General features: G+C 37.9%; 7 protein-coding genes across 8 annotated transcripts; 3 read left to right on the top strand and 4 right to left on the bottom strand.

Moving 5' to 3' along the window:
* Positions 1-48: 48 nt before the first annotated feature.
* Positions 49-3642, bottom strand: LOC136218262 (uncharacterized). Its single transcript, XM_066005054.1, has 10 exons — positions 3426-3642; positions 3132-3296; positions 2377-2557; positions 2190-2246; positions 2033-2103; positions 1696-1774; positions 1542-1601; positions 1061-1161; positions 909-969; positions 49-616 (listed from the first exon to the last, which is right to left on the bottom strand). The coding sequence occupies exons 1-10, from the start codon at positions 3563-3565 to the stop codon at positions 227-229; spliced, it is 1305 nt and encodes a 434-aa protein (XP_065861126.1). The 5' UTR covers positions 3566-3642; the 3' UTR covers positions 49-226.
* Positions 3643-7311: 3669 nt separating this feature from the next.
* LOC136218265 (non-specific lipid transfer protein GPI-anchored 15-like) lies at positions 7312-8782 on the bottom strand. Its single transcript, XM_066005057.1, has 3 exons — positions 7910-8782; positions 7693-7830; positions 7312-7607 (listed from the first exon to the last, which is right to left on the bottom strand). The coding sequence occupies exons 1-3, from the start codon at positions 8226-8228 to the stop codon at positions 7471-7473; spliced, it is 594 nt and encodes a 197-aa protein (XP_065861129.1). The 5' UTR covers positions 8229-8782; the 3' UTR covers positions 7312-7470.
* On the top strand, positions 8660-9590 carry LOC136218264 (non-specific lipid transfer protein GPI-anchored 16-like). Its single transcript, XM_066005056.1, has 4 exons — positions 8660-9042; positions 9120-9146; positions 9245-9304; positions 9388-9590. Exons 1-4 carry the CDS (start codon positions 8715-8717, stop codon positions 9588-9590), a joined length of 618 nt encoding a protein of 205 aa, XP_065861128.1. The 5' UTR covers positions 8660-8714.
* A 223-nt stretch (positions 9591-9813) lies between these two features.
* LOC136218263 (proteasome subunit beta type-2-A-like) lies at positions 9814-12518 on the bottom strand. The gene is made up of 3 exons (XM_066005055.1): positions 12277-12518; positions 12069-12192; positions 9814-10460 (listed from the first exon to the last, which is right to left on the bottom strand). Exons 1-3 carry the CDS (start codon positions 12432-12434, stop codon positions 10125-10127), a joined length of 618 nt encoding a protein of 205 aa, XP_065861127.1. The 5' UTR covers positions 12435-12518; the 3' UTR covers positions 9814-10124.
* An 18619-nt stretch (positions 12519-31137) lies between these two features.
* On the top strand, positions 31138-35509 carry LOC136218261 (uncharacterized). Of its 2 annotated transcripts, none has more exons than XM_066005052.1 (6): positions 31138-31261; positions 31375-31460; positions 31549-31644; positions 32497-32600; positions 32694-32830; positions 35184-35509. In XM_066005052.1, the coding sequence occupies exons 2-6, from the start codon at positions 31401-31403 to the stop codon at positions 35264-35266; spliced, it is 480 nt and encodes a 159-aa protein (XP_065861124.1). In that variant the 5' UTR covers positions 31138-31261; positions 31375-31400; the 3' UTR covers positions 35267-35509. The 2 variants fall into 2 exon arrangements, with proteins under 2 accessions (XP_065861124.1, XP_065861125.1); XM_066005053.1 differs by having other exon boundaries at positions 31146-31261; positions 31395-31460.
* A 3775-nt stretch (positions 35510-39284) lies between these two features.
* LOC136218260 (vicilin Pis v 3.0101-like) lies at positions 39285-41460 on the top strand. The gene is made up of 5 exons (XM_066005051.1): positions 39285-39935; positions 40030-40205; positions 40276-40359; positions 40455-40718; positions 40801-41460. The coding sequence occupies exons 1-5, from the start codon at positions 39320-39322 to the stop codon at positions 41269-41271; spliced, it is 1611 nt and encodes a 536-aa protein (XP_065861123.1). The 5' UTR covers positions 39285-39319; the 3' UTR covers positions 41272-41460.
* A 2419-nt stretch (positions 41461-43879) lies between these two features.
* On the bottom strand, positions 43880-46353 carry LOC136218258 (chlorophyllase-1-like). The gene is made up of 2 exons (XM_066005050.1): positions 46024-46353; positions 43880-44804 (listed from the first exon to the last, which is right to left on the bottom strand). The coding sequence occupies exons 1-2, from the start codon at positions 46324-46326 to the stop codon at positions 44088-44090; spliced, it is 1020 nt and encodes a 339-aa protein (XP_065861122.1). The 5' UTR covers positions 46327-46353; the 3' UTR covers positions 43880-44087.
* Positions 46354-70438: the final 24085 nt, after the last annotated feature.

The following is a 70438-nucleotide window of genomic DNA, read 5'->3' as shown; positions in this document are numbered from 1 at the left end:
TTCAAATTTCAATGCAGTGAATTAATTAATCTTAATGACCCACCAAAAAGTTCAGAATTTTTTAAATTCAATTACTAATGTTCATTTCCTACTCAAAAATGAAAGCTACCAAAATAATTCATCTATTTTTCTCTGGTATGTTTACTGATATTAGTATAACCAAACAACAACAGTTTACAAATATTGAGCTTAACGGCCTCCGAGAAGTGTGTCCTGACTCTGTTAGTTATTGTTGGAGTTTCTTATCATTTCTAGTTCTCTTTCTAAAGTCTCTCTTCTCTGATGGGTAGTGCTTCTTGATTAACAGTTTGCACATTGCTGTTTTCACAGCTTCAGCAGCAGCTAGAAAAAACTTTTCCTCAATCGACACCTTTCCCTGCAACTGCTCCAGTAGTTTCTCTGCCCCTGGTACTTGATCATCTCCCAACACAATCAGCTCGGAATCAGAGGAATTCAGATTGCTTTTGCTTACACTGGAAAGAACTCTCACTCGAGCCAATGAGTTATAATCAGAACCATGTAATTTAGAGACGCCGGTTACCATCCATAGTAACTCTGCGCAAGAACTACTCCCTAAGCATGTAGGAATAAAGCTCTCTCCCATGATTGGAACCACCTGCGCGAGTCACATGAGCTATGTTATCTGCGTCATGATCTATAGTTAAGAATTTGATTTTCAGATAAAACCAAAGTTTTCCTAATTCATTCTAGTTCATAAATTCAATTGTAAGCAACTCCGAGGTAGTAGTACATATTTACAATGTTACCAATCAAAACTTATTTGCCTGTTTAGATGGAAAAAGAACTCACAGGCTGAATGATCAAGAAAACCACAAACTGAATGGGAGTGACCTAGAAATTGCAGCATCACATCTATTAAACATTGATTAAGTAGTTACAGTGCTAACCTTGATGACATGGAGAGTTTGTGAAGCAAGGTCACATGTCAACAGCATTATTCCTTGCAAGCTAACATACAATAAGTATCAATCGATTGAATAATAAGAGGAACATCTCAATCAATAAATTGGATAATCATGCAGAGTGCTTAGATACTTGCCTTTGAATGGCAACTGCAATAAGACTACTATCAGCAATTGTGCATAGATCAGTCACGGTAGAACAGGCCTCATCACTTCCACTAGACTCTAGAAGTTCTGCCTTCATTAAATGAAATAAACAAGGAAACTAACTAGTTGTCAGAATACGCAACGCTACTGAAGCACCTAGTTTCTGAATCCCCAAACAAGTACATTTTTCTTTTCTTTCATTGAATGGAAAATATTTTTTATCACACCATCAACCTAGCTTGATATATTATACTGATCTCCTTATGGCTTCAAGAAAACAAACTGGTCAACCATTTAACTTGTGAAATGTGAAATCAAATATTGAATATCAAGGTAGTAAGTAGCTGATTTCAAAATCGTGTTTCCGCATTGGGCTTTATTTATAAACCACAGCAAAGCAGTGGTATTTTAGAAAGCACACAGGTTAAAAAAAACTTTCAGCAACCTCTAGGAAAAATTTATAAATCATACCCTAGCACCAACTTCACAAGTATCAAGAAGAGTTCCAGAGGTGATATCCCACAATCGAACCTACAAAGTTAGTGCCAATCAGATATTAATCCACATTTTTGGAAATTTAAGTAAAAGGAATCTGATTTAAGTCAGATGTCTTGTCAATACTCACTGTAGAATCACCACTGCCCGAAACAAGAAATCCTTGCGGGTAATCCACAGTGCAAATAAAAGCAAGACAGGAAACAAACCTGTAAATTGGGACATGAAAATAACAGATTCAATCTACCCCTATAGGGAAAAAATTCAATTAATCAAGTAAAAGGCAACACAAACAATAAATATAGCAGAGCAGCCATGAAGCTTAGCAACCCTCAAACCAGGTCTTAATTCCATGTTGCAACACGTCACTTTTGAGTCTCCTTTTCCATTTTGAAGCTCCACTTAAAATAATATGCAGTCACACGAATAACACAAGGAAGACATAATCTCATGAAAACATAACTCACTCTGTATGTCCAAGGCAAAAACTTTGTATCTCATGAGCTCCATCTAAAGGCTTCTTTGGAAACACAGTAACCTGCCATGAGAACAATACAATATAAACCGGTATTAAACTGAGCTAGATATTTAGCTGCATTGATTTAAAGCAGAAAGTTAACCTACTCGGATCTTAAAATCTCGATCTGCACTAAGGATAAACTGTCCATCTGGTGAAAATTCCTACAGAAATTACATATTAATTCAGGATTGTGAAATCACATATATAGGCAAGCTTCTTTCCCCAGTACCTGAAGGCTCAAAACAGGCATTATCATCCAAAGAAGAAGAAAGACCATTGAAAATTATTTACCAAGCTTGTGATGATACTGCAGTAATGAGCAAGCAAAGGTGCTGCCTTTTTATTTACTAAAGATTTATGTCCATCAAGCTCATCAAGATCCACAACCCAAACTACTCCAAATTTATCAGCAAAACAAACGTACAGCTCATCATTGCTTATTGCAACTGCACTCACTCTTTTTTCTGAGCACCTGTTGCATTTATTATCAGAATCAGATATATTTTGTTGTGCGGATTTAACGAAAGATAAATAAACGAAAGTCGAAACACAGATTTACGTGGTTCACCAACGTTGTGTTGGCTAGTCCACGGGTAGAAGGAGAATAGCTTTTATTAGGAGGCGGAAAATCAGATTTCAACGAGGCCCCGTTGTGTTATACTGATTTAAGGCATTATATTTCATTAGAATTTTTTTTTAGATTTATGAGAATCAGCATTGTTATCCACTAGATGAATGAGACTGCCCAAATCCATCTTAAAAATCAGAAACATGGAATGCAGGAATGTCACAATTGACTGAATCCATTAAGGAAACATACATTACGAAAGTTTAACCTGGTTAATTCTATGGAGCCTTTTGACTAATATAAATCTAACCATGCTAAATAAAAATGGAGATATAGTGGATCATGAAACTCAATAAGATATCCAATTGAACCTCTAAAAAACGCAATTTCGTCGACCAATATACAGTTAAGTATAAAATCAATGCCAAGTGTCAAAACACACAAAAAAGAGAAACGAACTTCGAATTGAAGAACTCACACTGAACTAGTGCAGCTCCAAGAGTCAGTAGACCATATCTTGACAAGTTTATCATCACCAGCAGATACAAGAAGCTTCCCACTTTTACTATAGCGAATTGCTCTTATAGAATCCTTATGGAAAGGCTCAGCAGAATCATCCACCAAGGATACTCCACAATTCCCTCTGAGATTAACCCACAACATAAAGAACAACGCCTTGTATAAGCTACAACTTAAATTTATAACCTGCTAATAAATGCTCTCAAAAATTTCTACATTCGACCTAGTAGAACCAAAGGAATTGTCAGCTTACCTGAGATCGAAGACGCGAAGGTCAGATCCGACAGCGAGTGCGACAGAATTCTGGGTAGGGTGAACAGTGATAAGGGCAGGAGCTACCTCAATATCTCTGTTGTTTTCTCCAGCTTCAATTTGAGTTTCCTCCATGTTCATGTGCAAATTCCTGTGTGAAGGAAAGTTCGGTTTGTTAGGGTTTAGATTCCGAGGGTTTAAGGGTGGTTGCGTGTTTTTTTTTTGTTAAGTAACTGCAGTCATGAACAATAAAACTTGGCCTAATAAACAAATAACCTCTCAACTTGTTCAAATGTTGCAACTACTTCCGGAACTTTCAATTGTGACAATTTACCTTTTAAATTTATTCAATTATAAAACATAACCCTTCAAACTTGTCCAGTTGTAAAACATAATCCCAAATTGCTGATATAGACTGCAATTGAAGAAACAAATGAAATACAAAAGCTGCAACGCTCGTAGAGTGTGATAATCAGAACTTTGATGTGATACAAATCCGGGAAAACGTTTTTACGGTTGCTTGAAGTACGGGGTAAAAAAATTCTCAATTTGGGGTTATGTTTTACAATTGGACAAGTTTAAGGGGCAAGTTGCTACAATTGAAAGTTGGAGGGAGCAGTTGCAACATTTGGACAAGTTCGGGGGTTATTTGTGTATTAGGCCATAAAACTTTAGGTTATTTATGAAACTGGCCCAATTGAATGACTCGTTTACATATTTAGACTCATTATTATAATATTTTTTTACTAAATTAGACATTTTAAAGTTAACTTTTCCGAAATATAATTAGTATATATATCATCACTTAACTTGAATTCATTGCGCACTGCGAAACATATTTTGTGGGAACAACTGCGAAACGATTTTACTGCGATTTTGGACGGACATTTATATCAAATTCATTGGCAAATATAAGAAATAAGGTAAATTTGAATCTCCTTTCATCTAATACCATGAAATCGCAACATGTTTAGGGTATAGGGTTTGTTAGAGTTTACGGTTTAGTTTTTCTAGTGATTTAACGCCTTATTAGGATTAGAGTTATGTTTAGTAGCATGTTTATGCATTGGAAACTTATTTGAGACATATTTATATGATTGAATGTGTTAGAAATTCTCTTATTTCAACAAGAAGATAGTTTCGTAGTTATGAAAAGTCTTCCATAATGGAAGCAACTGCGGAGGAAATTCATATAATCAGTTGCTTCCACTGCGAAAGGTTTTTCATGACTGCAAAAACAATTGAAGGGATTATCTTCACAGTTTTATTGTCTGTTTGGCAGTTGCTTCAACTCTGAAATATTTTAAGCTTATTTGATTTCGCAATATGAAGGAGTTTATTAATTACGAAGTAGTTTTGTTTTTTTTTTCCTGATAGGGGTATTTTACCTTTATCTTGTAATATGGTTTTCAAGATTATTTCTTATTGTTTTGAGTCGTTCTATTTCATTTTTTTAGTTTTAATCTTTCTTTCGTCGACTTTTAGTTTTTATTTACTTTTATAGCATTTCCTTATGTTTCTGTTTAATTTATGTAATTTTCAATAAAAAATTGTTAAATTTAATTAAAACTTGTTTTTAATCCAATTTCTATATAATCAATTTACCAAAAATAGATCAATTTGACTTGATATTTAATGAGATTTTTGATAAATTAATTAAATGGATTTTGATGATGATTTAATGTGATTTCTCGTGAGATTTCACGGAGATTTGCATAAGTTTTTCAACTAAGGATTTGACTGCACTGAGATTGCAAAGATCGGGATCCGATGGACGCCAACTCGAGTAAATTAGTCTAATGGACTGTATTTCTTACACATGACTTGCAACTTTCTTGGAATCTACCATGGTAAAATTCAGTAATTTTCGAATTAAGAATTTTTTAGCTCCTGCATCATATGATTTATATTTATGGTGTAGAGATTCTCAATGTTCCTTTTTCGTTTTCTTTACTTAATAAACATTGTAAACTGCATCGGTCAAGCTATTTAAAATGTAATTACGGCAAATGAAGTCACAATGCTTCCATGTCTCAATAACATTGAAGGAGATAACATTTACTCAATTCTCTATGATAATAGGAGGATCATCCTTCAAAAACTTAATAAGGTTGAGCATAGTCAAATAAACGAGCATTTTCTACTGCTATGTTTTGAATTTTTCTAGCCTTTCGTTTTGTCTTATAGGCGTTGCCAATGGTACAGACTATTGTGCAGCCTTAGGAGCGACCATGTTCTCAGTGTATGGACTAAACTCATTTTTAGAACCAGATCTATCTCCATACATAGAAGAGGGGCTTCTGATAACGCCTGGATGTTATCTTTTTTTAACGATGAGATCATTTTGTGAATGGGCTGCATCCATGCTTTCATGTTGGAATAGATCCTTCTGGACCTCCAAATTGTCGAATCTTCATTAGCATAGTCGGTGTGCTAATGATGTTGCATGCTTTTAGGAGGGCAAAGTGGAAATCTCAAAAGGGGTGAGTGTTAAATTAGGTGTTTAGTCTCCGAGGTTTGCATATTTATTTTTAGCATTTTTATTACTTTTTTTTTATATTCCGTTTTTTTTATAAGCTTTATTGATTTAGGTATCAGAGAGTCCTTCACCCACTCCTGACACTTATTCATTTCTTTGCAGATTCCAACGATTACGGTAATAAGAACAAGTTTTTTTTTTTCATCACATTTAAATGTATATACATTTTGCTGTGACTTAAACCCACTGTTCCGCTAATTAAATTTACATTTCATATCATCATGCTAGTAAAAGAAAATTGTTTGTTTTTTCCCAAAATAGAATTGAAATTGTTTCTTTATGAAAATTAAATCAAAATTAAAGAATTTTTGCAACAAAACCTAAATTATGTTTGACTTTTATGAAACCAATTCAGAAACCGGGAGAGTAAAGAGTGTTTGTTTTAGTTTTTTTGGAACTGATTTCAGTTTCTATATTGACTAAAGAACAAAGTTTTACTTTGTTTACCAAAAAATTATTTTTAATTCTTATTTAATTATTTATATTATATTTTTTGATCAATTTAAAATATGTCCATATTAAATATTTGTATACGATAATTTATCACAATTTTACCAATCACTAATTATTACTACCTCCGTTTCATATTACATGTTTTTCTAGAGATTTTTTTTTGTTTCATATTATATGTCATTTTATATATACATGTTAAGTCATCTTTTTTGGGAAATTAATTAGAATAATGGATTTATCATAGAATAAATAAATATTGGAATCAATAAATAAGGGGCAACAATGTCTTTTTTCCAATATCCTTAATTTCTATACAACTCTCTAAAAAGACATGTAATATGAAACGGATGGAGCAATAATTTATCATTTAGTAACATCTAAACACAAGCAGATGAACAACTAACGGCAGCTGAACCTAAACCAAATAAGTTAGGTAAAATACTTTATGAAACTCGATTGAATCCACTTCAAAACATAATATACCTCTTTTTAGCAACAAGAGCTTAGTCCATCTAGTTTTGGATTTATTCTCAAATTATATATATAGATTGCAAATTATCTATTTGTATTTATTTATTTTTTGGTTAGAATTTGGGATTTATTTCTAACCATGTGCAATGCAAGTCAAGCAAATTATAGTTTTTTCCACTGTGTTCAACTTGGCAATGGAAAGTTCAAAATGAAATATCTCTAGGTTATAACATATACAAGTTTGAAGTTCACAGACAATTTGGGACAATACTAATTTTCTTCAGTTCCTCTGCATTTTTCTTTTCATATCTTCATTGAAATTTTTATATCTTTTTGTTGTTTGGAGGAATAAGAGAAAAGGCCATTTGTCATTATTTTCTCCAAAGTGTTCAAAAGTTATAAAATTTTCCATTACAAGTACCCAAAAAGAAATCTCTACTCATTTATCATTAAGCAAACCATTCAAATGATACAAGCACACTCTTCAGAAGAGGAGCATGAAGCCTCTTCCACAAATTAACAAGAATCAAGTAATCTAATCAATCACAACACACAACAAATTCATTCTCTTCAAGGTTCAATTTCAGAATTTGGTGACAGCTGAACCACACCACAGAACGAAAAAGGCCAACAACATGAAATGAACGGGTGCTTTCTTGATACTTCCATCAGAAGTTCCAATAGTTGTTGTCGGGACTGTTTTCGACCCTGTTCCACTTCCTGCAGTTACCATTAAAATTAAATCAATTCCTGGATAACCATAACAACTCATCAGTGATATGATTGCATTGCAGGAAAGTATTACCTGAAGAAGTAGGAATGTTCGATGCTGAAGGAGTAATGGCAGCGTCAGGTGTTTCGTTGGATGAATCTGTCGGAGAAGTAGCTGGTGTTGCTGCTGAAACTGTTGGTGCAGCTGCTGAAGTTGTGGGAGCAGTGGCAGCTGTTTTAACTCAAACAGTGAGATCAAATATATAGAAATTCAAACATAATAGGCTTGAGGGAATCAAAGGGTTGGTTACCTTTGCACTGGTTGATTGGTGGAGTTTGGACTTGGCAAGCGCCAGGGAGCGACAGAGCCAGAGTTTGATTAATGGTGATACCAATAGAAGGACCGTTGTTGTTAAGCAGTGTACAAAGGCATTGCGGTGACGATTGGACCACGTTGGCTAGCTGCGAGCAGCATGTAGATGATGGAGTTGATGAGTTTCCTGTAACATAGTTGAGGCATGAAGTCAAGCTTGTTAGTACACTGGTGCAGCTTGACTGAGCCACTGCTCCGCTATACAGCATGCCCATAATTGCCAGGACTAGGCCTACCCGAATCCCCTTTGAAGCCATTGATTGTCTAGAAAGTTTGAGTGGTAGAACTAGAATGATCAACAAGTATAAGGTCAAATATTTGGTTGGAATTTGGAGTTGGAGTGAGTGAGAAGGAATAGAATGGAACTGGGTCTATATAGGAAAGCTTTTTAGTAGAGACAAAACGATTTGGTTTTATTTGGATCACCTACTTCAACTAAACCAACCAGGGTTGTTTAATAACTAAATGTTTGTCTTTCTATTATAAATTTTAGGTGTCTAATTATACTTAATATCTAATGATTGGCATGCCTAACATAAACCTAACCTGAACACCTGTCCAAGAAGTCCAAATACTGAAAATGATGAACAAAATGATTCCTTGAGCATTGAGAATTAGTTATAGCAGTTGAACTCCAGATCAACTTCAAATCTACCTGAAACCTGTCAAGCTATAAATGCATTTAGTATCTCTATCTCTATCAACTCTTCTCTCTGGGGCTACTGAAATTTTACACTATAGTCATGGGAAGATCAAAAGTTGTCAATTTATTCACAATAATATCAGTTTTTCTTGTAATATCAGTAAATGGGCAAATTAGCACACCATGTACAAGCTCCTTGATCTCCAGTTTTACCCCATGCATAAATTTCATAACCGGTAGTAGCAATAATGGCACGTCACCGACTAGGAGCTGCTGCAATGCATTGGCATCGCTAATGAGTAGTAGCACAGATTGTGCTTGTTTGCTAATAACAGCCAATGTACCTGTTCAGCTACCAATTAATCGTACCTTAGCACTTTCTCTCCCTCGAGCATGCAGAATGAGCGGTGTGCCATTACAGTGCAAAGGTGCAACTTCACTTGGATTTCTTTATCATCTGTTTATTTTATAGACAATTAAATGCTCTGTTAAATGATTATTGCAGCTTCTGGTACTCCTCTCCCAGCTCCAGGTATAATCAACGGTTTTTTTTTTTTAAAGTATCTATGATTCTGAGCCTTATTATGTAAGACTTTTAGATGAAAAACACTAAAATCTTATGTTTTACAGGTCCTGTCTTGCTAGGACCAACTCTTCCGCCTCCAGCTGCTTCTCCTCTAAGTCCACGAGGTAATCTGTTTTCAGGATTTGGCATCATAAAACTAGTCTCTGACACTTTCATCAAATTTATCTGTTATGTTTCTCCATGGCAGCTTCCAAAGCAGTAGCAATGGCTCCAGCACCAGAATTTGGAACCGCATCGGAACCAGCTTCCCCACCAGAGCCAATAGAAGCTCCTCCAACAACAGGAGGTAGTAGACCACTGCTAAACCCATCTGCATCAATGCCACCTCTCAATTCCCCACCAATTTCCCTGTTACTACTTATAGCCATCATGGTATTCAAATACTACTGAATTGTGACCCACCTATGATGTATTACATCAATTGTGTTCCATTCCTTCCTTTTTCTTATTATTAATATTGTTTTCTGACATCAATTTGTTACAAAGTTCCCATAATCCTTGGTGATGTCGACAAAATGTTATGTTATAATGAAAATTCACCAAGAAATGCAGTACCTCTAACCGCCAATTAAATTTTTTAAGTGCAAAAATTAGCGTGTATAATGAAGTTCCATGATTCAAGAACTAAAGCTTGTAAAAGTAAAATGTCTCACCAATCAGCCATATTCTCAAAAGAAATTATACATCTGTAACATGATTAATGTGATTAAATGACCTGACCAATTCAGTTAAATTACAAATGATGGAAGAAAAATCCTGATATTGCAGAATGAGAAGATGTAGTTTAGGCTGTTAGTGCTCCGGTAAAATCCTAAACAGACTCCCGCCAAAAACAACAATAGAGTCGTAAGAACCTAAAATTGTGCACCTTTTTTTTGGGAAGGAAAAGGAAAAGCAGAATAATGCAGAATGAGAAGACGTAGTTTAGGCTGTTGGTGCTCCACTAACATCCTTAACAGACTCCCGCCAGGCATATTCTCTCGCCCCATCTTTGTCCACGATTTTAATTACAAAATTAGGGGGAGCCACAACCAGTCTTGACCGTATCTCAGTAATGCATTTGTCCACCAAACCCGTTGCTTCTTCCACTGTCATTCCACTGTGGTAGTGTCGGTCCATCATTGAAAGAGAAAAATATGATCCATAACCAAATGCTCCCTTATCAATCTTGTGAAGGGTGGCTATATAGTCAATGTAGTACAGAGATGGTCCTGTCTCTTTGTCGTAGCCCGCCAGAAGAATGTTAACAGAATATGGATTCTGGAAAGCCAAAAGTAGATGAAGAGTCCTGTTAGACGTTAAGTACAAAGTATAAGTTTTTTCTTCAAAAAACAGTAACTGTAACAATGAGAAAATCAGTTTAAATTAATCAACAACTTGTCCCTTGGGACTCCCTCCCAGGTTTATTCTATAAGCATAATTTACTGCTAAGATTTTGACTTTACAAAACATCTCAACTTGTCCCATTTGTCTCGACACCCAAAGATCTAATAGGTATTCTAGAACGCAGAAAACAGCTGGGGGTGCTGAGGTGCCAGTGTTGGTTACAAGTGTTGGGGTGCTGTGGTGAGGGGTTGTGAAGATGATTCTTCTATTTTCTAGTTCATCTGATGGATTCAATACACTGTTTTCCTCTGATTTCTATGTCATAACAAATATTTCTTTCCTATTTCTCTGTTATTGTTATTGTTATCTTATTTCTGGTTGACTGTTTCCATCATTGTACTTTTTGATACTATTCTATAACAATATAGCGCCATGTGAACTAGTGCTAGAATTTTATATATAGCACTCAACTCTTAACTTAAATGGGACATAAAAAAATAAGCTCATGTCACCATCAGAAGGGATGAAAAAATTATAAATGCACTTGTTTCGTGATAAATTCTTTTATTCAAGTTATGCAACCATCCATTCAGACAGATTCCACGAAGACTAACAAATCATCATCTTAGGCAAAACACCAGGAACACTAAGAAGAAACAGATTGTCAAAGTTCTCAAACATGACAAAATGCCCGCTATTATAAAAGTTCTTCTTTTGAAAGAAATTGCGGAATTGCAATTTGCTTGTTTATGGTTTTATGGAACATCTTTACAGTAGCTTTAAGTGAACATTTATTTCTTGCTGTTATTGTATTGTGAGAATATTTCCACATAGAATGAGAGTTATTTCCTCCTCTTCTACTAATTTAGAGTTACATGGAGAACAAAATCACATGGTAGTGTGCCATAATTAAAAATCCACAAATTTTCACACGATATCCAATAAAATTTTTCTTTACCCATCTAATACAACAAAAATTCTAAAATTTTCAGGAGCAGAAATAACGCCAGAATTCAACCTTTCTCTAGGCATCTTAAATTCTCAAAACTGAAGATGATAATGGCTAGTTCATGCTGAACTAAAACAGAAAAATTAGGCGGATGAGATCACACTTATCCTGAAAAGAATTTATATCCTTAAGTAAAACGTGCATGCGAACTAAAGATGAAGAACACTCCATATGAATTAGATAGTTCATGACAACAAGTATTTGCTGCCAGGAAAAAATCCCAAAATATAACTACACTGTTATCTCATTTACTAGTTTCTGAACTTTGACGACCAACACAGCCGAATGAAAATTTAGATACAAAAGTAATCATAAGAATATACCACTGTGAAACTCTAAAAATAGTTCGAGAAACCTCTTTTTATTATAGAAAAATTGGACGTGCCTAGGGAAAGAGGTGCTAGGTTTTGAACCCAGAAATCCCTCCCAATCCATTGATGATGGATCGGTCAAGAAATGCTAATTATAAACACAATAGAATAGCAATTCATCTAGAGAAAAAGGACATATATACATATACATATACATGGTACCTTGCGGAGAGCGGAGGCGAGTTCTCCTCGAGTGAAATTGGCAGTAGCCGCCGTCGTCAAAGGAATTCCGTTGCGGAATTGATACAAAGCAATGTTCTTCTGAATGTACTCGGTGAACTGAACTCTGCAAATTAAGATTAAAAAAAAAAAGATTTAGCAAACATAGACGGCTATGAAAATTGAAGAAGTGAAAGAGAGGAAGAAAGACCTGTCACCGCTCTCGCCACTAGCGCCAAGGAGCTTGTGCGAGTCGAGCAACATGATCTTGTCCTCGTTCGTTTTGTGGACCAAGATGCTGTGAACGGCCGAAGTATCGGCCACTACCAGAGCGAATCCATCTCCAACCAACCCGAATACGCATTCCATTCTCTTTTCGTTCTTTCTCTTTCTCTCTATCACTCTATAAATCTTGTCTCAAAGGCAGCGACTTGGGAAAGAAGAAAGAATATGAGTTGCTTCAACTTAATTTTCAAATGCAAACAGGGGTTTAAAAACCGGACAAGACCGGACCGAAATAACAGATCATTTTTTTGGTTCGATTTTTTGATCTACTTGGTTCAGTTTCAGTTTTATTTTATTTTTATTTTTTTTTATAATATTTAGTTAGAGAAATTCCCATCGGTTCAGTTTTTAAATTAAAATTACCAGACTAACTAAACCAAATTTTGATTAAAAAAAAAACTAAACCAAATTTTAATTAAAAATTAAATTTATTATTATATAACTAGTTTTTATTAACAAAAATATAATCTAATGATTACAATTAATGATATAAAGGTGCTATATAAATTAAATCTTATTATTTTATTTTTACATTTATTTTAAATAATCTTTTTATAGATAAATATAATAATATAATTAAAATTAATATATTATATATTATATTATATTTTTTATCAGTAAAAAATGAGAAAGTGACACATCAGCTCTATCGTTACTGTTTTATATTATATATAGATAGATATGCAGAGAATTAGAAAGATTTTAGGGATTAATTTAAACTTTGTAGAACTCTTAAATATAGTATAGATAAATTAATATTTTTATAGATAAATATAATAATATAATAAAAAACAATATATTATATATTATATTATATTTTTTATCAGTAAAAAATGAGAAAGTGACACCTCAGCTCCATCGTTACTGTTTTATATCATATATAGATAAATATGCAGAGAATTAGAGAGATTTTAGGGATTAATTTAAATTTTGTAGAACTCTTAGATATAGTACGGATAAAATAATCTTTTTATGGATAAATATAATAATATAATTAAAATTAATATATTATATTATATTATATTTTTTATCAGTAAAAAAGGAGGAAATGACACATCAGCTCCATCGTTACTGTTTTATATTATATATTATATATAGATATGTAGATATGCAGAAAATTAGAGAGATTTTATGGATTAATTTAAATTTTGTAGAACTCTTAGATATAGTACGGATAAAATAATCTTTTTGTGGATAAATATAATAATATAATTAAAATTATTATATTATATATTATATATTATATAATATTTTTTATCAGTAAAAAATGAGGAAGTGACACCTCAGCTCCATCCTTACTGTTTTATATTATATATTATATATAGATTTATGTCTATCATTTACTGCTCTAATAAGTTAGATTTAGGGGCGTTTCAGGAAAAAGTAAAGGAATGAGGAGATTTCGTTCCTTTTGTTGGTGTTTGTTTTGTCAATTCAATCATTCCCTTTACCATCTTTTAGTTTTGGGTTTACCCCTAACTTCTCTAATCTCATTCCCCCCAACCCCCTAAGGTTTTCCATTCTCTTTCCCCTCTTTCTCACTAATTTAAACATCTACTCTCCTTATAAAATTTTATTTTAGTCTCTATTTTATTTTTAATTTTATTTTGGTCCATATATTTATTTATTCTTACTTTTTTAATCCTTGCATTAATTTCACTTTTGATCTTTATACTCATATATTATTTATTTATTTATTCTCAAAAAATACTTTTTTAACTAATTTTTACTTTTTTATTTTTATTTTGATCCTTATATTTATTTATTTTTATTTTTTATCCCTAGATTAATTTCACTTTTGATCCTTATACTTATTTGTTTTTATTTTTTATTCTGAAAAATAATTTTGACAAATATTTTTCTTTTATCATATTATTCTGTTTTGGTATTTATTTTTAGTTATTTTAAAATAATTATTTTCTTTATAAAATAAAATATTTATGCATTTTATTTATTTATTTTATTTCTATTTCTTCAGTTTCATCGTCTTTTGATTTTAATAGTTGAATAAATTGATTTTCATTCTTATATTTACATGTGATTAATTTATTAATATAGACATATTATTGTATAGAAACTATTGTTAAAAATACAAGTCTAGTTTATTACCTCATTTGAATCAAACAACCACAAAGGGAATTATGGATATATCATTCCCTTTATGGAACTGAAACAAACAGAGAAAGGAATTCATGGTCATTCCATTTATTTCTCCTTGATTCCATTCCGTTACCCTTATACGAACCAAACGCCCTCTTAGAATTATAATTTATAAATAAATGGCAAGGGTGGTGGATTATAATTAATAAGTTGTTTTATTATAATTATAGTGTATTGCAAGTGTTTTTGTAGTGTGTCTTCTTTGTACTGGTGAAGTAGAGTACGGGTGGCACCCATTCATTGGTTGTTCGTATACGAGAACGTGTTGGGCAATAGCTCAATTTTTGCTTAATACATCATTTGTTTCTGAACTTGTCCAACAAACTTGATTGACTTCCTAAACTTTTAAAGTGTCTCGATAGCCCTTTTTGAACTTGTATAAAATATTCAATTAGCCTTCTGAACTTATGTAAAATGTGTTGAAACACCTTTCCACATGATTTTGATTTGACAAAATTATTTATGTGAAGGATAAAAATATTCTAACACATTAAATTTAAATGCTTTGATTTATTCACACTAATGTGTTTGTTCAATGTTGAGTTAATTGATTTATAAGACATTAAGATAAAAAAAGCCTAAAGGCCCATAAGAGGAAGTCAAGCCCAAGTCAACAGATCAAGACCTCACGGCCCAGGAAGACAAAACGCAGTTGTACCAAGCAAAGCGCTAGCTCAGCATGAAGAAGGATCGAGAAGCCTTCTATCAATTGCTTCAAGATGAAGTTGCTAAGTTGAATGACAAGAAGTACAAGTCAGCGGCAGAATAGAACTAACTTAGAGACAAAGTATTTCTACTTTGGGTAAAGCTCAGAAGACACAGTAAGCTGTCTGGAAGACTTTACTATTAATGTCGAAACATTCTGTTCATCTGACGAAAAGCTGCTGAGCACTGCCGTAGACAGAAGATACAAGAATCTCATTGGCCAACGACACTGAGCACGTCCAGAGTGAAAGCGACAGGAAGCCGTTAGCCTCCAATGGTTATTTCGAAATTCGAAATCACCGGTGCTTGAAGTGTCACTATAAATAGGCCTTTCAAATGCTTCATTCGATGCATATCTTCAATCAAGTCGAAACGTTGACCAAATTCATACTTGAAGTTCTGTGAGAAAAGCAAAGCAAACCTTACACCAATTCCAATCATTGTGTAAAAGTCTAGAGTGATTTCATTCATCTAAAGTGTCTTAGCAATTGTTGTTTAGGACAAACACTTATCATTTTTAGAAGAATAGAAAGGAGAGGCTAAGTACTCGGTTATAGTACTCAGCAGTAGTTACAGGAGTGAGTAGAGGAATAGAGGAAGATACTCTTGTATACTCAGCTTCTGTTGTAAAGGGTTTCATGCTCTACCTTTAAAGAGCTCAGTAGAGGATTCAAAAAGCTCGGAACGAGTTCCGGGGACTGGACGTAGGCGGAGAGGCCGAACCAGGATATGTCTGCTGAGTAACATATTTCTAACCTTTAAACTCCTTTATATATTGCTTGCTATAAAACTGACTAGATAACGAACAGACACTGAGTTGAGTGCACTAAGAAGCTGAGTTCAGGAATAGACTTAAGTGCTATCTCCTGACTCAAGGAAAGAAGCAGACTTAGTCACCAGTTGACTAAGCTTGTGTCTTAAAACTACTTAGCGCCGCTATGTAAACCTTTTCTAAAAGAAAAGAAGTCAGCCTTAACGGACCAACAAGTGGTATCAGAGCTTAAAAGCTCACTGAGCAAGATATAACTATCTTGAGCTGATCCCCACAATGGCTGAGAACAGTACTCATTTCCTCCCAGGAAATCAGACAACTCAGATTCTTCCTGAGGGATTGTCCATTACTCGGCCTCCTCTGTTCTTCGGGTCTAACTACACCTTTTGGAAGAACGGAATGAAAAATTTCATTCAGGAAACAAATATGAGTGCATGGCTTTCTATAGTCCAAGGCCCATTTGTTCCTGTTGAAACTGTTGACGGCCAAACAGTTGTCAAAGCTGAGGCTAAGTGGACAGAAGATGACCTCAAGAAGCTACAAAATCATGCTTCGGCTATAAACATGCTTCACTGTGCGTTAGATGCTGCAGAGTACAATAAGATTTCAGGTTGTGAGTCAGCGCAGGAAATTTGGAAGAAACTGGAGGTCACCTATGAAGGAACCAACAAAGTTAAGGAGTCCAAGGTGAACCAGCACATGAGGTTGTACGAGCTGTTTGAAATGAATGATGATGAAGGAATCTCTGAAATGAACTCAAAATTCACAAATATAATCAACGAGCTCAAAAGACTTGGCAAGATCTTTACTGAGGAAGAGCAAGTCAAGAAGATACTGAGGAGCCTTCCCAAAAGCTGGCAAGCCAAGAAAACCGCTGTTGAGGAAGCTCAAGACTTGACCACCTACAAGTATGATGAACTCATTGGATCTCTGCTGACCCATGAGATCTCAATAAAGAACTTTGAGGTGAAGGAGAAGTCTGAGGACAAGAAGTAAAAGTCTCTTGTCATGAAAGCTGACTCCATTGACGGGAGCTCAACAGACGATGAAGAGATGGCCATGTTCACTAGAAAAATGAAATGGCTGTTCAAAAAGAACGATAAGTATTCAAAAAAGCCTTACAAGAAGTTTGACAAGTACAAAGCTGAGTCCAGCGACAGCAAGTACAAGAAGGACAGCTCAAAGCCAATCACATGCTTTGAATGTCATCAAACTGGCCATATCAAATCAAGCTGTCCTACTTTGAGGAAGGAAAAGAAGAATAGCAAGAAGGCAATGGTGGCAACCTGGAGTGATAGTGATGAGTCATCATCATCAGGAGCTGATGCCACTGAGTCAGCAAAGATCTACTTCATGGTAGATGAGCTTGCTGAGCATTGTGTTTCTGAGCATGCTGACCCCTCCGTTGCATCTGACAATGAGGCACACTCAACTGAGGTAATATCACTACCACTGCTCAGAAATGAAATGATAAATGCCCTGAGTGACCTCTACACACTTATCAAAAAGTGTAACAAGAAGGCTAGAGCACTCAGCAGGCGATGTGACGAGATTGAAGAGGTCAAACTGAGTGACCTTCGATATCTTCTCCAAGACAACTCAACTTTGCATAGCAACGTAGAAACTATGCACAAGTTTGTCTCTGAGGTCCAATCAGATTCTAAGAAACTGAGAAAGGATGTCACATCTATTCAGAATCAACTCAAGATTCCGAATAAAAGAAATATCCCTCTGAACACTCAGTACCGAAGTACTAGTCAACAGAGATGGAATCCTCAGCGGAATGTCCAGTGTGACTTCTGTGGGAAGAAGGGACACACCACAAAGGTGTGCTGACATGCTCAGCACTGGGGTGCTGACCAGTTAGTGAGATATCCCAAACGAAAGGTCAGCTGTAACTTTTGTGGAAAAAATGGACACACTGTCCAAGTGTGTCGTCATAAGATTAAATATGATGCTTTACCTGCTGAGCCTAACAAACAAGGACCCAAAAAGACTTGGGTACCTAAAGATAACTAGTTATATTGCAGGTAAGCCTGAGGTGTGCTGAGAAGTAAAAAATGTGGTACATTGACAGCGCATGCTCGAGGCATATGATGGGTGATGAAACTCAGTTCATCACATTTATGCGTAAACGAGGTGGAAGCGTAAGTTTCGGAGACAACAAAAAAGGTAAGATAGTAGGGTCAGGAACCGTTGGTGGTAATCCTACTATTGAGTCAGTCTCCCTAGTCAGTGGACTTAAATATAGCTTACTCAGCGTAGCTCAGCTATGTGATAACGGGAGAAAAGTTATATTTGATAACACTGGATGTAAAATACTCGAGGGAAAAACAAATGAATTGATTTTAACTGCTCCTCGTATTGATAATGTCTTTATGCTGAATTTGGAAAAGAAATTTTCGAAAAATGTATACTTAATGTCAAAGGAAGAAAATTCCTGGCTATGGCACAGGAGACTTGGTCATGTAAGCATGGACCTCCTGGCCAAATTAGCAAGAAAGCAATTAGTTGATGGACTGCCAGAACTTAAGTTCGAAAAGGATCAATTGTGCTATGCTTGTCAGGCTGGAAAACAAACTAAAACATCTTTTCAAAGTAAAAACATTGTCTCAACCAAGCGTCCACTTGAGTTGCTACACTTGGATCTCTTCAAACCAGTCCAGCCGCTGAGCTTGGGTGGTAGGAGATTTTCCTTGGTCATTGTAGATGACTTTTCTCGGTACACTTAGGTCATCTTGTTGAGTAGCAAGGATGAAACCTTTGAGACATTTTCAACATTAGTAAGAAAACTTGAAAATGATAAAGACCTAAAGTTAGCTCACATCCGAAGTGATAATGGTGGAGAATTCAAAAACCAACAGTTTGTTGAATTCTGTGAAGCCAGCGGCATTGACCATAATTTCTCTACTCCTAGAATGCCTCAACAAAATGGGGTTGTTGAAAGGAAAAATAGAACCTTGGTTGAAACAGCCAGGACAATGCTGAGTGAGCATGGGCTTCCAAAGTACTTTTGGGGAGAAGCTATCAACACAGCTTGCTACATACTTAATAGGGCTCTAGTCAGACCCATATTAAAGAAGACTCTCTACGAACTTTGGAAAGGACGAAAGCCCAACATTGGATACTTCCGTGCCTTCGGCTGTAAATGTTTTATTCTAAATACTAAAGACAGTCTTGCTAAGTTTGACTCAAAAGCTGATGAAGCTATCTTTTTAGGCTACTCAACAAACAGCAAAGCATACAGAGTTTTCAATAAACGAACTCAGGTCTTAGAAGAGTCAGTACACGTTGAGTTCGATGAAACTAACCCTGTAGGAAAAGACAAGCATCTGTCTGAGGATGATCCATACTCAGCACCCGCTGACCAAGAAACAGCCGCTGAGTCACTACCTCAAGGGCTGACCAAAGGTAAAAGCGAAACTCAAATTGTTTTCACTGACTAATCTATACCTGCAGAGATTGTTGAAACACAACCAGCTCAAGATATCACTCTACCAAAAGAGATCAGAATACCAAGAGGACACTCAGAGAGTGTCATTCTTGATGTTGCTGAAAACACGCTGATGACAAGAAATCAACTCAGGAGATGCCTCAGTAACGTAGCATTCGTCTCAGTTCAGGAACCAAAGAACTTCGCTGAAGCCGAGCATGATGAATTCTGGATGAGTGCAATGCAAGAAGAACTTGATCAGTTCAGAAGAAATGAAGTGTGGGACTTAGTGCCAAATCCAAGAAGTCATAAGACCATAGGAACAAGATGGGTCTTCCGCAACAAGCTAGATGAACAAGGGAACGTGGTCAGGAACAAAGCAAGACTAGTAGCTCAGGGCTATAGTCAGCAAGAAGGTATTGACTATGGTGAGACCTTCGCCCCAATGGCAAGGCTAGAGGCTATAAGAATTTTATGTGCATATGCAAGTTATATGAACTTTAAATTATTTCAAATGGATGTTAAGAGTGCATTCCTTAATGGAGTTATAAACGAGGAAGTCTATGTTAATCAGCCTCCAGGGTTTGAGGATCCCAAGTTCCCAAACCACGTTTATAAACTCAAAAAGGCTCTGTATGGTCTCAAGCAAGCACCACGTGCTTGGTATGAGAGGCTGACCAGTTTCCTGCTGACTAGAAACTAGGTAAAGCTGATACAACCTTATTCATTAAGAGGAAGGGTAAAGATACCCTACTGGCTCAGATATATGTTGATGACATTATTTTTGGTGCCACTAACGAGTCCATGTGCAAGGAATTTAGTAAGCAGATGCAGACTGAGTTTGAAATGTCAATGATGGGAGAACTCAACTTCTTCCTTGGACTTCAAATCAAACAAGGGAAAAATGGCATCTTCATCAGCCAAACTAAGTATGCTAAGGAGATATTGAAGAAGTATGAACTTGAAAACTGCAAGCCAATATCTACCCCTATGGGCACTGACACTGTCCTCTGCGCTGACGAAAATGGTAAGTCAGTAGACAGCAAACTGTATCGAGGTATGATTGGCTCTCTACTCTACTTAACTGCGAGTAGGCCGGACATTCAGTTCTCAGTATGTTATTGTGCTAGATATCAATCTAACCCTAAGGAATCTCATTACATAACTGTAAAAAGAATCCTTAGATATTTGCAAGGCTCAGTGAATGCAGGTTTATGGTATCCCAATACTTATGATTTCACACTCATTGGATACACTGGCGCTGACTACGGACGAGACAAGCTTGAATGAAAAAGCACCTCAGGAGGATGTCACTTCCTTGGATGATGTCTTATGTCTTGGTTCAGTAAGAAGCAGTCGTCAGTAGCCCTGTCAACCACTGAAGCTGAGTACATTACTGCTGGAAGTTGTGTTGCTTAAGTCCTCTGGATTAAGCAACAGCTAGAAGATTATAACGTTCAGACTGAAACAATTGAAGTCAAATATGACAACAAGAGTGCCATTGACCTATCAAAGAATCCAATCCAGCACATCAGGATGAAGCACGTCAGCATAAGACATCACTTCATCAGAGACCATGTACTCAAGGGAGAGATCAAGCTGACCTATGTCCCAATGGATGAATAGCCTGTTGATATCTTCACAAAGCCACTGGCTCGTGAGCAATTCAACATACTTAGAGAAGCCATTGGTATGTTTAATCCTCTTCAATAAATTCCAAGTATAATATGTGATATATGCATGCTAAGTTGATTACCATGCTGAGTGATTGATTCTAAATCAATGTCTATTACATGCTGAGTAGATATACACGCTGAGTGGCTATCTCAAGCTGAGTTACTAAGCACACGCATAATTCCTTTGTGTAGAACTGACTACTCAGAACATTAAACGTTTAGAATTTTTAACACTGAGTAAAAGATCCGTTGCACAAATTAATGTTAAACACGCGAATTACATAGCCACCTAGGATGATATAAGCGCAATAATTAGAAAATACATGCGCCGATTGTGTCATAAATGCCAAAATCTTTGTCGGTTGAGTATCTCGAGGTCATCGACACCTCTATAAATAGTGGACGAATTCCCACTTGTACCTCTTTACACTTAGAAATTTCTGGTATTCAAATCCTCCCTTTTCTAAAATTCCCAAACTCTCAAATTTCTCTGAAAATCATGTCGGATTCTCAGAATCTCTCCGGAGGCTGTTACAACGACAACCACTCCGATGAAAATCCATCGTACCAAACTGAGCAACAACACGAGGATACCTCAACTGAATCTCAGCAAGAAGGTCAGCATGACCATTCTAAGGTCACAACCACAAGCAAGAAATCCCACGCTGACAAAGCTACCTCATCGAAAGGGAAACAGAAGCAGGATAAGGGAAAGAAACCGATGGAACGTACCTACTCTCTGGTTTACGAGAGTGTAAGGGGGTATAAGGTTGACCACTCCCGCTGGTTCTCGAAGGGATTTATGGAAGCTGAGCAACCCTTCTGTGAGTGGATCTCAAAAAACGGCTGGACCGAGCTGTTCTCGATTCGAGAAGCCACCTATCCCAAGTTAGTGAAGGAGTTCTACGCTAACCTAAGAGCCACTGATGATGACCGGGACTACATGGTCACCAAGGTTCAAGGGAAGGATATCTTCATCAACCCTCCCTACCTTGCCAAACTGCTAAAATTGAAAGCCGAAGGAGCTAAACTTAGAAAATCAGGTGACCAAGATAAAACTAACTATACCGTTGAGTTCTGTAAACCCGCCGGTCACGTAGGAGAGATATCCAGCACTTCCATGGGTCAGAATCAAAAGATGGCCCATTATATCCTGACCAACTTTCTCTTACCCAAGATCAACGCTACTTCCTCAGTGTCGAACTTCAAGCAATGCTTCATTTGGCATATGCTGACCTACCAGCCGCTTAACATGCCAGTCTTTTTAATCGATGGTTTTCAAAGGAGTACTGGAACCCTTAGGTTAGGCTCCCTTATTACCAGAATCCTCAAAGATCACCATGTGAGTTTGGTTAAGGAAATTAATGTCTGGGGGACTGAAATTACTGCAGCTGCGCTATTTGGCTTGGTCTACGATCAACCCATCGTCCCTAAGAAAGGAAAAGGGGCCGCTGTTTAGGAAACAAAGGGGATGCAGACCAGAGAAGGAAAGAAAAAGAGGAAGTCTCAAGCTGACAAACAGGACAGAAAAAGGAAATTTGTTCAAAGCTCTTCCAAAGACGATGATGATCCACCGAAGAAGGTTCGGTTTGTGTTCAGAGGAACAAAGCCTCAAGTTGCACAAGGTCAGGCTGAGCCTAAGTCAGCAGAAAACCTCAAAAGGCAAGCTGAGCCTGAAGAAGAAGAAAAAGAGGACACTCCTGAGCAACCACTGAGAAAGAAGAAGAAGGTCTCTTCTGGGTTAAGTCCCATCGACGTACCCCCACTTGGAGTTGTTATCTCTGAAGACTCTTATTTTGTGAGAAGTCAGGGCATTGTTCTTGAGAAAAACCCCACTGACCAAGATGAATAAGAACTGGGTGGTCAGTTTGATACTGAGGAGACGGTGGATGTTGAGCAACATGAGACAACAGATGTTGAGCAACATGAACCAACCAACACTGAGCAGGTTGAAGAAGAAGCTGAGCCTACAGCAAAGGATCATGCTGATCAAGGGGCAACTTCACCTACTGACTCAATTGAGTCCATTCCAGCTGACCCCTCTCCTTAAAAGATGAAGAGATTAAGAAGACTTAAAAAGAAGGCTCATAAATCCCCAGTGATTGATCTTATGGATGACTCACCACTACAGGATCCGATCACTGATCTATCTGATATGCAGTTTAAGTTCTTCTCAAATCCCACTGAGTCTCCACCAGAGCAACAGGAAAAGCAAGCCTCTGTTTCTCAGCCTAAGGAACATGCCGACTCAATTGCTACTCTAAGCCAAGATAATACCGAGCAAATCCTCGAAGTTCCTGCTCCTCAACATACTGAGCTAGCTAAGGAAACACCTGCTCAGGTCAGTGCTGAAACACCTCAACCTCCTCAAACTAGTCAGCTTCAGCCTGACTCTGAGCAAGTAGATAATTCTGCCAATCATCCTCTTTCAAATCCTCAAGTGCAGAATATCAACCAGTCAACTCCTGCTGGTAATCTAAACTCCAGTCCAGCCGCTGATCATGTTGGCACTTCCAATAATGAACTGAACCAAACACCTCCTCCATCCGGTTCCACTCATACTCCGACATTTGGGCCAAACATTGATGGATCCTACAACTACTTGCATGCCACTGAGTATGGTCGAAGAATAATTGACTCAGCTTAAGCTCTACTCCAGGACCTCCATCAAACCAATGCCGACGCTGCTGGGTCAGTTCCTATTGAGCCAACTCAACTTTCGTCTGTCACTCAGCTTCTCACAGAAATCAAAGGTCTTAAGGATATTCTGAGTGTCATGACTTCACTCCAGTCTCAACAGCCCAAGCAAGAATCAATAACAAAGCTGGCCAAACTCCAGCTGACAATGGTTAATCACATGAACTCTCTTCAGGGTCAACTTCAAAACCTGTCAGTTGAAAACTCCTTGTATGCAACTTCTACTGAAGTTCATCAACTCTTCAACCAGCTTCAATCTGAGCAAGCAAGAACCAACGAGCAACTCTCTTCCTCCTCCCAATGCTCCATTGAGCAAATTAGTGAGGCTGTCCGTCTACTCAACTTGAGTAAGGAAGAGATGGAAACTGACCAACTCAAAACAAATGAGCTTCTGCAATACTCCCAATCCATCTTCAAACATGTGCGTCATACTAATGCTCAACGTCAGTATTATGACTCGGCTCTGCTTAAAATGTTTCATCAAGCCTTTGCCATGCTGACTGACAGTATTACCTGGGTTGGGAAGTCACAAAAATACATTCTGAGTATGCTTAGTGCCTCGGTCAGGGTTCCCCGTTCGGTCTTGGATGATGGTATTCCTGTCTTTGATGGTATAAATGAAAGCACGCGCAAGCTTAAAGCATTCTCTATGAGGTTAACTCGTGCTGCTCTCAACGCCACCTTCATTCCTCCTCCTCCCGATGGTGGCAAAACGGGGGAGAAAGAACAAGCTCAAAGAACTCAGCAAACAGGAGAAGCATCTGGAAGTCAGCAGAAATCAAAGGGAAAAGCTAAAGAGCACTCTGCCCAAGTCAGCAAGAAAAAATAGCTTGACTAGGATTGCTAGATTTAGCTTGTAAAACTTGTAGTCTTTTCCTATATTTTGTTGTGCTGACCATTAATCCAAAACTATGCATGCATCTACCTTTTTTCAAATTGACTAATCTTATGTGATGCTTACTTATGTTTTGTGATAAACATTTAACGTATCTTCATTAAATCAACTGTGTTATGTGCTTACATTGCTTCATGATTGTCTGCTGTGTTGATTTATAAGTTGACCTCTTTTATATGTCTTCTTAACTAAAACTCATTGAACAAAGAAATACTCAGCGTACTCTGATATCTAAATCTTTCGCAGAACTTAACTGAGTTAAATAGAATATGTTCCATGAGCTGACCTATTTCTGAAAACTGACCTTAGACTTACTTGATTAAACCTTGAAATATTTAAAGTAAAACTAAGCCAGTAGCTCAACCCTTACGGGGGAGTATCTTGAGAAAAACAAGGTCAACTATTATGGGGGAGCTCAACACTGAGTTCCTTACTGAATATTTTTGCCAATATCAAAATGGGGGAGTTTGTTGAAACACCTTTCCACATGATTTTGATTTGACAAAATTATTTATGTGAACGGTAAAAATATTCTAACACATTAAATTTAAATGCTTTGATTTATTCACACTAATGTGTTTGTTCAATGTTGAGTTAATTGATTTATAAGACATTAAGATACAAAGCCTAAAGGCCCATAAGAGGAAGTCAAGCCCAAGTCAACAGATCAAGACCTCACGGCCCAGGAAGACAAAACGCAGTCGTTCCAAGCAAAGCGTTAGCTCAGCAGGAAGAAGGATCGAGAAGCCTTCTATCAATTGCTTCAAGATGAAGTTGCTGAGTTGAACGACAAGAAGTACAAGTCAGCGGCAGAACAGAACTAACTTAGAGACAAAGTATTTCTACTTTGGGTAAAGCTCAGAAGACGCAGTAAGCTGTCTGGAAGACTTTACTATTAATGTCGAAACATTCTGTTCATCTGACAAAAAGCTGCTGAGCACTGCCGTAGACAGAAGATACAAGAATCTCATTGGCCAACGACACTGAGCACGTCCAGAGTGAAAGCGACAGGAAGCCGTTAGCCTCCAACGGTTATTTCGAAATTCGAAATCACCGGTGCTTGAAGTGTCACTATAAATAGGCCTTTCAAATGCTTCATTCGATGCAGATCTTCAATCAAGTCGAAACGCTGACCAAATTCATACTTGAAGTTCTGTGAGAAAAGCAAAGCAAACCTTACACCAATTCCAATCATTGTGTAAAAGTCTAGAGTGATTTTATTCATCTAAAGTGTCTTATCAATTGTTGTTTAGGATAAACACTTATCATTTCTAGAAGAATAGAAAGGAGAGGCTGAGTACTCGGTTATAGTACTCAGCGGTAGTTATAGGAGTGAGTAGAGGAATAGAGGAAGGTACTCTTGTATACTCAGCTTCTGTTGTAAAGGGTTTCGTGCTCTACCTTTAAAGAGCTCAGTAGAGGATTCAAAAAGCTCGGAACGAGTTCCGGGGACTGGACGTAGGCGGAGAGGCCGAACCAGAATATGTCTGCTGAGTAACATATTTCTAACCTTTAAACTCCTTTATATATTGCTTGCTATAAAACTGACTAAGTAACGAACAGACACTGAGTTGAGTGCACTAAGAAGCTGAGTTCAGGAATAGACTTAAGTGCTATCTCCTGACTCAAGGAAAGAAGCAGACTTAGTCACCAGTTGACTAAGCTTGTGTCTTAAAACTACTTAGCACCGCTGTGTAAACCTTTTCTAAAAGAAAAGAAGTCAGCCTTAACGGACAAAATTTTAAATAGTTCATATCCCCCTCCCTTGGAACTAACCTTGTCACGTTATACGGGACCAACAAAATGTAATCAATTGATCACTCGGTCGTAAAAAAAATGAGTTAAATGTGGAAAATGTATTCCACGCATCTTAGAATGTTATTACATAATTTAAAAATAAATTAAAAAATGAAGTTATGCTTAATTATAAAACTTGTTTTCTTTAATATTAGAGCCGCATACTCCGAATTTGGTCGTTTTACTTTTTCTAAGACTCGTGCAATACATCTTCGGTATTTAATTTACTTTTTTGCAACTGAGTGATCAATTCATTACATTTTGTGCAAGTTCAAGGGGCTAACTAGACATTTTATGCAAGTTCAGCAGGCAAATGATGTATTAAGCCGCTCAACTTCCAATGTCAGGATGGAATGAGAATACATTGAGGATTTGTGTTTGTCTATGTGCGAGGAGTGGGGTAGGAAGTGCAATACTCTGGAATGAAACTTGCAGAAACCCGGGGAAATGTATCGTCTCGACGAGAGGAAAGTCCAACAACAAGCTTACTGAAAAAATGTCAAACCACATAATATTTTTTGGCACTTTACTCCAACTGCTAAGTTTTTATTTTCTGCAAAATTGTCCCAAATTTTTTTTACCATTATTTGTTTTTCATGCTTTTCTAAAAAAATTAATTAAATTTTAATTTATAAAATAATAGAGTACAAAAACTAGGGGCCTAAGGCATTTAAAATGCTAGAGCCGACGCCGACCCTGTGCTTAACCTGATAAATTAAATGATTTTTTAAATTATCAAATAAGGCCTTAGAATTATCTTTCATGTCCCTTTCATTAAAAAATGATTTCCACTTATTTTAGAGTATGCGGGGCATACCACTTCAACAATATGACGTGGTATGCCCAACCAATAAACATAATACATATGTTAAAAATAAATCTAAAATTAATATTCTTTTCCCCTGCTTTTTTTTTTTTTTCGTTTCATTGGTTTCACATTCTGCCCCTCTGCTTTCCAACTCCCCATCCTTCTCCTTCACCGGCTACCAAGACTGGTTCGTTTCATTTGAAGCTAGACAGGGTGATCGGTTTGCTTCTAGACCCGGATACTAGAAGAAGAAGTCAATTTACAGTGGAACAATATCAAATTTTGCAAATCACATATACATGTCTGCAAATCGGCAAACCATAGAGTAATTATTTATAATTAATCCTAAAATTTAATAATGAAACTTTTAAATAAATGTATTAAATTGTATGATACTAAATATAAAAACCTAATCATTTTTGTTTTTCTATAAATAGGTTATTGTTTGTATAGAAAGAAAATGAAGAAATCTGGTTAGTCAATGAGTTGATATTTTTAGATAAGGCAAATGAAAAGCAAAGCATAAAATTAGGCAAAAGATTTGAAGTGGATGGATAAAAATAGGGATTCCAAAATCTTGTTTTATTATTATATAAATTGAGCAGGTAAATGAAAGAATACAAGTAGAAAAGAAAATGGGGAAGAAAATAGTAGCATTGTTTGTAATGTGCATGATTGTAGTGCAATTATGTGATGCTGATGAACCCAAACCCATGAGAGAGAAGTATAAGGCATGCTATGAATCTTGCGAGTCTGGATGCGAGAAGGGCGGCAATGGCTACTCCTTCTGCGAGCAAAAATGTGATAGTGATTGCGGTGCTAAAGAGCAAGCTGGTATCTTTTTCATTCAATTTCATGATTCTTACAACCTTTCTTAAGTTTATTTAATGATTCTTTTTTCTTTCTTATGTGCAGACAAATTGGGTATTAACTTGAAGGCACCATGAACATGAAGCCATTGTGAGAGACTTGGATAAATGATAAAATAAATAAATAATTGATCTTTATTGTTGGTTTATTATAAGAAAATAGCATGTTTTTAGGATTTCAAGCTTTATGTAATTAACTTTCTTACTATAATCATATTATTTATATTCATTCTCTATCTCCTGCTTTATTTATTTATTATCATCTTCAAACTTCAAAAAAATGTATGCTCATAGTTAAATAGTATATATATATATATATATATATATATGAATTAGCACCCTTTAGATTAAGACCTCAATATATATTATATTGGGATAAGCATCAAATTTTATCTAAATGTTTTTAAAGAATTGTATATTTACTATAACATGCGAAATTGTGTAAATTTAAGTTTAATATTTTCAAGTAAGGTCAATTTTAGCTTACGTTATTGAAAATTTCAAAAAATTGGTTTGACTGTTATTTAATTGTCACAATAACATACATTCTAAACAAATTTATCGATAAACTGAAATAGTTTCATACATTTTTGATTGGTTGTTTGTAACTATATTGGTAACATATTAAACATTTTAGACAATTTGACAAAAATAATTGTGATTAACTTATATGTGACAGACTTAGTTGTTAGCATTTTAATAAGTTTTTTGTTGTAACTGTGTTAGTACAAACCATTAAATATCTTAGATATAATTGATATTTGAAAGGTCTAACGTGACAATTAAATAACAGACTATCGGGGTAGAATAGTTTTTACATTTTGGAATAAGGTTTGTAAATACAAACATAAAATCCAAATAAAAAATAAAGCGAAAATAAGTATTAAAAAAAAAGAAAGAAAAAAAGAAAAGACACAATTGGTTGGAAAGAACTATCATTAAGAAAGCATCAACTGTCAAACTTTGAACAATTATTCGAGATGTCAGACAAAAGAGATTGACGGAGAAGAGTTTGAATCCAGAAACTAGAGGTTGCAAGTTTTCTGGATTCCATCTCTAGGGCTTCATCGAACATGTGACGAGAGAGTAAATGTTTTTTTTGAGATGGCTCAAGAAGCACTACTGCAAAACCGAGATTGCAACTTATTCACTCAATTGGTAGCTATTTTTTCTAGCAACCTCACGCCATATTTTCAGCAAGGTTGAGTAGAAATAGTGAGGAGTAGACATCATGGGTTGGTGAAGATAGGACCCCTGACCTTCAAACACAGACATACAACAACACAAAAAACTACACAATCAAACTATACAATTTACAACAAAAAAAATCAGATCAAAATGCATCTTTAAAGCTCTGCAATTCTAGAAATTCTCAGTCCATTTTTCGTGCCATTCTAGCTCCTAAACTTTAATTTTTAATCTCTTAAATCATTTCTAATAATTTCTTTTCGTTTACTTGTATTTTCTTCCAAAAATCCATTGCTTCCAAGCTTAAATTATGTATTTAACCAAAAATCCCCTTTTGTTTATCAATTTTTCATTTAACAAATTAAAAGCATCCAAACAGTCTTTAGAAAAATCAAAACCTGCATCGTTGAGAAGTAATTAGGTTAGGGGTTTAGCAATTTTAGAAAAATCTATAATGAACAGTCTATAAAACCTTGCATGATCCAAGAAGCTCCGAACAAGCTTTACATTGCTAGAAGGAGGCAATTTTTCAATCAACTCAATCTTGGACAGATCGACCTCTATCTCTTTCCCATACACTTTATGTCCCAAAACAATAAAACTTTGGACTATGAATTAACACTTTCTCCAACTAAGTGCTAAATTGGTGTCCTCACAACATTCTAGGACACGGTCCAAATCTCTGAGGCACTTTTCAAACGATGGTCCGATCACGCTAAAATCATCCATGAAGTTTTTCATGAAATAGTTAATTATATCAAAGAAAATGACCATTATACAATGCTGGAAAGTGGTGGGGAAAAAGTCCGAATGACCTCCGTCTATATGCAAAAGTTTTATATGGATAAGTGAAAGTGACTTTCTTTTGATCCAAAGGGTCTATTGGAATTTGCATATAGTCGGACAAGCCATCTAGAGTGCAAATTTTCATGCTCCGCCAATTTTTCAAACATTTGATCAATAAATAGTAATGGAAAGTGGCCTTTACGGGTGACGTCATTCAACTTTCTATAATCAATCAAACCCCCACCCCATAACCTTTTTAGTAGGGATTAAGTCCCCCTTTTTATTTTTCATTACAATTGGGCCTCCTTTCTTAGGCACACATTACACCGGGCTTATCCATAAACTATCGGAGATAGGAAAGATTATACCTACTTTGGGGAGTTTAATGACATCAATTTTTACTACCTTTTTCATGTTTAGGTTGATTCGACGTTGAGCTTGAACGTATGGTTTGTTGTTATGATTTTAATGTTATATACTACTTCACATTTTACGCAAACTATGAAGCCTGCGAAGGTAAATACTATTTCAGTACAGATTAACTGCGAAAAAAGTCATTCTACAAATTAGTATTTACCTTCGCATGTTTTACAGTTTGCAAAAAATACGAAGTAAAATCATGTATTTTGGAAGTATTATCATGAGAAAAACGTACAAAATAATAAAAAACGGAGTGTCAACTTCGCAAACTAAGAAAGAATAAAAAAGAGAAACGGTGAGAGAAAGAAGAAAGAGTAAGAAATTTCTACATGGTTATATATATGTACGATATTTTGAAAAAATCACAAATATATAATCTAGATAGATAATAACAGAAATTAGTCTTGAGTCTCCAATTTGACCGTTGTAATTTTCCCAATTTTGGTAGGAAACCCATAATTTTGGTACGTGATGGGTTATGCCATTTGTGGAAAAGAACCTAGCTCCACAATAAAAGCGGCCCAGCCCAACTGGCTATTTACTGAAAAGGGCTTATTAAACTTCATTAATTTCAAGGATATCCAATTTCCATATGAAGCTCAGATTTTGTAGGGTTTAGTATCATCTCACAGCGTACTGGTCGCCAACTTGGGGGTATTGATTCACGTCGTCAGCCAAACTCTGCCGTAGTAGTATTCCTTAGAGGTAATAAGCTCTTTCCTTGTTTTCAATTCGGTGCTTTGCATATAAGGATTTTTTTTTTATCCCTCCTCGTCTTGTAGATAATAGCAATTGCTTATTAGTGTAATGCGTTTTAGGTTCTTGATCTCTTTCTCAGCTGAAAATGGGTTGGAAAGCGGCTGAAAAGCTGATCAGGCACTGGAAAGTACTTAGAGGAGATAATGTAAGTTCACATTTTAAAAAAGAAATTTCCTTTTAACACTTTCGAATGATTAATTTTTCATTTTTATATTGTCTGTTTGGATTCACAGGTAATGATTATCAGGGGCAAGGATAAAGGCGAAAGTGGTATTGTTAAGCGTGTCATTCGATCTCAGAATCGTGTTATTGTTGAAGGAAAAAATCTGGTGAGTAATTATTTTTCCATCTTCTTTGTGTTATGCTTCAAGTAACTAAGATTGGGTAATATGTAGAATTTCCACTTGTCTGTCTCTTGGAAATACAAGCATTGCTTTATGATGTAATGGTGTATTCTTAGGATGCATACAGTGTGCTTATTGCACAGGTGAGTTGGGAGATATAATGTTTTTGTTTCCATTGTTATGTTTTGCATCAATTTCTTTTTCATTTATTCTGCCAATGCGCTATTCAGAAGTATTGATTGCTTATGCACTTATACTGTTAACTTACAATATTATCAACTCTGATAATTGTCTATTTTGGTTCCATAAAAAGTGTGAGATTTTAGAGTTTATCTAGGGATTTGAATTGGTACTGATTGATAATCTGGGTGATTTTGCATTTTCCCCTTTCAGTTCTCTTGGATATAATGCTGTTTCCCATATGGCATGTTTACATATATTAATTTTCAATATGAAGAGAGAAAATCAAGACAAACTTAAGATTTGTGCTGTAGGACAGCGTACATGGAGCTAAATTTTGTAATTTCATTGATTTGAAGCTCATCCCTTAAAGTTTACAAAGTTTGGGATTGAGACTGATGGCTTAATGCAACAAGTACCGATGCCATATTATGTTCAGTATTAATTCCTTTATTTTTCTGATAATATGTTTCCATTTTATATTTCGCTGTGGTTGCTTGTTATTGTCTGATCAGTGAATAGTTTACTTAATTTTGTTTGTATATTGGAGGGACATGGATTAGTTGATTTCATTTAAGGACATATGTCTTTGAGATGAAGGTAAATTTTACTTTTATGTAAATACATCCATAACCATGTATTCTTTCATTTTTACAGATAAAGAAACATATAAAGGGTGGTGAGGGTCATGCAGGTGGGATCTTCACAGTTGAAGCTCCACTCCATGCCTCAAATGTTCAAGTTGTTGACCCAGTCACAGGGTATGGATGGACTAAAGGTTTTGATTAGCAATATTTGATTGCTGATTCCGTTTATCTCCAGAGTACCAAATCTAAACCGTGACTAATATGCAGGAAACCTACAAAGGTCGGAGTTAGATATCTAGAAGATGGTACAAAGGTAAGAGTTTCTAGAGGTCAAGGGGCATCTGGTTCTATAATTCCTCGTCCTGAGATTTTAAAGATAAGAACAACTCCAAGACCTACAGCAGGTAATTGCCAAAGCTTCTTATTGTTATATTTCCATCATCGTTATTAATGGCGATGCTGTGGTGCGGCTTAGGCACATGGCGCACAAGGCCCTAGGCCTAGCGCCACAGTACCTCCCATGGCAGGTGCTGTCACTCTGGCTGGCACGCGCTAAGTGCTAGTTTGTGCACCTACACATGTTGATAAAAGGCGTGCCTATGTGGAAAGATGGTTTTAAAAGAGTTAGATAGGGTTTAAAAAAGTTAAATAGGGTTTAATATTCACCATTAGATTAGAGACACATCTAGGGTCTCAAATAAACAACTACAAAAACGAACTGCTATATGCCTCAGAATTTGAAGAGACTTACGCAAATACAACATTACAAACTTACAACGAAAAAAAGGCACTAACGTAGAGCATAGGAAAAAATAAGAGAAAGAAGAAACACCACAGACCACACGTTGAGTGACGGACATGAGACTTTTGATGAGAATTAGCTATTACTCAGCTTGGGGTTCACTATTTACTTGATTTAGATTTAGAATATGGGGTTTATTGCATGTTAGAAATTATTTATGATTAAGAATATTGTCATGGCTTAATATTTTATTGCATTTGATTTTAGAATTTATCATTTCTTATATTTTTATAATTTTTTTTTAATAAATTTTACCCTTTTAGTGCGCTGTGCCTTGTTTCCTTGCGCCAAGGCTCCAAGACCACTTTGCATTTTACTGAGCCATACGCCTTTACTTACTATGGTTGCATGTATGGCTGCCTTATAAGGATTTTGTTTCAATGTGCATCTGTAACAAGTCATGATAAACTAGGAATATGCGTGGCTTCACCATGGTAGTTACCCAGCACAGAAAGTAACATGAAAGGATATGCACCTATCCTATAATTAGATTCAGAAACCAGAATTATTGTTTCTTGTGATAATTGAGATGCTATATTACATTGGAAATCAAGAGAGGCCAAGTGAAATATATGTGTCGGTGAAGAATTCATGGGGAAAACTCAAATTATTGCATTCAGAATTCATAAAAAAGGAATTGTTGGCAACAAGTGGGCAGCTTTGTAGGAATAGAACAATCCAATTTTCATTAATATGTTTATTACATGGCACAAAAACAATCAAGTTCTGAAGTTTTAAGTCATTCAGTGGTCTTCAGGATTCATAAGTATTGGAATGCATGTATTATGATATAGCAAAATTTGCCAGTTACATCAAATTAATGCTAATTAGTAATTAGGATATAGTTGTGGTTGAGGTATTAAAAAGTGAGTTAATGAACTTCATCTGTTTGCAAATTTGGCCTGTTGAGCTGTGGAGTCAAGTTTTTAACCATTGTGTATTAGAACTCCACTAGGATATGGGCTTGAAGCCTGTGAGGTAAGATAATATTGGTCTTGAGGGATAACTGTCTCTATGATCAATATACCTATGGTGGGGGTGGTGGAGATGATTTTCAACTCTCATGTGGCATTAAACCGATGGTAATAAGGAAGGAGATAAGAAAACGTCTGCTAAGCATTATAGGCCTCATTTTATTTATTAAATAATTGTCAAAAAATTTAAGTCAAACTGGACGGATTCTCACTATAGGTCTTACACTGTAACAGGTAAAGATAGATAAATTTCAGGAGCTATGGAAGTACACTGTTAGGGATGTAAATGTAGCTTGGTTTAGCAAATTACATTAAATGTAATTAGTTTTATACCCTCATAAATTGGAGAACTATTAGAGAGTTTATAAATTATAAGCTTAAAAATTGAAGTTAAAGATCTTAGGCAAAATGAAAATAAAGTAGAAAAAAGAAGAGTTAATAGAGTAGACATAGTTGTTATATGAAATGAAAGCACTTATGTTTTTGTCTTCATAAAGCAAAACTAATAAATAAGTCACTGAATGTACAACATGCTATGCCTTTACTCGATGGTCTATTGTATTTCTTCCTGAAAAAAATACTCATCCTCATATATCCACAGTTTATACAATCATTATCTCTTCACTGCACCCCCTTCAGAAACTGCTAAACTATATGAATGAAATTCATAGTTGACCTGTGTATACCTATAATCTATTTAAAGTGCGATTGAATTAAACTTAAGAAAGGGAGATTAGAATGACATTTATATACAGATGGAGAGAGGCATGTGAATAGTTTCAATTCAAGATGAAATGTTTTTGATGAGGGAGAGGGAAGTGGTTAGTAAGTAGCTTATGAGTTTCACTTTTATATAGCTAGATAGAGAGAGTTTATATAAGAAGTATAGTATAGTATAGGTAATGATGTTCAATTGTTGAATTGGTGTTCATATTGTATTTTGTGAGTTAAGTTGTCATTTATGTTTTTCGTTTTTGACAGCTGGTCCTAAGGATACTCCAAAGGATATAGTATTGGAGAGAACATATGACGAGAAAACTGGAAAGGGCATGCCTGAGCTTTGAAGAAACCAACAGTTTCGGAGTTGTACATTATGGCCGAGATTTGAAAGAGAAAAGTTAATTTTGTATGACCGAGCCTTGTAGTTTTACAACTTCAATTAGCACATTCTTAAAATTGAATTAATGGATGAGTTTGTTCATCATCAGGTTAGGTGCTGTCAAATTATATATGTTGGATTTTAAATAAAAAATAGATGTAATTAGTTTTTTTTTACTACGTATGAACCTGATTTACACTCTTCTTCAGACCTGTTTGGGGCTCCTTTTAATTCCATTCAACATGGGAAAGGATATCACTAGTATCTGCTATTATTAATAACTGGCCCATTCTTTTTTGTCCTTGCATCCTGCAGATACACATTAAGAAATAAGAGCCATTTATTATTAGAAATTTATTTTCGACATTTATGGAATGTAGTTAGTTGATAGCTGCGTTTCATCTTATGTGTTAAAAGAGTCTGTAAGTCAAGGTTACACGTTATTTTAATAGTTATCTTTCATACCCGCACAAAATTCTACTTTTCTTCTGTTCTGAGATGGAGAGAAGGTCCTGTGCTACTATCTTCTTCTTTTTCACAAGAATCATATACATTCATACCTGAAAAGGCCTTCGTTGCCCCGTTAGAGGCTTTAAGAAGGAAGCAACTCACTGTCCTCTCCTCCCCGCCTCGGATTGCAGGTGTCTCGTGTTTTCCCCAAAATTTGTTAGCACTGCTTCCTAGGTGCAACGGTCTTATATTCTCAGTAATTGCTCATTCGAGCTTATTAATGAATCTAGTATAGTTTTCTCTCTCAATCTCAGTTTCTTCTTCTTTTCATTTATTTGGTATCATTTGGTATCTGAGCAATTTTCCTTGTGGATTCAATAGCTGATAGACCGTAGGAGATTAAGAAGATTAAGTCCATGGTGAAGAGCTTGTTTGTAGAAAATAATAAGGAGCGAGAGCAATGGATTAAAGATAAAAAGAGCTTGTTTGTAGAAAATAATAAGGAGCAAGAGCAATGGATTAAAGATAAAAGACCAGACAGTTGAGTTCCATTGTTGAGGAGCTTAAAACGTTTTTCATCAAAGAGAACAACGATTCTTCTTCACATCATTCCAGAGCTAGTTACACCGTTAATATGTGTTCAAACTCTGAGCATCTTTACTAACTTTTTACTAGATTCACTAAGGTGGATTTTCCACGTTTTGATGGCACCGCGTTAGAAGGATGGCTCCTTCGATGTGAACTTTGCTTTCAGATTGATAATATCCCACCGGAATTCAAAGTTAAGTTGGCTTTTCTTCATCTGGAAGGTAGAGCACTACAGTGGTATCAGTCATACCTGAATATTAGAGGAAGGCGACACCAATCATAATAGAAGAGGAAGGCTTGAAGATCCACCATGGAGTGAGTATGTCCAGGTAGTTAAAGGGCGTTTTGGTGAGCGGATCTATTAAGATCCAATGGCGGATTTGAAAAAGCTCTCGCATAGTGCACCTTTTTGGATTACATGGAGGCATTTGATGTTTGCTCTCATAAGGTAACATTATTTAAAGCAAATATTTTAAGTTGCTTTCTCAGTGGATTAAAGGATGAAATAGGCACCTTTTGCAAATGCTTGGCCTAAAAACCCTGCAGTAAGCTTATGCCCTTGGTAGAATGCAAGATAACTATCTGAATGCAGTCTAAGGTGGGAAGGGCTATTAGTAACAAAACTCAATTTAGTGCTGGTTCCTCAGCTTTATTAACACCATTCAAACCCCAACCTCCCTCTGCTTCCTGCAGTAAGTACCCCTGCACCACTATACCTAGACACCAATGCAAAAAGAAGCATATGCATAATGCATATGATAGTGGTGCAGGAATGCCCTGAAGAGGAGTTAGACGAGATAATTGAAAATGAATCATAACATGATGCAGTACCCTTGATTTCTTTGTGTGTTATGGGAGGAATCAATGCAAGTTCACTACAAGCATTGCACATTTTAGTAGACTCGGACAGTACACATAATTCTTTTGACTTTATAATTGCCAAGGGGTTAGGATGCACCTTGAGAGACATTGATCATGTTAAAAGTTAATGGCCACGAGGTGTGTCGTGTTCTTCTATTTGTGAAGGGTTCCAATGGATGATGCAAGGCTATAGATTTGTAGCATATTTTTGGTAATGAACCTTAGAGGATACGAAATGGTTCTTGGTGTGCAATGGCTGGTTGCATTGGGTGGCATTAATTGGAATTTTAACTCTCTGAGTATAACTTTCCAAGTGGGAGTGAATTGATATAGGATTAGTTTAAGCTTTGTCGTTGTTCAGTTGATAGCTGTGTTTCATCTTATATGCGTTAAAAGAGTTTGTTAGGCAAGGTTACACATGTTGCATTTTTCCTAAAATCTGTTAGCACTGCTTCCTAGGTGCAACAATCTTATATTCTTTGTAATGGCTCATTCGAGTTTATCAATGAATTCAGTATAGTTTTCTCTCTCAATCTCAGTTTTTCTTCATTTCATTTATCTGGAATCAAATTATTTTTAATATACGCTTTTTGAATTATTTTTTGATTTTTTAAATTTTTTTTGACACTTTAATGTTCTGTAAATTTTAATTTCCCATATCCATCTATTTTCGTTTTTAGGTCTAAATAAAAATATCATTTTATAGATTCCATTCTTTATGTACCAATATCAAGGCTCAAATTACTCTAAATTGAAAAGGCAATGTTTTCGTTTACATTTAGAAATATATCTACCAATTTTCCAAGAAAGTTAATACTCCATCCATTCCATTTTATAAGTCATTTTTATCAAGTTGGTTTTTTTTTCCAAATATAAATCATACTAGTTTTCTAAGAATTTAGGTGTTAATTTTTTATCTCTAGGCTTTTTTTTAATATTTTAAGATTTAATCTCCAATCATTATATGAGAGAGGATGATTTTTTTATTAATCAATATAAATTTATTAATTTAATTATATATTAATTATATTTCTCAATTTGTATGAAATATACTAAAAGATAAATAAATTATATAACGAAACAAATTGAGTAATAAAGTTAAAACTTATTTTAACTTTTTTTTGTCTATATGGATCATAAGTAGGGATGACAACGAGTAGAGTACTCACGGTTAGTGCTAATCACAAATTCTTACCCATTTATTTTTTAATTATCCGTATCCGTCCCATTATCCTAACAGATATACTTTTTGCATCCCCTACCTGTTTCATTTAATTCGTGAGTATCCGCAGGTACCCTTACTTTTTAAGAATCAATAAATAAAACAAAAAATATTATAAATTTAATAAATCATACATTTAAAAATTGAATCTTAATCAATAAGTAAAGTAGCTTAGTTGTATCATTAAATGGTTGAAGAACAAAAATTTGAAGTTCAGATCTCAAATCTTACATTTAAAAAACAATAATATTTTTAATATATACAGTTATAACGGATAATGGGTACCAGGTATTCTGGAAAGTATTTCCATACTCATCCTATCACTCGTTAGGATAATGGTTTCAATCTCATATCCGTCCTATATCTTTTTATACAGAGTATAAATAGTCTCATTAGAATTGAATAGTACTGAATACTCGCAAATACGGTACCCGTCGCCATGCTGTGAGCTAATAGAGCTATAACGTTAGTATATTAATGAGAAAAACACTTATTAAGTTTTGATAGTGCTAGTTAGATTGGAAAGTGGGGACAACAGCGAGAAAATTGCGGCTCCATCTATCTATTAATCCCATCGGATTTACCAATCTTCGAAAACGACAAGAATATCTAAAACTTATCCCTATGCTCTAAATCGGACAAAACAAATGAATATGTCTATAATGCCACGTGAACAAGTGAACGTGTCTTTGAGGATGTGAATGCATATCCAAATGCCTCAACCTACGAAGTTGTTGCAGAATTGTATCTATTACGCGGCGATACAACTCCGAGCATGATCGACACGTTAGGATGGCACTTGTCTACTCGCATGCACTTTGCCTTCCCTCTTCTCCGCTATAAAATTCCGAGCCTTAATGTGCTTCTCTTCATCTCAGCATAAATCAAACAGCTAAAATGAAGCTTTCTGCAAGTGTTATTCTCTTTTCCTTATTGGTTCTTTGCGCTACCTTGGCTCTAGCCAAAACTGATCCAGAGCTCAAGCAGTGCAGACACCAATGCAAAGTCCAACGCCAATATGGTAAGGAAGAGAAGGACAAGTGTCTGCAAAAATGTGATGATTATTACAAAGAGAAGAAGGGTCAAGAAGATGATGTTGAAGAATTGGGTGTTACTGTTAATGGTGATCCTGAAAAGAAGCTGAGAGAATGTCAAACACAATGTGAGAGGCAAGCAGAGGGACAACAGAAAGCGCTCTGTCGTCTTCAGTGTCAACACAAGTATGGTAAAGAGAAGAGTTTAAGAGGAGAAGGAGAGGGACATTCTAGATCAACAGAGGAAGAGGAAGATGAAGATGAAGAAAGAGAGAATCCTTATGTCTTCGAGGACCAACATTTCACTTCCATAATTAGGACTCGACACGGAAGAATTGACGTTCTTCAGAAATTCACTGATAAATCAGGGCTTCTGCGTGGAATCGAGCATTATCGTGTTGCATTTCTAGAGGCTAATCCTCAGACTTTCGTAGCTCCTACCCATGTGGATGCTGATAGTGTTCTCTTTGTGGCTACAGGTACAACAAATTCAATTTATTTATTTATTTTAATTCTATTTTTCTGCAATTCGTGCTCAAGTTACTACTTTCTTATTGATGAAATTGATTGTAGGGCGAGGAACTATAACTATGATCCAAGAGGATAAGAGAGAGAGCTTCAACATAGAACGAGGAAATGTGATAAGGGTTGAAGCAGGTACTCCTGTATATCTCATCAACAGCGATGAACGTGAAAAACTTCGAATCGTCAAGTTCCTCTCTCCTGTTAATCTCCCTGGAGAGGCCGAGGTAAATCAGGTGTCCAGATTATGTAATTAACCGATCAAGATTTCCCCCTGAATTACATACTATGATGCAGGCATTCCAATCAGCAGGTGGTGAAGATCAACCAGAGTCGTTTTACAGAGCATTCAGCTGGGAATTGCTTGAGGCTGCTCTAAAGGTAAAGCGTATTTCAGTTTTGTTTTGTTGTAGTAATTAAATAAGCTATTTATTTGTTCGTTTTTAACATTGAAATTGAAATTCTATATCTAACAGACTGATAGAAGAAAGTTGGAGCAAATCTTCAACCAAAAGCAAGGAGCAATTGTTAAAGCTTCCAAGGAACAGATCCAAGCAATGAGTCACCGTGAGGAAGGTACAGGCATTTGGCCTTTCAGCGAATCCAGAAGCGCATTCAATCTCCTCAAGAAGCCTGTGATTAGAAACAAATTCGGTCAGCTGTTTGAAGCCAAGCCTAACGAGTATAAGCAACAGCTTCAAGACCTTGATCTTGCTGTCTCCTTGGCAAACATTACCCGAGTAAATATAATTTCTTTGTTCTGACTTAAAAACATATTGGGTTGCATAAATTTTTGATATTTTTGTTTATTGGTGATTGAAGGGATCTATGGCTGGACCTTTCTACAACTCAAGGGCGACCAAGATAGCTATTGTTTTGGATGGTGAAGGCTACTTTGAAATGGCATGTCCTCATGTGAGTGGGCGGAGAAGGGTGGTAAGTCCGAGTGGGCGAGGAATGTGGGATCAAGGTCCAAGTTATAAGAAAGTAAGCTCAGAGTTGAGTCAAGGGACGGTGTTTATTGTACCGGCAGGTCATCCAGTGGCAACAGTGGCATCAAGAAACGAAAACCTGGTAATACTTTGCTTTGAAGTGAATGCTCAAGGCAGCACTAGATATGCTCTAGCAGGTAAAAATAATGTTGTGAAGAGGATCGAGAGGGAAGCCAAAGAGTTAGCTTTTGGCGTGGGGGCGAAACAGGTGGAGCAGGCATTTGGAAATGAAGATGACGAGCTCTTCTTCCCTGGGCCAAGAGGAGGGGGACCGAGCCAAGGTCTTTTTGCATCCGCATGAAGATCAATTTACTGATCCTTTTTCGGGTTTTAAATTTAATCAAGTTTTAAGTGAAAGGAGTTTTGTTATGTGAATAGTCTAATAAAATGAGAAGAGAGAGAGTTGTAAATTAATGGATGTATGAAGATGTCTACTTTCTTGTGGCTACTGCTGATAAAGCTTAAATAAAAGGCTGCATTTTCCTACCAAGTTCAATGTTGCTCACATTTTTTGTTGCTATATACCTAAAATGTTGAAGAGCTATTTAATTACAATGCTACACATAAATAAAGAATTTGTGAATTCAGGAGAGGATTCACATTGAATATAGGGGTCTTTTTTGTACTCGTCTTCAGATCAATTCTGTCTAGTAGAGCATAGAGCAATGATGTAGATCTATTTCAGTCATTTACTCTTGCTTTTTTGACAGAAGAGCATAGAGCAAGAAATAAAAAGAATTAAAGTTGCAAGACTGAAGTGGTTATTATCCATTCAGTTAGTTATTTTCTTTTAATTTATGCAGTTAGTTGTTTCTTCTTTTTCCTAATACCTAATAGCCAGAGGTTGTGATATGAGCTAACTAATTTTGGCATCTTATGCCAGCTGTCATAGTACAGCTTGTAACTGTTTTGCTCTCCTGCTATATGGAGAAGGAAATCTATACTACCAGATCATCTTGAGAATTAATGAAATCTACTATTCTTTCTCTTACTTTATTCTTCTCTTCTCTCTTCCTACCTCACCATTCTTAAACATTCTCTTCTTTTTTCTTACTCCAGAACTGAGTTCTGACAGAACCATTACGTTTAGCTAAGTATTTCTCTGGTATTGAGATTTCTAGATCTAGTTCTGGTATTTTTTTATCTCTCAACACTACACCAAATTTGGTGCATGATGCTGGTCTAAAACTGGGACCAAAACTGGTCTCAACCACTTAGATGATGCAAGTCAATTCAAATGTTGTTGATGCAAGTCAATTCAAATGTTGATGTGGTATCGTCTGGGTGGAGAGACTAGTACGGCTACTCGCTTAAAAGATGCACATTATACTTCTAGTCCATTATGGTATTTAGCTAGATGATATTGAAGGCTACTTTATCTAGGAGTGACCATGCTTGACTTTTTTTCGTTAACCATTGGTTATGTTAAACAACTATTTAGTCAGTGCATAAACAAGCGTACTTTTGTTATGTTACACAACAATTTAGTCGGTGTAATGTTACACAACAATTTAGTCGGTGTATAAACAAGCCTACTCAGTTACAAATGGAGGCAACATTACACATGTCTTGAGATATCTCAAGGGAACATCAATCATATGCTTATTTTATCCTTCTACTAACGATTTCAATTTAGCTGGTTTTGTGATCCTAACAGGGATCGTTGCAAAGAAATCAGAAAATCAGTGATTGGTTAATGTAATTTTTTTTGGAAATGCTTTTGTGACCTGAAAATGCAAGAAACGTGGTACTATCAGTAAGTCCTCTCGTGAGGTAGAATACACATCAATGACTACTACCTCTTGTAAATTAAAGTGGTTAACATATCTGTTGAATGAGTTTAAACTCAAGCCTCAATTGCTTATACCTATGTTTTGTACCAACCAAATTTTTTTATGAGAAGACCAAACATGTAGACATTTATTGTTACATTGTTAGAGATCATCTCACTTTTGGGTCCATTGTTACTCCCTATATTGATTCAGCACATCAATTTGCAGACCTTCTCATTAAACCTCTTATAGGATCAGATGACTGATGCTTTGTCCAAGATGAAAATGATTGGAATCTCCCCTTCATCTTGAGCAAGGAGTGTTGGAATAAAGAAGGACTAGTAGCAGACTTCAGTATACAAGCCGAACCATGTTGCGTAGTAGGTTTTTTTTTTTTTATTTGAATCGATTGAAGCAGTTGAAGTTGGCGGGAATAGTTAAAGGTGTTAGATGAGAGAGAAGAGTTAGATAGTTAAACTGATGTGGCCGAATCTGTTAGTTATACAACTGTAACTTTGCTTCTTTGTTTCGCTTCGTCAGCTCTATATAAGCTCCTCATAGTTGTCAAATCGAGATTCGACTGGTGAACCGAATCTTAGCAACAAAGTAAAAATGTTTTCTAAATGGGATGGGATGGGACTGGACTTGCATATTGAAATTGAAAAATCATGTTAATATGTTTTGATTTGTTAATTAATTATAATAATCTTATTTCTTATTCTTTAAAATTTCTTCTTGGTTTTTTCCCACTAATTTATCTCATCCTTAATTAGAGTTATAGTTTTCCTAAATAACAATATGGAATCCGTGATAATTTAGATTCTCCTATAGATATGATTCGAAATACAGCTGAATTGACTTGAATCGTACAATTCTAATGATTCTGTGACCATTCAGATTGACCCTATAAATTCGGCTTAAAAGAGAGCTTAATGGATTCGACTTGATATGGTAAGATTCTAATAAAAGTGTAGCTGATACACTGTACTGTACAAGCTTAAGCTTCATTAATGAAAGTTTTATTGTGATTTAACTTTCTCAATAAATACTAACCTTAACTAATTTAAAAGTTTTAATAGTGTCGTAGTCAGAAATAAAAGAATGAAATAAGATTATATAGATAGATTGACATATGTATAAAAAAAAGATCCACATTCTTATAAAATTTTATGAATTGTGCTAAACTCGTCTCCTACACACATGAAGAATCACCCAAACAAACACTAAAAGTAGTAGTAGAAAATACAATAGCTGCAGGCAGGGTTAACAGACAATACCATACCCCGTATTTATTTGATATTAATTAATGGATACTAGTAGTAGAAGAAGCATGAAAAGTCTTTAATTACAATTGAGCATACCTATCTTGAAAAACGGATTCAGTAAAAACTGTAACAGGAGTAACACCAGGTCTCTGCAAAATCATCATATAATCCAGATCAAATCCGTTGAAATAAGCATTCAAAAAGGCAACCATAGTACCGGCAACAGTTGTTCTCAATTTATCCTTAGGACCATCCCCGTTCTTGCACTTAATATTTGTTACCCAACCCATAATACCTTCAAGGCCATCATCTAGGATGTCCACATGACCATAATCTGTGGTGACAATATGGCCAACAGGAGCTTTGGTCTCCTTATAAAACTCGTCATGATTGACATCATTTGGTGCACAAACAGGGCAAATTAAACACCAATTAGTCTGATTACCATAACCAGTACCAATTACTGTAACAGGAATGGATAAATCAAAGGATTGAGGAATGTAGGTGAGAATTTTGGGATTATCTTCGTTGTCTTTACCGGCACCAGCAACAGGATCTAGACCTATTAGTGCTGCGAATTGAATGGAAAGGGAGATCGGGGAATGTCCGAGAGCAAGTGCAAAAGCTGTCTTTCCGCCTCTGCCATGTCCGCCAATTGTAACCTGTTTGAGGTTGGCAGTAGTAAGGCCTGGTAGGACTGAATTTAGATCATCAGATAACCAGTTTGTCACATTTGCCGCAATCTCAACCTCTCTTGTTCCACTAACCGGCCCAACAAATACGTCGCAGCTGTATAACTGCATGCATCACCATCTCATTTCTTTTAGTAACAGCTAAATTATAATTATTAACTCCATCGGATTCATCATTCTTTTTTAATTAAACTCTTATTTGGATATATGAAATCATTTATTTTAATCTCATTCATTGCAAAATTAGTTGGGAATAAATTCAATTAAAAAAGCATCACTCATTTTATATATTTTTTAAATTATATTTATTTTTTACAGTTTGCTTATAAACATGTTATACATATAAAGAATGCTTTTTAAAATATTAAAATACAAATTTTAAATGCTGTGAAATGAATAATACTTCACTAATCGAGTTTTATATTCAAATTTGATTTTTTTGGTTATCAATAGCTTAATGTGAAAAAAAAAAATTGAAGCCTTAATATATTTAAATAGAAGATTAAATGATTAAGATAAAAGGTTTAATAAACCAAAATATAAAAAAAACAAATGCTTTTTTACCTATAATATACGATACTTCATAAAAATCATGCAGGGTTTGAGAGTTTCAATACATTCATGAATCCTCGTGAGTGGATCAAATGGAAAATGATAAAAAAAGATAATTAAAATAACAGATTTGGGGAGAATTGTTCATAAACCCTAAAAGACTTTCAATAAATACACAAGTCTAGCTCTAAACTGGTCATATAGGTAAGGAAATTAGACCACAAAGTTGTAGTGACCCGTCAAGTTGATGTAACAAGTAACAATCCGGTCCAAAGTAGTTGCCTAAACAAGGAGCGGTTTTAAGGTGATTCCGATATGGAAGACCGATTCTAAAGCAGTGATCCATGATTTATTGACAAGGGATGCTCGTGGTTATTTCTTGTGATTTATGAATGTTAAAATTGATATTTTTTTTTATGTTTTACATAAAAAGAATTAAAATTGTATATAATTTTTATAGAATTTTTAGCATTTTTCAGTGACTAGTAAATGTTCAATCTCTCTTTTAGATCCGTCCCTGCTCTAAAGGATATCAATAGCAGAATCCATAGAAAATAAATGGACTATATTAATAAAGTGGATTTAAAATATATATATATATATATATATATATATATATATATATATATATATATATAGAATATTTTAAAGCTAGAAGACCTAACAATAACAAAAACAATAACAATAGATTGGGATGGTATAAAGAGTTGTTTCTTCTTTAAAGCGAATGCATAAAATGGATGAAATAGAAAGGAAAAAGAAAAAAAGGTACCTGAGGAGCGACCACAATGTATCCATAAGAAGCTACGAATTGAAGGATAGTAGAGTAGTAAGAGTTCTCCAAACAGGCTCCATGGAGAAATAAAAGTACTGGAAAACTTGTAGTTATGTTTGGTGTGTAAATCTGTATAGGTATAGAGCTGGATTCATTGACTTCAATAAGAGTAATAGGATATATTCCTGGTTTGAACACTTGTACATCTGGAAGTTTCTCTACTTTCGGAGGTTTACCTTCTGACAGATTCAATACTGTCACAATTGCTACCACTACTATTATTATTAGTTTGCCCATCATAGATCTTTGGACATACTACATGCCTAACCTCTCCCCTTATTTTTATAACTCATCACAAAGCATCCCCATCACTACTTTATTTTCTATAATCAATTACCCTCTACTTCTTTAAAAACTTCAATTGTTTCCGTTAACTTTTACAAGTTTTAAATGATTCAAATTGCATTCAATAACTCATTATTTCTCAATAGAATTTGTTAGATACAGAAAATGATGGAAGCCACTCCCGCCCCATTATGTGTCAAAAAAAAATAAATATCAAATACATAAATAATTAGAAACTTTTGAAAATTTAAAGAACAATTAAAATCTTGAAGTTGGATAAGATAAGAGGTTTTTGAATAGATATTGGACACAATAAAATTTATTAATTATTCATTTGTAAAAGTAAATTATTTTAACTGAATCTTATATGGAAAAGTGAATCCTTCAAATTATTCAGAAGAAATTTCATTTTTTTTTATGTAGAAAGTATCAGTCAGGATCAAAGACACCTAGTAACATGCAGAATATATATATGATAAAAACTTGTATATTATTTAGGCTCTCATTTTATTTTATTGAATAATCATGAATTTCAATTATGTTCTAGTAATAATTCTTGTATTATTCTACATCCCATAACTAACTACACATTTTTTCATTGAGGAAATAATTCATGTATCAAATGATTAGAAAATAATTCATATATCAAATGATTACATATTTTACATGTGGAAGCAATTAATAAAGAAATGCCCATCATATATAATAATTTGAAGGTTTTCTGGAATATAACTATATGACTTATTCTCTTTCCACAAAGAAAAAAGAAACTATAAATGTAAATTGAAAAAATTCAAAATTTTAATTAAAATAATAATAAAAAGAGCTCAAATATCAAACAAAATCTAAGGTTTAATTTTACACCTAAGGAATATGTGACTAATCACTTAAAAATGGTAGAAATTATTAGAAGCATTTAGTTCTCCATGTCAAATAGAAAATACACTACACCATTTTTCTTTTCACATGACACAAGTTATATGACAGATATATCGTTTGAATGTTTTTCCGTGACACTATATTAAATTTATGCCATCTGAAAGGTTAAGTACAAACAACCTCAAATCATGTGGCGTTACGATGATAGACAACTGTCATCTAAAGAAAACGTGATTTTGAGCGAAAAGGTATTTAATCATCAAATGAGATGACTTATATATAACTGTCATCGTTGTCTGCAAATAAAAAAGCGGCAATTCAAAATGAGTTTCACGGTCAACCTTTACCTCTCCCAAATTTAATGCGCTCAAACGTTTTAATTAACATTTCAGCTCATATATAAACCAAAGATTACAGAGTAAATTAGGGTTCTTAAGGTTGATGTCTTTAGCTCATCTCTTTTGCTCGATGGTTTCTTCAGCTCGATGTCTCCCTCTCTTTGGCTAAATCCATGGAAGCTTTCTCCATACAAATATCTGTTTCTGAACATAGAAATGGTAAGTTCATTTTGTTCTCTTCCTCGATGTATTAGGGTTTTGTTGTTCCTTAATCTAGCTTTTCATGATCGAACCTATAATAATCATCAGATTTACTCTTGCGGTAGCAGCTACTGGAATAAGGATGTATTATTTGTTTGACTTACCAATGAAAAGGTTGGATCTTTATCATCGGTAGATGTAATAATCATCAGATTTACTAATGAAAAGGATGTGTCTTTATCATAGGTATGAGCTGATTTTGCATTTTACATTCATGTTACATGTGGGCCTTTCTCTTAGATACACTCTAATTCCTTTCTGTTAGCAATATACTTCGTGAAGCTATTGTTGAAACACCTTTCCACATAATTTTGATTTGACAAAATTGTTTAAGTATAATTGAAATACATATTCTAAACACACTAAGTTTAAATGCTTTGATTTATTCTACTAATGTGTTTGTTCAATGTTGAGTTAAATTGATTATAAGACACAAGAATTAAAAGGCCCAAGCCCAATACAAGTGTCAAAGCCCAAGTCAAACAACTCAGTACAACTCGGCCCGCGTTTGTCAAAACGTTGTCGCTTTAGACAAAACGCAACTCAGCGAAAGAAGGATCTAGAAGACCTTCGGGAATAACTTCAAGATGAAGCTGCTGAGTAGATTCGACAAAGCGTACAAGACAGCAGCTGGCTAAGGAAAACTTCCAGACAAAGTATTTTCACTTTGGGTAAAGTTCAGACGACACAGTATGCTGTCCAATTGACTTTACCATAAATAATGAGACAATCTGCCGAGCTGACTAAAAGCTGACTCAGGACAGAAGATACACAAATCTGATTGGCCGAGAGCTCTGAGCAAGTCAGGATGACAACGACAGGAAGCCGTTTCCCTCCAACGGTTATTTCGAAATTCGAAATGACAGATGCCCAGACGTCTCTATAAATAGAGTCCCATCAGAAGCTTCAACACACAGAACTTGATCAAGCCATTACGTTGACCAAATCTCTACGCAAAGTTCTGCAAGCAAAAAGCAAAGCAATCTTACACTACATTTTATATCTTTTGTGTAAAAGTCTAGAGTGATCTTCATATCATCTAAAGTGTCTTAGCAAATCATTGTTTAGGACAAAACACTTATCATTTCTAGAGATTAGAAAGGAGAGGCTGAGTACTCGGTTATAGTACTCAGCGAGAGATTAGGATTGAGTAGAGGTATAGAGGAAGGTACTCTTGTTATACTCAGTTGCTAAGATTGTAAAAGGTTTGAGGCTCTACCTTTAAAGAGCTCAGTAGAGGATTCGAAATCTCGGAACTTGTTCCGGGGACAGGACGTAGGCTTAGAAGAAGCCGAACCTGGATAAATCTGCTGAGTAACGTATTTCTTACCTTAAACTCCTTATATATATATTGCTTGCTTAAATAACAAAAAACTGACCAAGTAAAGAGGTCAAGCTGAGTTGTGCGCATCGAACATCTGAGCTCAGGAATAGACTTTAAGTGCTATCTCCTGACTCAAGTCAAGAAACTGACCTAGTCACCAGTTGACTAAGCCAGTATCTTACTGATCACTCAGCGCCGCTGTTAAATCCTTTTCTCTTAAGAAAAGAAGTTTGCCCAAACTTAGTAAAAAGTTTAAATAGTTCCTAACCCCCCCTTGGAACTATACTTGCAACGTTATAAGGGACCAACAAGTGGTATCAGAGCCTCAAAGCTCTCTGTAAAAGGTCTAACAACCTTAAGCTGATCCCTACCATGGGCGAAAACAGTACTCGGTTTCTCCCAGGAAACCAAACAACTCAGATACTGCCTGAGGGGCTGTCCATCACTCGGCCTCCCCTATTCTTGGGGTCTAACTATACCTTCTGGAATAATAGGATGAAAAACTTCATTCAGGCTACAAATATGAGTGCCTGGCTATCTATAGTTCAAGGCCCATTTGTACCTGTCGAAGTTGTGGCTGGCCTAACAGTTGTAAAAGCTGAGGCCAAATGGACGGAGGATGATCTTAAGAAGCTTCAAAATCACGCTTCGGCTATCAATATGCTTCACTGTGCGCTCGATGCTGCAGAATATAATAAAATCTCAGGTTGTGAGTCGGCACAAGAGATCTGGAAAAAGCTGGAAGTCACCTACGAGGGAACCAATAAAGTAAAGGAGTCCAAGGTGAATCAGCAGATGAGACTGTACGAGCTGTTCGAGATGAACAATGATGAGGGCATTTCAGACATGAATGCAAGATTTACCAACATCATTAATGAGCTCAAGAGACTTGGGAAAATCTTCACTGAGGAAGAACAAGTTAAAAAGATACTCAGGAGTCTTCCTAAAGACTGGCAAGCAAAGAAGACAGCTGTTGAGGAAGCTCAGGATTTAACCACCTACAAATATGACGAACTCATCGGCTCGTTGCTGACCCATGAGATATCTATGAAAAACTTCGAGATGAAGGAAAAATTTGAAGACAAGAAGCAGAAATCTCTTGTTATGAAAGCTGACTCCACTGACGGGAGCTCAACTGATGATGAGGAGATGGCCATGTTCACAAGGAAGATGAAAAGGCTATTCAGGAAGAATGACAAATATTCTAAGAAGCCTTACAGAAAGTTTGATAAGTATAAAGCTGACTCGAGTGATAGCAAATACAAAAAGGATAGCTCAAAACCCATTACATGCTTTGAGTGCCATCAAACCGGCCATATTAAGTTAAGCTGCCCCACACTGAGGAAAGACAAGAAGAGCGGCAAAAAGGCAATGGTGGCTACATGGAGCGACAGTGACGAGTCTTCATCTACAGAAGCTGAGGCCACCGAGTCAGCGAAGATATGCTTCATGGCTGACGAACTTGCTGAGCCGTGCGTCTCTGAGCATGCTGACCTATCCGTCGCATCAGATGACGAGGAGCAATCAAATGAGGTAATTACTCTTCCCCAGCTCAGAAACGATATGGTTAATGCCCTGAGTGATCTCTACACACTTGTCAAGAAGTGTAATAAGAAAGTTAGAGCACTCAGCAGGCGCTGTGATGAAGTGGAAGAGGTCAAACTGAGTGACCTCAGATTCCTTCTTCAGGACAATTCAACTCTGCATGATAACATGAAGATCATACATGAGTCTGTCTCTGAATTCCAATCAGTTTCAAAGAAACTGAGAAAGGATGTCACAACTATCCAGAACCAACTAAAGGTTCCAAATAAAATAAACATTCCTCTGAGAACTCAGTACCAAGGTACTCAGCAGAGATGGAATCCCCAGCGAAAAGTCCAATGTGACTTTTGTGGGAAGAAAGGACACACCACTAAGGTGTGCTGGCACGCTCAGCACTGGGGTGCTGACCAGTCAGTTAAACATCCTAAACAGAAGATCAGCTGTGACTTCTGTGGAAAGAATGGCCATACTGTCCAAGTATGTCGCCATAAAATTAAACATGATGCTTTACCTGTTGCACCTAACAAGCAAGGACCCAAAAAGAATTGGGTACCTAAAAGTAACTAGTTACAATGCAGGTAAGCCTGAGATGTGCTGAGAAGTCAAAGATGTGGTATATTGACAGCGCATGCTCGAGGCATATGACTGGTGATGAAACTCAGTTCATCACGTTTGAGCGTAAACGAGGAGGAAGTGTAAGTTTTGGAGACAACAAAAAGGGTAAGATAGTAGGGCCAGGAACCATTGGAGGTAATCCTACTATTGAATCTGTCTCCCTAGTCAGCGGACTCAAATATAACTTACTCAGCGTAGCTCAGCTATATGACAATGGGAGAAAAGTTATATTTGATGCTACTGGATGTAAAATATACGAGGGTGAATCAAATGAGTTAATTTTAACTGCCCCTCGCATAGATAATGTCTTTATGCTAGATTTAGAGAAAAAGTTTTCAAAAACTGTATGCTTAGTATCAAAGGAAGAAAATTCCTGGCTATGGCACATGAGACTTGGTCATGTAAGCATGGACCTCCTGGCCAAATTAGCAAGAAAGCAATTGGTTGAGGGACTGCCTGAACTTAAATTTGAAAAAGATCAATTATGCCACGCTTGCCAAGCTGGAAAACAAACCAAACAATCTTTTCACAGCAAAAATATTATCTCAACTAAGCGTCCGTTAGAGTTACTACACTTGGATCTCTTTGGTCCAGTCTAGCCGCTGAGTCTGGGTGGAAGAAGATTTTCCTTGGTCATTCTAGATGACTTCTCTCGGTACACTTGGGTCATCTTGCTGAGTAGCAAGGATGAGACCTTTGAGACATTTTCAAATTTGGTTAGAAAATTGAAAATGATAAAGACCTAAAATTAGCTCACATCCGTAGCGATAATGGTGGAGAATTCAAAAACCAAAAATTTGTTGAATTCTGTGAAGCCAGCGGCATTGACCACAATTTTTCTGCTCCTAGAACACCTCAACAAAATGGGGTTGTAAAAAGGAAGAACAGAACTCTGGTTGAAATAGCCAGGACAATGCTGGATGAGCATAGGCTTCCAAAGTATTTTTGGGGAGAGGCTGTTAACACAACGTGCTATATTCTTAATAGGGCTCTAGTTAGACCTATATTAAAGAAAACCCCCTATGAACTTTGGAAAGGACGAAAGCCCAACATTGGATACTTTCGTGCCTTTGGCTGTAAATGTTTTATTTTAAATACCAAAGATAGCTTAGCAAAGTTTGACTCAAAAGCTGACGAGGCTATCTTTTTGGGCTACTCAACAAACAGCAAAGCATACAAAGTTTTTAATAAGCGAACTCAAGTTCTAGAAGAGTCAGTACATGTTGAGTTCGACGAAACTCACCCTGCAGGTAGATACCAGCCGCTGACCGAGGATGATCCACACTCAGTAACCGCTGACCAAGAACCAGCTACTGAGTCATTCACTAAAAGGCTGACCAAGAGTAAGAGTGAACCTAAGATTACTTTCACTGACCCATCTACTTCTGCAGAGATTGTTGAAACACAGACAGCACAAGACATAAATCTACCTAAAGAGATAAGGATTCCAAGAGGGCACTCAGAAAGTGCAATCCTTGATTCTGCTGGGAATACCCTGATGACGAGGAATCAACTCAGGAAGTACCTCAGCAATGTAGCCTTCGTCTCAGTTTAAGAACCGAAGAATTTCACTGAAGCTGAGTACGATGAATTTTGGATGATCGCAATGCAAGAGGAGCTCGATCAATTCAGAAGAAATGATGTATAGGAGCTAGTGCCTCATCCAAAGAGTCAAAAGACCATTGGAACAAGATGGGTCTTCAGGAACAAGATGGATGAACAAGGGAATGTAGTCAAGAACAAAGCAAGGCTTGTAGCTTAGGGCTACAGTCAGCAAGAAGGTATTGACTACGGTGAGACCTTTGCCCCAGTGGGAAGGCTAGAAGCTATTAGGATCTTATGTGCATATGCATCTTACATGAACTTTAAATTATTCCAAATGGATGTCAAAAGTGCATTTCTTAATGGAGTTATAAACGAGGAGGTTTATGTTAATCAACCTCCAGGTTTTGAGGACCCTAAATTCCCAAACCACGTTTACAAACTCAAAAAGGCTTTGTACGGCCTCAAGCAAGCACCACGTGCTTGGTATGAGAGGCTGACCAGTTTCCTGCTGACTAGAAATTACGTCAGGGGCAAAGCTGATACAACCTTATTCATTAAGAGAAAGGGTAAAGATACCCTGCTGGCCCAAATTTATGTTGATGATATAATATTTGGTGCAACTAACGAATCAATGTGCAAGGAATTTAGCAAACAAATGCAGACTGAGTTTGAAATGTCCATGATGGGAGAACTCAACTTCTTCCTCGGTCTTCAAATTAAACAAGGAAAGAATGGCATCTTCATCAGTCAAGCCAAATATGCCAAGGAGATATTAAAGAAATATGATTTGGAAAATTGCAAGCCAGTATCCACTCCTATGGGCACTGACACTGTCCTATGCGCTGACGAAAATGGTAAATCGGTAGACAGCAAATTATATCGAGGTATGATAGGCTCTCTACTTTACTTAACAGCAAGCAGACCGGATATTCAGTTTTTAGTATGCTACTGTGCTAGATATCAATCTAACCCTAAGGAATCTCATTACATTGCTGTAAAAAGAATCCTTAGATATTTGCAAAGCTCAGTGAACGCATGTTTATGGTATCCCAATACTCATGATTTCACACTCATCGGATACACTGACTATGGACGGGATAAGCTGGAACGTAAAAGCACCTCTAGAGGATGTCACTTCTTAGGAAGCTGTCTTGTATCCTGGTTCAGCAAAAAGCAGGCGTCAGTAGTGATGACAAGTGGAGAAATCCTGATCAACTTTCGTCCCTGTGGGGGCGTCGTTGGGTTCGACGGGGGGAAGCTCCGATGCCAAAGTCAGTAAGATGAATCAAGAAAGCAAACTGAATTGACAAAGGATGTGAGAATGTGTGTGTACCTTGATAGCCTAGGGGTGTAGGCTATATATAGCTAGGAAGTCGTAACCTTCAGCAACTAGAAAGTCTCCACTAATGCTCCATTAATGGCGGTTACAAGTTATCTTTAACCTGGCGGTTTAGCTAATTGATAACTCACTAATGGTCTTTATGACCGAGTCGGCGTTCAGCCGTTACAATGGCAAATCAGGTGAATGAGGAGATTCGCCTCATAGGTTCGCCAGCGGATCTCTCTAAGCTGGATCGTGGAGATCCGCCAGCCGGCTCTCCTTTGGGGGATTAATACGCGGCGTTCTTAAGGTGAATATCCTTTTTGGTCCTTGGGATAATATCTCCATGTTATCAGAAGCCCCCCCCAAAATTCCTTTAAACTCCTTTAGGGCTTTTGAGCTTCCGCGCGCCGTCATAAACATCTATATTAATGAGCACTCTGTTCGATGCCAACCGAAGAGTGACACGTGTAACGGACGCACTGCCCCAGGAAAGAGAAGACATCCTTCTTCCTTCCTCGCTTTCTCTTTCTTCCCCATTTCATCTCCACTTCCTTCCCTACTATTCGAAGCTCTTCCTGGGATTTTCAGCGTTCAAAGCTTTTCGATTTCATGTAAGTTTCATCTTTCCTTACTCGATTTGTTCTGAATGTTTAGGAGTTCTTCTTCATCTTCTAGATCAACTTCGGAGCTTTTTAATTCGTCTCCTTCCCCTGAAATAGTAGTTGAATTTAGTTGGACCACTTCGTCATCGGAGAACTCATCCTCCTCCGAGGACATGATTAACTCCGATTTAGCTGGGTTTAGCAACTCGACGTGTAATCGCTACCAAACTCGTTCCACTAGGAATCTAGTTCTTTCTACTTCTGTCTCCGGTACCGCTCCGGCCGGTGAGTCTATGTGTATTCTGGGGACAATGGCCTCTTCTTTAATCCCACCTAGGAAAAAGAACCCTCGAGCGGAGTCTACTCCGTCTCGTATGAGCACCGCGGATCTAGTGGATCTGGCGAATCGCTTCCCTTGGATCAATAATTATGAGACTCAGTTAGCCGCAGCTCATCAACGTCCCTCCTGTCCGCCTAGCGGTTTTCTAACAGTATATTGCAGTCATGTGGAGAGAGGGTTCCGACTTCCTCTCCCGAAGATGATGGCGGACATCCTCTCCTACTTTGACATTACGGTCAGCCAACTGCACCCCAACTGTTGGTTGGATATTGCTTTAGACTGCTACCTCACCTCAAATTTAGGAGTGGTATATACGGGTCGTATCTTTAAAGCTTTCCATAAACCTTCGAAACGGAAGTCCGAATCCTATCTCACTTTCGCCAAATTCGGAGTATATTCGCCCTTCAGTGACAAAATGTCCAATGTCCACTGTTGGGATGAGAGATTCTTCTATGTGAAGATAAAAGATGGCGAGCCACTGGGTTTTCCTTCGTTTTGGAATCCTAAGCCGCTACACATGGCGGGCGATATGCGAATTTTGACCGATAGTGATGAGAGGGTGGCGGAGCTCATGAAGCAGATCAAGGCGGATGCATGGACATACGCAGACGCTTTAGCCTTCATGATGAGCGATATTCCGTTGATTCGCCGGGAGGGGGATCAGTTCATTTACTCAAAGATTACGCAATTTGACCAAGGTAACTTTCATTTCTTCTTGAACTTTGATTACTTTAATGTTTTCTTTGGCAGGGGTTTATCTAAGGCCAATCACGCTATTGCAGAGAAGCGTAGGAAGTTTTTAGAGGCTGAAGCACGTAGGAAAGATCAAGCGGCGAATCCTCAAACGGATACTGGAAAACGCCCTGCGGGAACAGTGGTTGAGCCGCCACTAAAAAGAAGGAAGCCTATAACCACTGGAGGCCCTAAGCTTATGGCGGATGCCATGAGGTCCGCCAGGCCTGTTGGGGAGATAGAACAGGTAGGTTGCCTTTTATTTTTATCTGTTCATCAAGTTTTGGACTTGAGTTTTGACCCTTGAACGTTTGTGTAGATGGCGAAGCCTGGTATTGGCGGATACTGGTCCGCCAAATTTGGAGCCCAAGGATCTTTTGAGAATGAATCCATCCTAAACGATTTGGATGAGGCCCTGGGTCAGGTGGGCGAAGTGCAGAGGAATCAGAACCAAATTCCTGGTTCCATTCATGCGCAAAAGGGGAAAACGGAGCTCCTTATGGTGAGTCCCTTAGAAAGGATTTCTTTTTGTAGAAAAAGTTGGTCCTTTGCTCCTTTTTTCTTTTAACGGAACTGTTTGTTTTTGACAGATGTATACTCGCATACGTGCTATGGAAGCCGAGCTCCTTCAAAGTGTGGCGGATAAGGCAACCATTGAGAAGTTGGAGAAAGAGGTAGCGGAAGCCAATGCGAATATCGCTTCCGCTAAAGCGAACCTTGCTTCTGCCACAGCCGCTTTAGTTCTTAGGGATGTGTAAATTGAGAAGCTAAAGGCAAAGATTGTGTCTGATGCCAAAAACCATGAGGACGCCCTTAGAGAAGCTGAATATATGGCGGGCGAACAGGCCTTCTATTATGGCGAACTGCTCATGGCGTACTTTTCTCTGGCGTACCCCGAGATTAATTTTATAGATCCGCAGTTCGCCATCCCCGACCCTGAGGATGTAGCCAAATATGACAAAATGTCAGACGCTAAGGAATACCTCCATGACTATGTTCGGAGATGGATGAAGGGACCCATGGAAGAAACCAAACCGTCCACCAATGTCACGCTAGAGGAGCTTGAGGAAGTGCCCCCCAAGGCGGGTGAAGAACCGATCCCTGACCACACCCTTCCTCTTGGTCCCACATCTTCCGTGGAGAAGGAGGTATCTCAGGTTGGCGTATCTGAGGATGTGGAGAAGGAGGCTTCCCAGGCAAGCGCCGTAAGCAAGGATAGTGTAAAGGAGGATGCTCCCACTGTTACTTAGTTGTTTTACTTGTGATTTTGTAAAAAACCCTTTAAGTACAATTTGTTTAATCCTTTATGGCAGCTAGTTATTTTACTATTACGTTTGCGTAAGTAAATACATAGGCATTTTGGATTTATGTTGGAGTAGGTGGCCAACCATACTCCATTGCAAGGACCTTTGTGAAGGTTAGAAGCTGTTTTATTCCATTGAAGGAAGTAAAGCTGCCTAGGGGATCAATTCGTGTTGAGCGATTTCCGCAAGTGCACGGTATACGCTTGTAGTAATAAAAGATATCGAACCCACAGGGAACGCTTTTTAACTAAAACTTTATTTTATTCGGTTTAATCACGTGTTTAGGTTTAATAAAAGAAATACGTTTTAATTGATGGAATTTGTTTTGGTAAATTAGGATTAGATAGAAGGATTATATCAAGTTTAGAGAACAGTTCCGTCTTTGAGGTTTTGATTACAAGACAGATACTTCCGCAATTGGAATAAAATAGAACTTATTTTCATAAAGCAAAGAAAACAACTTTAACTTTGTAAGATTATGGACATGTAACAATATAGCGATTTATTCAATTAAATGGCTTCGAACCATAGAAATCCCCCTGATGTTGAGGTGATTCCTACCTTAATCAAACTAGTATTTTATGTCTGATAAGCCGCGATCAGCGATCATGTCATCCATAAAAACTAAATCTGTCAAGTGTTCAACAAAGTTCTTATATGAAATAAGATGGAATAGAACGTTTTAATAAAAACACCAATTTATCATTTTGAAAATCATTTTGTCAGAACAATATCAAAATAACAACAGTAAGAATGTATTGAATAAATAAGTATATCATTAATGAAATGTGAATTTTCACAAGTTAACAGAGAAGTAGAAACTTGGATAGCATTGTAACGAAAACTTTGAGATCCGGGTCGTCAATCTTTCTCTCAAACTCCGTAGGTTCGTCAAACCTCATACGCTTCAGCCGTCAATTCTTCTCGCTGGATCTTCGGAATAGAGACTGGTCTCGTCCACTACCAGAATGAAAACTAAACTAATACTGTTTTTATAACTAATCTAATAACAATTCGTGTACAGCACGATTGTTTACACAGAAATGAAATCTAACTTTCTGATTCTTTTCTGAATCAGAAACTCGACATAATAACTTGTTGAGCGATTTCCGCAAGTGCACGGTATACGCTTGTAGTAATAAAAGATATCGAACCCACAGGGAACGCTTTTTAACTAAAACTTTATTTATTCGATTTAATCACGTGTTTAGGTTTAATAAAAGAAATACGTTTTAATTGATGGAATTTGTTTTGGTAAATTAGGATTAGATAGAAGGATTATATCGAGTTTAGATAACAGTTCCGTCTTTGAGGTTTTGATTACAAGACAGATACTTCCGCAATTGGAATAAAATAGAACTTATTTTCATAAAGCAAAGAAAACAACTTTAACTTTGTAAGATTATGGACATGTAACAATATAGCGATTTATTCAATTAAATGGCTTCGAACCATAGAAATCCCCCTGATGTTGAGGTGATTCCTACCTTAATCAAACTAGTATTTTATGTCTGATAAGCCGCGATCAGCGATCATGTCATCCATAAAAACTAAATCTGTCAAGTGTTCAACAAAGTTCTTATATGAAATAAGATGGAATAGAACGTTTTAATAAAAACACCAATTTATCATTTTGAAAATCATTTTGTCAGAACAATATCAAAATAACAACAGTAAGAATGTATTGAATAAATAAGTATATCATTAATGAAATGTGAATTTTCACAAGTTAACAGAGAAGTAGAAACTTGGATAGCATTGTAACGAAAACTTTGAGATCCGGGTCATCAATCTTTCTCTCAAACTCCGTAGGTTCGTCAAACCTCATACGCTTCAGCCATCAATTCTTCTCGCTGGATCTTTAGAATAGAGACTGGTCTCGTCCACTACCAGAATGAAAACTAAACTAATACTGTTTTTATAACTAATCTAATAACAATTCGTGTACAGCATGATTGTTTACACAGAAATGAAATCTAACTTTCTGATTCTTTTCTGAATCAGAAACTCGACATAATAACTTTCTTCTCTAATTTCTCTAACTTTTTCCAACCTCGATTTCTGAAATGAATCACTTATTTATAGTTGTTGAAGGGTTGTAAATGATGGGTCGTGTCTGCTGGTGAAGGGTTGCTTTTATCCGAACGAACAGACGCGTTTTTCCGATTTAAACATGTGTTTTGTGTGCAGAAGGGTTCGCTGTCGCGACTGAGATTCTAAAAATCTCAGTCGCGACAGGGGGTATAGGGGCGAGTGAAAACTTTGTTTTTCTCCCGAGCTGGCCTCCGCAAGTCGCGACTGAGATTCTGAAAATCTCAGTCGCGACAGAGAGATGTTTCCCTGTCTCTCGACTGCTTTTCGTCCTCCTTGAGCGTTCTTCTGACTGATATGCATTCTTGGTACGTTTTTTAGGTTTTTTCTCCATTTTAGCTCCTTTTTAGCTCCGTTTTCGCTCCTATTTGGATTTAACCAAATAATTAAGTACCTTGCATCAAAGAAGTAAATAAAGACGTAAAAGTATTCCAAATGAATATAATTAGCACGATTTCAATGTAAATTTAACGTATTTATATATGATATTTTAGATATATTTTGGGCTTAACAATTCGCTACCTAGCTTTGAGGTGAAATGATCCGCCCGTAGGACTTGTGAATCCTTTTTGGGAAGGATATATAAGAGAGTGTAAAGACCTTGCGTCCAAGGATCGTTTTAACTCTATCAGAGATTGGGATCCTCTAAGAGATGGATTCGCCCATAAGATAGATTTTCTTATGTCTAAGGAGAAAAAGTAGCTATGAGATAGCGATACGTTGTAAATGTGGAGAGCGTGCGTTGGATGCCCCCCTTCTTTTTAAGACTGGAATATTGATATTGCTGCAATAAACTTTAAAAAGAACACAGGTAATAGAACAAATGATGTTTATTAATGGGAGAAATGCTTTATTACAGCAAGCAGGTCTTATAGGTGAGCCTCGTTAAAACCTTTAATAAGAAAAACCACATGGGAAAAAGCTTATTAAAGGAAAAAGAGTACTCAAGACCGTGTGTACACTTCATTTTCTGACAAAATATTTGCGGAGATTTTGGAGGTTCCATGTGCGTGGCAATGTGTTTCCCTCCATGTCCTGGATTTTAAATGTGGCGAGTCCAATCTTGTCCACTATCTGATATGGACCCGTCCAGTTGAGCCCTAACTTGCCCTTGCCTTCTCGAGACTGGATTTTGTCAGCCTTTCGGAGCACAAGATCACCCACATTTAGATCCACAAGCTTGGCATTTTTATCATGGTAAGCAGCGATCCGCTGTTTATACGCCGCCATGCGTACATAGGCTTGGTCCCTTCGATCGTCTACCTGATCTAGATTTTCCCTTAGCCTTTTACCGTTGTCCTCTTCACAATAAAAGGCCACTCTGTCGCTTGGGATCTGTATTTCAACTGGGATCACGGCTTCCACACCATGAGAGAGGGCGAATGGTGTTTCTCCTATGGCCGTCCTTGGGGTTGTGCGATAAGCCCATAGAACGCTTGTCAGCTGATCCGCCCACCTCTTATCATGCTCTCCTAATCTCTTTTTTATCCCTTTTACGATCGTCCGATTCGTGACTTCGGTCATTCCGTTGGACTGGGGATAATAAACGGAGGCAAATCTGTTCAGAATGCCCAACTCTTCACAGAAAGTTTTGAACTCGCTACAGTTGAACTGTGTTCCGTTATCGGTGATGATGGTATGCGGAACACCGTATCTTCCTACGATGTTGTCCTTGACAAATTCCACCATTCGCTCGGCAGTGATGGAGGAGACAGCTTCGGCTTCTACCCACTTGGTGAAATGATCTACTGCCACTACCACGTACTTCCTCTGTCGGCGAGTTGGAGGGAATGGTCCGACGATGTCTATCCCCCAGAGGGCGAACGACCGTCCTTCTATGATAGGCCTCTGGAGATGTTTGGCAGCATGTGATTCATTTGCATGAATCTGGCAGCTATGACAGGATTCTACCAATTTTTGTGCATCCAGTTCAGCCGTGGCCCAATAGAAACCTGCTAACCTGGATTTCTTCAAAATGGTGGCGGATGCTTCATGGGCCCCACACGATCCCTCGTGCAGCTCCTTGAGGACTTGTTGCCCCTCTTCCGGTAGAATGCACTTTAACCAAAGGTGGCTAAAAGATTTTCTATAAAGGTCCTCATTGATCATGGAGAAGTAAGCCGCCCTTCTGACGATCCGTCGTGCTTCCTCCTTATCCTCAGGTAGTGCTCCTTCCAACAGATATTGGCGAATGGCTGATCTCCAATCATCTTCTACTGTTGTGAGTAGAGATACTTCCTCCGAAGCGAAAGCTGGTGCTATTTTAACTTCAAAGGGACATTGTGGATCTGTCCAGTTTTCCTCACTAGAGGCCATTTTGGCTAAATGATCCGCCTCAGTGTTGGACCCCCGGGGTACATGAACCAGTTCCCATTTGGTTTCTTTTGCCTTAAGGTGATCCAGCAATTTTTTGACTTCTGCTACATATTTGGCCAAAACATCATCTTTCACCTCGTAATTCTTGATTACTTGATTGACCATTAGTTTGGAGTCACTATAGATCACAATCCGCTCGGGAGTGATTTCTTTGAGTAGGCGCAATCCCAATACCAAAGCTTCATATTCAGCAGCATTATTAGTTGCATGAAAATTCAATTTTGCTGTGTACCGTAACTTTATGTATTGGGGACCCTTGATTACAACGCCTACGCCAGCTCCATCCGCCGAGGAGGCGCCATCGGTGTACATTGTCCACTCTTCTATTGGAGGCTTGGGATGATCAATCCCTTCTTCAGTGAATTCATTTACAAAGTCTGCCAAGACCTGACTCTTCAATGCTGACCTGCTTTCATATCTCACATCGAATTCACCAAGGCGGATTGCCCATTCCATCAACCTTCCAGAGGTGTCCGGCTTCTGCAACACCTTTCTCATTGGTATATTCGTTCGAACCACCACAGTATGAGCCTGAAAGTATGGCCTAAGGCGGATTGCTGTGGTGACAACAGCCAGCGCCATTTTATCAAGCTTAGAATATCTGGTTTCGGCATCTTTCAGAACCTTGCTCACATAATAAATTGGAAACTGCTGGCCATCCTCCTCTCGTATCATGACGTGCACACAGCTTTATCCGTAACCGATACATACATGTAAAGGTCCTCGCCTTTCATTGGCCGACTCATCATGGGCGGCTCTGTGAGGAACCGCTTGATTCCTTCGAAGGATTTTTCACAATCCTCATTCCACTCGAACGCCTTTTGCTTCTTGATGACCTCGTAAAAGGGCTGACATCTGCGAGCTGAACAGGAGATAAACCTGCCCAAGGCTACGATCCGCCCATTAAGGTGTTGTACTTCTCTGATGTTCCGTGGTGCTTGCATTTCCAGGACAGCTTTCACTTTGTCTGGATTTGGGCTAACTCCCTTTTTGCTGATCATGAACCCTAAGAATTTGCCATATGTCGCACCAAAAGTACATTTCTCCGGGTTCAACTTAATATTGTGGCGCCGGAGTACGTCCAGTACCTCCCTCACATCGTCTGCATGCTTTTCCATGGTTGTGCTTTTAATGATCATGTCATCCACATAGACAGAATAGTTATCACCTTTACTATCTGCGAATATCTTGTTCATCATCCTGTGATAGGTGGCCCCCGCGTTCTTAAGCCCAAAGGGCATGACTTTGAAGCAATAAGTGGCTTGGTGAGTCACGAACGAGGTTTTGATTCTATCCGAGGGCTCCATGGGGATCTGATGATAACTTGACTTCACATCCGTAAAGGAGTACATAGCATGACCGGCGGTTCCGTCCACGAGTATGTCAATACATGGTAGAGGATAGTTGTCTTTGGGACAAGCTTTGTTGAGATCTGTAAAGTCAATACACATGCGGTAAGATCCGCCCGCCTTCTTTACCAGAACAACGTTCGCCAGCCATTGAGTATGGAGCACCTCCTTAATGGCGTCCGCTCGTTGGAGCTTAATGATCTCTTCTTCTATCACCTTCTGCCGTTCAAGGCCATGGTTTCTTCGTTTCTGAGCTACAGGAACTGCATCTTTATCAATGTTAAGTTTGTGGGTGATCACGTCTAGATTGATCCCAGGGAGGATCTCGTCTTTCCAAGCAAAGACGTCCTCCTCTTCATGGAGAACCTTGGTAATTGCCTCTTTAACTTCGCTTTTGAGCCCTTTAGCCATCCGCACCTGCTTCTCATCCGCCATAAGGTACATTTCCGTCTCGCCCAAGGCCATTGTGACGAGCTCTTCCTCATCCTCCTCTTTAGATTGGGGGCGGATCATTAGAGATGCCGAATATGTCTCCTGAGCCACCTTTTGGTTCCCTCTGATCATTACACCTCCCTTGGCCGTTGGGATGTAAAGCGTCAAGTGGCGTATGGAGATAAGGGCTGCTGCCTCATAGATAAATGGCCGCCCGAGGATGATATTGTAGGCTAACTGACCGTCCAGGACAGAAAATTCCAGATCACCTTTCCAAACTTGATCATCGTCCACCAGCTCGCAATCCAAAGTGACTTGGCCTTTTGTTTGGATGGTGTGCCCTGTTACTCCTAGGATATCAACCACAGTGGGCTCCACTTGGACTGGATCAATCATCAGTTTGGCGAAGGCCCCTCGTGTGATGACATTGCACGAGCTTCCAGTATCAATCATCACTCTTTTCATCTCCCAGCCTTCCACCATCATAGTAACGACCAATGCATCCGCGTGAGGAGAGATTTCAGGACCCGCATCGGCGAAGGGGCGATTCAACGATGCCCTGTCAATAGCGGTGGTCCTTGCTTTTTTCGGCACTGGTTGATATCCAGGTCCGCCTGCTATGACATTAATGGTACCATTTCCCTTATTCTTTGGGTCCTCTTTGGATCTATCACCATCCCCTCTCTTGCCTTCATTTTGGATGAACCGATCCAATTTGCCTCTCTCAATGAGACGCTCAATTTCCCGAGCTAACTCCCAGCATGCATCAGTGTCATGGCCATTTTTCCTGTGATATTTACAATAGTTTTTAGGATTTTTACCAGTATTGGTGTACTCCCCCCCTTTTGGTTCGGGGTATGAAATGCTCCGTTTGTGTTGACTATTCTCGATCCACATAAGAACTTCACTTTTAGAAGCGTTGAGAGGTGTGAAAGAGGTGACAAATGTTGATTTGTTCTTAGAACCTCTTTGCCTGCCTCTAGAGGAAGAATCCTGATGCTTGTCTTTGTCTCTATCTCGATGGCGAGATTCGCCCTTGTCCCTTTTAGGCGATGACGGTGATCCTCGGCGAATGTCATCCACTTCGATAAAGTCTTTGCAACGCTCCATCAATTCTGCCATGCTGGTGGGTTTCTTTCGAATGAGATCTTCTTGCAAACTCTTACAGATGGTGTTCCTCACGAAACATTCCACCGCTACGGAGATATCCACATCAACGATTTGTATGCACAATTGGTTGAAAGTGTCTACATATTCTCGAAGGGATTCATTCGCCTTTTGCTTTAACTCAAAAAGCTTCCCTGATTTCACCACTGGAGGAATACAGCCGGCGAATTTAGCGCAAAATTCCCTACTCAATTGATCAAAGCTGTTTATCGAGCCCGGAGGTAGAGATTGAAACCACAAATAGGCTGGGCCTCCCAGCGTGGTGACAAATATTTTGCAGAGCACGGGCTCAGTGGCACGATTAAGTCTAAGCAGTATTTGATATTTTCTGATGTGAGCTTCTGGATTGTCAATACCTGTGTATATTGCGAGATTAGGGATTTTAAAAGCTCTGTCCGTTTCCTCCGCCTCAATCCAAGCTGCGAAAGGCGAATCCCTATTGGCGAACGGGTTATGCCTGGCATTTTCCTCATTCATACGGAGCACCAGAGCTCTAACTCTATCATCAAAATTTTTCGGATCCGCCCTTGGGCGATCTCTTCGTGGAGATCTGCTTGGAGAAAAAGAAAAACTTGACCTAGATGATGGATCTGATGGCGAACGCCCTCCTCCGTTACCGCGTCCGCCTCCTCCTCCACCCCCCCACCGAGGGGAGCTGGACCGTTACCCCCTCCATGGCTTCCTGACGGGATGTGTCCAACAGTTCCTGGAGGTGGCGGCGGTGGTGGTCCACTTGGATGGGGTGCCTCTTTTGGCCTTTTACTCCGTCTACGACCAGTAGATGGGAGCGATCTGCCACGATGGGAGGATCTCGGTCGTCGAGGCGAAGGTGACCTAGACCGCCTACTTTTCTCCTTTCTACGTTTTTTGTGTGTTCACCCCTCGGATCCGCCAAGGGGGAGATTCGTCTGTGGGCGCCTTAGGATATCGGATCCACCCAGATTTAACCCAGGACCCGCAGATCCGCCCGGCAGGGTTGAATTATTTCTTTGACTTCCTTCCGCGCCATCAGGGAATAACTCCCGATTGATTTGTCGTTCGCCAATCGGCGCCGTGGTGGTTACCATAGAATCCGTGTTGTGAGCTTGGAGAAATGAAGAACTTTGGGCGCCCGGTCCAAAGTTTAACAAAGGCCAAGATGATATAGCTGATGTGGACGTCATGCTCCAATGCGGAGGGAGGGTCATAAATGACCACATGCGATTCCCTGTCTCGGGTCCATACCGCTCTCCAATTGCTTGGGCACACATGTTGATGAAAGCGTCTGGAGGCATACTACTTTTGACGTGTGTTGTAGGAGCAGTTGAATCAGTGCGGCCAACACTAGATGGTGTAACTAATGGTGTTTCAATCCCTGAAGAGGGATTTTGATCTCCGTTTGTCATAGTTTTTTAATGTGAACGAAAAACCCTTTGTTTGATTAAGGATTCCACGTTCACCGCACCAATTGATGACAAATGGAGAAATCCTGATCAACTTTCGTCCCTGTGGGGGCGTCGTTGGGTTCGACGGGGGAAAGCTCCGATGCCAAAGTCAGTAAGATGAATCAAGAAAGCAAACTGAATTGACAAAGGATGTGAGAATGTGTGTGTACCTTGATAGCCTAGGGGTGTAGGCTATATATAGCTAGGAAGTCGTAACCTTCAGCAACTAGAAAGTCTCCATTAATGCTCCATTAATGGCGGTTACAAGTTATCTTTAACCTGGCAGTTTAGCTAATTGATAACTCATTAATGGTCTTTATGGCCGAGTCGGCGTTCAGCCGTTACAATGGCGAATCAGGTGAATGAGGAGATTCGCCTCATAGGTTCGCCAGCGGATCTCTCTGAGCTGGATCGTGGAGATCCGCCAGCCGGCTCTCCTTTGGGGGATTAATACGCGGCGTTCTTAAGGTGAATATCCCTTTTGGTCCTTAGGATAATATCTCCATGTTATCAAGTAGCCTTATCTACCACTGAAGCTGAGTACATTGCTGCTGGTCATTGTGTTGCTCAAGTCCTATGGATTAAGCAACAGCTTGAAGACTATGGTGTTCAAACAAAGACAATTGAAGTCAAATGTGACAACAAAAGTTCAATTGATCTTTCAAAGAACCCAATTCAACACAGCAGGATGAAGCATGTCAGCATCAGACATCACTTCATTAGAGATCATGTACTCAAGGGTGAGATCAAGCTAACCTTTGTCCCAACAGATGAGCAGCTTGCGGATATCTTCACGAAGCCACTGGCCCGTGAGCAGTTCAGCATACTGAGAGAAGCTATTGGTATGTTTAATCCTCTTCAGTAAATTCCTGAACTAAATGAATATGCATGCTGAGTGAATTACTATGCTGAATGATTGTTTTTGCTGTGTGCTCATTGAACTTAATTGAACAGCAAATACCGAGTAAACTTGCACACTGAGTAAGTTAGTTTTAAACTTAGAAATCATCCGTTTATGCAATACTGACCACTCAGAATATCAAACGCTTAGTATTCTAAATGCTGAGTGTTAGATCCGTTAGAATAAATGCAATAGCACGCGTATAGCCCCTAGGATGACGTATACGCCGTATGTGTCATAAATGCCAGGATCTTTGTCGGTTGACAATCCTAAGGCAAAACTGACACATGGATTCGATAAAATCCACACCACACCTCACCTCTATAAATAATGGGTAATTCCCCATTTTTTATTCTTTACGATTATCGAATCACTAAGGCAAAGAAAGCTTTCTCTCTAAACACTCTCTCTCTCTCTCTAAGATTTCCATACCTTCTTCTCCAAAACTATGACTAAAGTTTCCTTCAACATCTCCGGTGCTGGCCACCCTAAGCCCAGCTCCGATGACACGTCCAGGCAAACCTCTATGCCGGAATCTACCAAAGTCACCTCGCCGAGCAAAGGAAAAACTGGCCAAACCTCCTCTGGTAAGGGAAAGCCTGAAAAATTCAGGACCTATTCAAAGGTCTTCGAAAACGTCCGAGAATGGAAGGTTGAGCCCTCAAGATGGGTATCTGAAGCCTTCGTACAATCCGAACAACCCTTCTGTGAGTGGATTTCACAGAATGGATGGACTGAGTTGTTTTCGATTAGGGATCCCACCTATCCTGACCTTGTCAAGGAGTTTTACAACAACCTTCGCGTTGCCAATGATAACCAGGACTATTTGGAAACTGTGGTGAAAGAGAAAACCATCTTTATCAACCCTCTCTACCTAGGAAATTTGCTCAAGTTCAAAACTGAGGGAGCAAGGCTAAGGAGATCTGGAGATCAGGATGGTACTGGGTATGAGGTCAACTTCTGTAAACCTGAAGGCCACTCAGGAGAAGTCTCAGCTTCATCTATGGGTCAGCACCAGAAGATGGCTCATTATCTACTGAGTTATTTTATCTATCCGAAGATCAACTGCACTACCTCAGCAATGAACTTCGAACAATGCTTCATCTGGCATATGCTGACGTACAAACCGATCAACATGCCAGTATTCCTTATCGCTGGATTCCAACGCAGTACTGGTACTCTAAGGCTAGGATCACTCATCACCAGGATCCTCATTGATCATCAGGTAGACCTAACTGATGAAGAAACAGCTAGAGGTTCTGAAATCACAGCGGCTTCGCTGAGAGCATTGAAGTTCGGTCAGCCTTTGAAGAAAGGTAAAGCTGCTGCTGCTGCGAGTGCTGAACAGCAAGCTGAGGAAACTGCTGTCCCAAAGAAAGGGAGAAGGACTAAGGCCCCAGCTTCTCGAAAAAGAAAAGCTGCTGAGACTACCTCACATGATGTTGAGTCTCCAGCTAAGTGGCAGAAGTCAGCTGCTAAGTCAGCTGAGAAAAGGAGCAGGCAAGATGAGCCTGAAACTGAGGACACTAATGAGCAACCTCAGAAGAAGAAGAAGTCTTCTACACTGACTCCCCTCGATGCTATCCCTACTGACATTGTTGTGCCTGGTGACTCTCACTACACACAGTGTTTAGGAACTGTGTCTGAGGAACAAGAAGAAGAAGTGCATCTGGACGACCAGTTCATTGCACAAGTTGAGGAAGAATTGGATGGGGATTCTGATGACGATGATGAGAACAACGATGATGCTGACTCCGAGGAGACAACTAGTGAAATCGAAGCTGACCAAGCCACTACTGGGTTGGCTGCTGGAGAAGAGCAAGTACTTGACCAACACAATGTTGATCAAGTCCAAGAGCAAGCTGACCTCCCTCATCATGACCAAGAAGAAACCTCTCCTTCTCACTCAGGAGAGTCTATTCAAGCTGACAATCCTCCTCCTCCTCGAAGAAGAAAACTCATCAAGGCAAGTGAGAAAGAAGTCAGTGAGACTTCCGTTGAACTATCAACTTTTCCTACCTTTGCCATTCAACAACCAACGAAAGACCCTTCTGCCCTAAAACTCAGATTTATTGGTAGAAAACCTACGGCATCCACCGAAAAACAAGCCTCTGTTTCTTCCCAACAGGAACATGCCGACCAAAATGCTAGTGCCACCTCAACAAGTCAAGTTGAGGCGATTACTGTCAATGCTGTTCATCCAAGCATTGTGCTGACTTCAACTACATCTGCCCCCGTCAGCACAGACAGTATTTGCGTTGCTACTTCTCCAACTCATCTATCTGCCGATCAATCAACCCCACCAGAAACTCAAGTGCAGATTGGAACAACACTACCAGTCACTGACCATCTCACTCCTCTAACTTCTCTTCCTACCGGTCACACTGATGCCATTGAAGGCTCTCAAAGCTATCTGAATGCCACTGAGTCCGGCAAAAGAATAATCGACTCAGTTCAAGCTTTGATCAAAGACCTTCAACAATCCACTCCTCCTGCTGCTGGGTATTCAACTATTGAGACTACTCAGCTTTCCTAGGTCACTCAGCTTCTCAACGAAGTTAAGGGATTCAAGGACTTGCTGAACGTCATCATCTCCTATCAAACACAGCAAGCTAAGCAGGATTCCATCGCCAAGCTGGCCGAGATCCAACTGACAACTGTACAACACTTAAATGCTCTACAACAGCAAGTACAGAACTTGTTAGCTGTGAACCTTGGATATGCAACTTCTGATGAGGTAAAGATGCTCTTTGCTCAGCTTCACACCGAGCAACTCAAGACCAATGAGCAAATGGTCTCTTACTCTCAGTGCTCAGTGGAGCAAATTGGTGAAGCTGTTCGATTGCTAAATCTGAACAAGCAGGAGATGGACACTGACGCAATGAAACAAAACGAGATGCTATCTATCACAAGGTAAACCTTCAATCACATCCGTCACACAAATGTTCAGCGTCAGTACTTTGACACCTACCTACTCAAAACCTTTCATCAAGTCATTGCTGGACTGACTGATGCGCTAATATGGATTGGTAAGTCTGAAGCCTTCATCGTCAGTATGATCAGCGCTGCCTCACTCAATATACCCGATGAAATCGCAGATCAGGGAGTTGCCATTTTTGATGGTGTAAATGAAAGCGCTGACCGCCTTAAAGCGCTGTCCAACGAACTGACCAGGGTCGTCTTAACTGACAGCTTTAGGATTCCTCCTCCCGATGCTGACAAAACGAGGGAGAAAGAACAAGCGAGAACACCAGCAAGAACACAGCATGGGTCTAGTCAGTCCCAACAAAAGAAAAAAAAATAGATATCGGCTAGCTCAGTATAGGCTAAGTATGATGTAATCTATATGCCTTGTCCTTAAGCTTTTTTTTGTAAACACTGACTACCGATATCAATATATCATATCTGCATCTTTCATTCTATTCCTGAGTTATGATATATGTTGCTGTGTACTGAGTCATTATGTATCTTCAATTAAATCAGCTATGGTTAATACTTATGAAACTTATTGATTGAAT

This window comes from Euphorbia lathyris, chromosome 2 (genome assembly GCF_963576675.1).
Source record: "Euphorbia lathyris chromosome 2, ddEupLath1.1, whole genome shotgun sequence".
Classification (NCBI taxonomy): domain Eukaryota; kingdom Viridiplantae; phylum Streptophyta; class Magnoliopsida; order Malpighiales; family Euphorbiaceae; genus Euphorbia; species Euphorbia lathyris.
The sequence above is the reverse complement of the archived record's forward strand: the minus strand, read 5'-3'. Positions and strand labels throughout refer to the sequence as shown.

Coding starts and splice junctions, on each gene's coding strand:
- LOC136218260 (XM_066005051.1), top strand. CDS start 39,320: ATGAAGCTTTCTGCAAGTGTTATTCTCTTTTCCTTATTGGTTCTTTGC. Junction 39,936..40,029: donor TGTTCTCTTTGTGGCTACAG/GTACAACAAATT, acceptor AATTGATTGTAG/GGCGAGGAACTATAACTATG. Junction 40,206..40,275: donor ATCTCCCTGGAGAGGCCGAG/GTAAATCAGGTG, acceptor ACTATGATGCAG/GCATTCCAATCAGCAGGTGG.
- LOC136218264 (XM_066005056.1), top strand. CDS start 8,715: ATGGGAAGATCAAAAGTTGTCAATTTATTCACAATAATATCAGTTTTT. Junction 9,043..9,119: donor TGTGCCATTACAGTGCAAAG/GTGCAACTTCAC, acceptor TGATTATTGCAG/CTTCTGGTACTCCTCTCCCA. Junction 9,305..9,387: donor TTCTCCTCTAAGTCCACGAG/GTAATCTGTTTT, acceptor TCTCCATGGCAG/CTTCCAAAGCAGTAGCAATG.
- LOC136218261 (XM_066005052.1), top strand. CDS start 31,401: ATGGGTTGGAAAGCGGCTGAAAAGCTGATCAGGCACTGGAAAGTACTT. Junction 31,645..32,496: donor TTGTTGAAGGAAAAAATCTG/GTGAGTAATTAT, acceptor TCATTTTTACAG/ATAAAGAAACATATAAAGGG. Junction 32,831..35,183: donor AACTCCAAGACCTACAGCAG/GTAATTGCCAAA, acceptor CGTTTTTGACAG/CTGGTCCTAAGGATACTCCA.
- LOC136218263 (XM_066005055.1), bottom strand. CDS start 12,434: ATGGAATGCGTATTCGGGTTGGTTGGAGATGGATTCGCTCTGGTAGTG. Junction 12,193..12,276: donor AGTGGCGAGAGCGGTGACAG/GTCTTTCTTCCT, acceptor CTTAATTTGCAG/AGTTCAGTTCACCGAGTACA. Junction 10,461..12,068: donor TCGCCTCCGCTCTCCGCAAG/GTACCATGTATA, acceptor TTGGCTTTCCAG/AATCCATATTCTGTTAACAT.
- LOC136218265 (XM_066005057.1), bottom strand. CDS start 8,228: ATGGCTTCAAAGGGGATTCGGGTAGGCCTAGTCCTGGCAATTATGGGC. Junction 7,831..7,909: donor ACCAATCAACCAGTGCAAAG/GTAACCAACCCT, acceptor GAGTTAAAACAG/CTGCCACTGCTCCCACAACT. Junction 7,608..7,692: donor GAACATTCCTACTTCTTCAG/GTAATACTTTCC, acceptor TGGTAACTGCAG/GAAGTGGAACAGGGTCGAAA.
- LOC136218258 (XM_066005050.1), bottom strand. CDS start 46,326: ATGATGGGCAAACTAATAATAATAGTAGTGGTAGCAATTGTGACAGTA. Junction 44,805..46,023: donor ACATTGTGGTCGCTCCTCAG/GTACCTTTTTTT, acceptor TGATGCATGCAG/TTATACAGCTGCGACGTATT.
- LOC136218262 (XM_066005054.1), bottom strand. CDS start 3,565: ATGAACATGGAGGAAACTCAAATTGAAGCTGGAGAAAACAACAGAGAT. Junction 3,297..3,425: donor CTTCGCGTCTTCGATCTCAG/GTAAGCTGACAA, acceptor GGTTAATCTCAG/AGGGAATTGTGGAGTATCCT. Junction 617..908: donor AAACTCTCCATGTCATCAAG/GTTAGCACTGTA, acceptor TGACTCGCGCAG/GTGGTTCCAATCATGGGAGA.